The following is a 72,089-nucleotide window of genomic DNA, read 5'->3' on the forward strand; positions in this document are numbered from 1 at the left end:
GTACGCAAACCACGCACCTTAAGCACACAAACAAAGCACATTAAGAACACGAACCACGCACCTTAAGTACACACACACATACATACATACATACATCCATACATACATACATATATATATATATATATATATATATATATATATATATATATATATATATATATATATATATATATACATATATATACATATATACATATATATACATATATATGTATATATATACATATATATACATATATACATATATATGTATATATACATATATATATATATATACATATATATATATATATATATATATATATATATATATATATATATATATATATATATATATATATATATATATATATATAGGGATGCACTCAGGTGCGAATAAGTGCTCAGGAGGGAAATGCGAACGAATCAGCGCGTGACACGTGTCCATATCTAATAACTTAAAAAAACTCAGTGGCATTTTCGTAAATAATTGAACATCGAAGTGCAAGTAAAATCACTTACAAGTGCACCTACTTTCACCTATAAGTGCATGTAATTTTGCCTTGTTAGCATTCACTTTCCGCAAACATTCATGCACCTAGGTGTGCTTATAACTATGTGTGCAACTATTTATAACTAAAGGTGCAACTACTTCTAATTATAGGTGCACCTACTTTCACCTATAAGTGCATGTAATTTTGCCTTGTTAGCATTCACTTTCCGCAAACATTCATGCACCTGGGTGTGCTTATAACTATATGTGCAACTATTTATAACTATGTGTGCAACTACTTATAACTATAGGTGCACCTACTTTCACCTATAAGTGCATGTAATTTTGCCTTGTTAACATTCATTGATTTGAGTTCAGCGGGTAGTAATACCCCTGAAAACCACTCGCAAACATTCATACACCTAGGTGCAACTACTTATAACTATGTGTGCAACTACTTAGAACTATAGGTGCAACTAAGTATTGATGCTCAGTGTAAATTTTTACTTGCACCTATAATACATTTTACATGCACTTGTAATACATTTTACTTGCACTTCGATGTTCAATTATTTACGAAAATGCCACCGCATTTTTTAAAAAAATCAGTATTTCTCATCCATTAGATCTGGACACATGAACGAACAGAATTCATTCATATTTCGCGCTATATATATATATATATATATATATATATATATATATATATATATATATATATATATATATATATATATATATATATATACATATATATATATATATATATATATACATATATATATATATATATATATATATACATATATATATATATATACATATATATATATATATATATGTATATATATATATATATATATATATATATGTATATATATATATATTCAGAACACAACCCTACGCACGTTAGGTACAAAACTCACGCATGTTAAGCACAAGCCTCACACACCTTAAGTACAAAAGTCACGCCTGTTAATCACAAAACACATGCACCTTATAAGTTTCAACAACTACTCACATTAAGCACAACCTCACGCACGTTAAGCACAAAATGCACGCATGTTAAGCACAAAACTCATGCACTTTAAAAAGTTTCAACAACAACTCACATTAAGTACACACTCACGCACATTAAGCACAAAACTCACGCACCTTAAGCACGAGACTCACGCACCTTAAGTACAAAACTCACGCACATTAAGCACAAAACTCAGTACACACTCATGCACATTAAGCACAAACCTCACGCATGTTAAGCACAATACTCACGCACCTTAAGTACAAATCTCACGCACATTAATCAACCGCACAACCGCATGGGAAACACTTAAATGCACCTGAACCTCTTTATATATATATATATATATATATATATATATATATATATATATATATATATATATATATATATATATATATAATTTCTGCCACCGGCTGTCCGCGCCTGAAAATCGGTGATTGCGTATTTCACAAACAGCCATGGCTATCCGGCGTGAACAGCTGAACAGCCACGGGTGTCAAACATGAGGTCCAGATCTGGACCTCCAACGGCCTGGAATGAGGGCGGCAGCCAACGGCCATGGCCGTCTAAAAAAAATTCTAAATGCACAAATCCGTACTTGAATCTTCCTAAATTTCAATGCACCTATCTCAATCACATAATGGAATTCAGATTGGGAATGTGGTCTTAAAATCTTCATTTTTTTCAGAGATTTGTGAAGTTGTGGACCTAATTGGTATTTGATAGGTTATGGCACAATTTGGGGCTGTTGTGGATGCAGAGATGGAACAAGCTCCATCAAACACGGCTACCAGGAGACCTCGGATACTGCTAGTTGCAAGTGGGAGTGTTGCTGCGATCAAATTTGCGAATTTGTGTCATTGCTTTTCTGAATGGGCAGAAGTGAAGGCAGTTGCCTCGAAGGCTTCTCTGCACTCATATATAAAACTTCACTTCCAAAGGATGTGGTGCTGTACACAGATGAGGATGAATGGTAATGGCCTGGAACGAGGGCAGCCATGACCATGGCTATCTGTGAAATACGTAGTTACCGGCTGTCCGGCGCGAACAGCCGGTGGCTGAAATTCTTTTTATTTATTTTTTTTTTAAATAATTGAATAGGCAATATGTTAGCAACCTGCACAAAAAGTTAATGAACAAATTTAGTTGGTAGATGTGCCTATTTGACGCTTAATTTAGTTCGTGGTGGGAATTAAGCATGCACTTCGCAAGTTAGTTGGTAGATGGGGCCTATTTGACACTTCTGTCAATTAAATAACATTTTCACATATTTGAGTGTATAAATATAGAATGAAAGTGTAGTTATATCGCAATGAAATTGTAGTTGTGTTGAACTGAAACTGCAGTGTATACAAAATGAAACTGAATAACAGAGTTACTTTTTGCGAAACAGCGCAAAACGGATACCGTTTCTTTTCATTAAACAAAACGACGTCGTTTAGAAACTCGGTGCATAATCAATTATGCACTGCGATGCACAATATAATTTGCCTAAAAATAGACACCTAGCTTGAGTCAAGATTTTCTCGATAAAATGACCCAGGGGTCCATGGCCTCATCAATTATTATTATAATTAATTAATACTTCATAACAAAGTAGCACAAATTTGTAACTCCCACATTGAACTTGAATTTAAAGCTTAAATTGTAACCGCTACAATGAACTTGATTTAAAGTTCAAAATTGTAACTCCCATGTTGAACTTGAATTTAATTAAAGTTTAAACTGTAACCCATACGTTGAATATAAAGTTGAAATTTGTAACTCTCATGTTGAACTTGAATTTAAAATTCAAATTTGTAACTCCCACGTTGGACTTGAATTTACAGGACGTTCGGTTAGAAGGAAGGAATTATAGGGGAAAGTAATTGTAATTCGGTGAAAAAAGAATAAGGTGGGAATAAAATAGAAATTCAAATGACGTTATTTGGTAGGGAGAAATGGAATTATTGGAATTGAGAAGGAAATAAGTGGTATAAAGACTAAAATACTCTTTATGTAATAATAATAATAATAATAATAATAATAATAATATAATAATAATAATAGTAATAATAACCAAGGGTAATAATGTCATTTCCTCTATTTTTCCTTTCTCAAATCCATTGAATTCCAATACATATGGTAGTATCCCATAAATTGCAATTCAACAAAAAGGAGGGAATTGTCAATTCCTCCAACCAAACAATATAATTCACCTTGTTCATTGAATTTCAATTCTTTTACATCAAATTACAGCAAACGACCATTAAAGTTCAAAATTTTAACTCTCATGTCAAACGTGAATTTGAAGTTCAAATTTGTAACTCCCATGTTGAGCTCTAATTTAAAATTCAAATTTATAACCCATACATTAAATTGAGATTAACTTCGACATTTACAAAATTAAATCTCTATATATTTAAATTTAGTTAAACTGTGAAACTTGTAACACTGATGCGATTTAAATCAACCCATTTAATTTTAGTAGATATTGAGAATTAGTAAAAATGCTCTAAAACGGAAAAAGTCTCGATCCAATAAAGAGGTAAAAATGATAGATGTTACATACTGATAGAGACTACTATTTGGTAGAGATGTCTAAACAACTTCAAATTCGGAAGACAAGTCTCAATTAGTAGAATTCAAGCTAGTAATGACAACTAATCAACATGTTATTGGTCAAATGATAGAGTCACATTTGATTTTGTAGAGACAAGTTAAATAGTGAACACATGTATGTTTACTGTTCTAATAGAGTTGGAAAAAATTAATAAATTTAGAAAATTTAAAAAACCTTAACTTGTGTATGTTACCAAATTTTGGACAGACATTTGGTGCGCCCGAGTCTCAAGTGCATATGAGTTCAAACATTCAAATGCTCATTCTTTCCAACTTTATGAGTATACTTTGATTATTAATTTCTCATTCACCTATTATCAATTTTAAGTGTATAAATACTCAAAATTCATCTTATCAACTAGGAAAATCCATACATATTTAATATGACCAAAATTGATAGTGGATCCCACTAAAAAATTGTCTCAAAATGATCACACAAATGTCATTTTTACTAATTTTCCAACAATTCTCTACATGAATGAACATTGAATTTCAGGACTGGAAAAATACACGTCAATATTCAACAGACGATCCATGTATAGGATAGGTATGTGTTACCATTTGAACCTTCCATTTTAAATATATATTTACTTTACTAGCTAGTTGTCTAGTAGATGCGATATCTTTGAACTATCGTACTATTTGTGTAAACAATGATATATCTTAAACATGAACCTTTCAACATTTGTTTAGTTAATAAGTTCTCGTGGGTGTGCTCATTTTGGCCATGCAACACCTTGCATGGTTTTGCGAGAGTTTCTAAAGAATTGATCTTAAACAATTCTCTTTTGAAGCTGTCACACTTCTCTATCACATATATGATTCCTTAACGAGTATTTCACATACTCCACACATGCTGTTAGGAACATTTTGTTTTATATTTTGATAACACCAAATGATAGGAATTTTAGTCCCCAATTTATTTTATTTTCTAGACTTAGTATTATTTCTATTCTACATTCAAACAAACTGAATGGTACCTCAAGTAGTGACAACTCATTTCATTAACCTATTCGAATGGTAACTTCAGAAGTCAGACTCAATAAACGATTCGAAGAGTAACCTGAGTGGTTAACTCTAGGATGGTCCAAGATGAAGACAAGAAGACAAGAATACTGAAGATTCGAATAGTAGAAGACAACAAGACCGAAAGGTTGCAAATGCCAAAAGGTGGGAGGGCCTACATTTTGAAGTATTAAGCAAACGACTGGTAAAGTCAACCATTCGTAACCAAAAGGTTGCAAAAGGTCGAGAGATGGAAGGACCTACCATTCGAGGAGTAAAAGGGGCGAGTGGTAAAGTCAACCATTCGGATCTGAGAGGTTTAAGGCTTGAAGTGTTAACCTAGTTAACCATTCAAAAGGGATGCTCGAGACATTCTCTTAGCTAAACAGTCTGAAACCTTAAATGATGAGCGAATGTGTCCAAGGCAAAGTGAGTCCTAGGAATACATCCGAAGGTAAAGATATTTCCAAAAAAGCCTTGACATTTTGTGAAGAACAAAAAGATATGTTCAACGCAATTTAAGTCTTTAACGGCTGGAAAATCTAACAATGCTCACCTACCTGCCGATATATACACGCTGGTCCATAGCCGTTTGAAATTGGTTTTCCTCCATCTGACCTTTTTCACTCGTCTATAAATACCCTCTTGTACAACTGAAGAAGGAGCTGGTCATTTTAAATTTATTAAATGTTAAAAGCTTTAAGTGATTTCATCTAGCGACTAGTGATTAAGAAAGAGAGACAAGCTACAATGTTGTTATTCAGATTATAATTGACTTGAGCTACTTTCACAAGAGACGATCAAGACCATCAAGCCAAGCTCTCTTTGTTGGAGAAAGAAGAATTTTATTTTCTTCCAACTGTATTCTCTACTCAGTAGAAGTAGAAAGGGGCGGAGTAAACTCTTCTGTGGAGTTGAAAAACCTGATGGAGTTCACGACTGGCTATGTGTTCAAAGCGTGAACGTCCGGTTATTGTACTCTAATTGTATAGTTCAATCTTCCAAAGTGTTCAAGAAGAAGAGTGGAGTAGACTATGTTGGCCAACCACTATAAAAATCTCTCTATCTATCTTTACTTATTTATTGCTTTTATTGCATATATTCAGAATCAAACCTAAAATTTTACAAAGATTAAAACTATGTGCATAGAAACTTTAAAAAGGGTTAAAACAATTTGCGTTGTATACTCTCGAGACGTTAAAGTTACCTCTCGGGTACTTTAACGATTCGTAAAAGTTTTCAAAAGCTATACAAGTTGATAAGCGTCAAAATATGCTAGATTTTAGGAACCTTTTGAAGGTGTTTTTGCATGTTTTTAACCTTTAAGCCTTGCATTTGAGAGTAAATTACCCTAAAAATACGGTTTAGCACAAAGATACCTTCCCAATTGTATTTTGCATGATTATAGGTGTTTTTGGGCAAGAAAAGTGGCAAAAGAGGTTAAAAATTTCAAATCCAAGAAGAGAACGCATACAAAGACCAAACACGCCATAGCCACGCACGAGAGGAGGAGAAAAGGGGAATTATTCCCATTTACGCCCGGCCTCACGACGTGATGGTGGTGTAAAAAGGACAAGGCAAAGCAAGCGCGGAGGAGGATTATTTTCCAATTTACGCGGAGGCTCACGGCATGAAGGCGGCGTAATTCCAAACTTATGGAGTCGGATACAGCTAGGCGCGGAAGGGAATTATTCCCCCCCCCCCCCCCCCCCCCCCATATTTACGCCGGCGTCACGGCGTGACGACGTGCGTAAATGGGAGGCCGAATGGAATTGCTATATTTAAGGCAAAATTCTGATTCATTTGGGGGAGTTCTAGGGAGGAGAGTTCCACAGAATTTTTAGGGTTTTTCCAATTTTAGAGAGAAGTTTTTAGATCTAGATTAGGTTTACATTTTCCCTCACTAGATTTTAGACAAAAACCTTTGATTTTGTAAGAAGATTTCGAGATTTGAAGCCTTTGGTGTTCAGATCTTCATCAACTACTTGCTATTGAATAGATCTAGCTTGCATTTGGGTAAAATCTACTCCTTATTCTTCATTGATCATATCTATTTTTGCCTATTTTGCAATTGCTTGATCTTGATCTTAATGATGCTTGGCTAAAATTCTAGGGATTAGGATTGTTGCGTAGATTGCTATTGTGTTGACGGGTTTGATTTGATTTGCTATATTGTGGCGATTGATTGATGATGTTATGAATGTCTTGTTGTTGAGGATGAACTTTGTAGCTTCCTTGGAGTGGGGCCCAACTCCATGGATGATGTTGGAATCCTAGATCTAGGCAAGAGATTGCTAGATCTAGGTATAGTAGGCCTCTTAATCCTCCCCATTCCCGTCCTAGATCCGAGAGGGCAAGGCCCGGAAAGAAATGGAGGCAAGGTGTTTGTTAAAATACCCCATAGAGAATGAGAATTCCTACGGGAGGCGTATAGACCGAATTAACTACGCACTAGCAAGCCATTTCTCTTGACTTGTAACTCACATTCAAATCACCACAACCTCTCATCTCGGGAACAACCAATCACACAATGCAATTGTAGCACAATCCTAATCCGGTTTTCCCTTATTTGTCTTCCCTTACTTCAAAGCTTTTCATTCTTTGTTTCTCAACATTCAACTCTTTACTCAATCTTACTTGAATCGAATCACTCAACGCCAAATCGACCTCACTGTACCTTCTGCTCAACTTCCAAATTGTCATTCATTGACTACGACACTCGGGATGATTCTCATTCCCCGTTTTATCCTACATCACACACGACCCTTGCACACCTACACTTTTGACGATGCTATATCAAAAGAGAACTGTAAGCGAAAAAGCGTCCCGTCACAAGTCTATTCACCCCCCATCTAAGCTTGTACCCTAACCCTCACCGAGACCAACACATGTGAACCATCATTTTGAAATCATTAAAATATGCATACATGCTTTTCTTGTGTGGGCGTCACCATTTTAACATGGAGTACTTTATAACTATTGCATTAAAACAAAACCTTATATTTGGTAGCTAGTTATACACTGTTGGTGTATCAAATATATATTATTTCTTTTTGAAAATAAAACCACAAATCCATTAAATCACCATAACGTCATTACACAAAGCCTAAGAAATAAAGGAGGGGCCGGTATCAAACCAAAACCAACTACACGCCAACATATTAGCGTTTCTGGCTAAAAGATGTGCCACATGATTAGCAGAACGCTTAAAAAAACTAAGACTCACATTCTGAAATAAAGACACAAGAAAAGAAATATCTTTAAGAATTAAACCATAAGGCGTCAAGTTATTTGAATGGAGTTGAATAATAATATGTTGAGCATCCGTTTCGACTTGAACTCCATCAAAATTTTGCCCCTTTGGCTAGCTTAGAGCTTCCTGAACAGCCAAGGCCTCTGCCTCCCGAGGCAAACATGCCCCCTCTCAACCCACCGCACCAGCTGCCACAAATTGTCCACCATCCCCACGCAAAACCCACCCCATACCTAGCATAATCCGGTCCTCACAAATAGCTGCATCCACGTTCAATTTTAACGCTCTCAACGCCAGAATCTGCCACCCTTCCTCCACTGTACTCATAGTATGGTTATCCCTAGCACCCCTATCACCAACCGGCCTCCAGTCACAAAGGTAAGTTGATGCCGACCGCACCACCTCCCTAGGCTGACTCTCTGTCCCCTCCCAAACACCTCTGTTCCGAGCCCCCGTAATCTCCCCAACAAATAACCACATAACGAGCCAACTCTGTCTTACTAAGCTGTTGCATAACCCCCAGAATCCAATCCCATAAACCATCCCCCCCCCCACCCCCCCCCCCCCATCATTTTGTTCCAAACCCACCAATAACACGCCCACACTCTCTTAGCAAACTCACACCGCCAAAAGAGATGCTTAGCCGACTCCCCTACACAACTACAAAAGGTACACACAGTATCGACAAGCACATGTTGGAACACGAAGCAACCTTTGTTGGCAAAGCATTTGAACACAAGCTCCAAAAGAAACATTTAATCTTTGGTTGGATAGACAGGTTCCACACAACAGTCCACCTATTATCATCCACCACCCCCCCCCCCCGCCCCCCCCCCCCCATAATACCTATAAGCACTCTTAACTGAGTAAAACCCACTACCCCCTTACCCTAGAAAGGAACATCCAAACCCTACGAGAGAGAAATAAGCACCTTTAGAATTAAACGCTTATCCCTATTAGAAAAAAGATCATCTAGAATTTCAACATCCCAAGTAGTTTGTTTCATAATTCATTAAACTGTGGATAATATCATTTCTCATATAAACATGCATAAGAGTTTCAACACAAGGATTAGAAATAAAAGGAAGCCAAGCATCCCCCAAAACCCTAATGGCCCGTTTGGTTCACGGAATAGGCCGGGAATGGCATAGCATTCCCAGTAATAGGCCTATTCCGTTGTTTGGTAACCATTTCTATTACCAGGAATATTGCCTATTACCTCAAATAAGGTAATAGCTATTACTAGGGCCCCCCCTGGTATTAGCATATTACTGAACGCTTAGGAATAGATTTTAGAATCTATTTCCTTTTTTACCCCTTTCTTTAACCTAATTTTTTTTATCATATATATAAATTTATCCTATTTCACCACCGTCGTCACCGCCGCCACCATCGTCGCCGCCACCACCACCATCGTCGTCGCCGCCACCACCACCATCACCGCCGCCGCCCCATCACCGCCGCCCCCACTACCACCACCACCACCACCACCACCACCACCATCGCCACAACCGTCACCATCGCCACAACCGTCACCGCCCCCACCACTGCCACCGCCACCATCACCGCCACCGCCACCACCATCGCCGCCGCCGCCGCCACCACCAGAACCACCACACAGCAGCAGCACCGCCGCCACCACCACCACCACCACCGCCGACACAACCGTCGCTGCCCACACCACCACCACCACCGCCGGCACAACCGTCGCTACCCCCACCACCACTGCCACAACCGTCACCATCAACACCACCACCGTCGCCCCCACCACTGCCACCGCCACCACCACCACTACCACCACCACCGCCACCGCCACCGTCACCATCGCCACCATCACATATTTTTATAAGGGTATTTATATCTTTTAAAACATATTTCATTTCTATTCCTTAAATCAACCAAACACTGTAATATAATTCCTAAAGTCTATTCCTTCCGCGAACCAAACAACAGAATACAAATCCTATTCTATTCCTTGCCTATTCTATTCTTTATGGAATAACATTCCTATTACCTCAAAATTCATTCCGTGAACCAAACGTGCTGTAACAGTCTTACTATCCCCCACCCTCCACCGGATACCACCACTCAATCTCTCCCAAACCTCCCAAATACTTCTACAAACAAACGAAGGGTCACGACCTAAAATAGCATAACTAAAAGACATCCTCGGGTAATATTTACCACAAAAAACCCTCACCACTAAACAATTAGGCTTCGTTAAAAGAATTCACCCTTGCTTCCCAAGAAAATCCACATTCATTTCACGCACCCGCCAAAAACCCATCCCCCTCCCCCCTCATCTGCTTAGGTTTACACAAATCAGCCCACCGTTTCCACCTAATACCTCGGCTACCCTCTCTCCTCTCGCAACCCCACCAAAGCAAATTAAACATAATTTCCAGCTTGTTGCACATACCCCTGGGGAGCAAAAACACCTGCATAGCATAATTTGGCACCATTTGAAGCACAGTCTTAATCTCCCTCCCAACCATAGACATAGACTTATTCATCCAAAGCCCAATCCTTGCCCGAATTCTCTCCTTTACCTAACCCAGAATCTCATTTTCCTCCGCACTGCCCTCCCAACACAGTACTACGGACCCCAACTCATCACACACAACGTCCCTGTCCTCCCAACCTACATTACCCCCAAAACTCACTTCTGACTTATCAAAGTTTACCACTTGACCCGAAGCCAATTCAAAACAGTACAAAACCTCCTTTATAACTCCCACCTCCCTATAATTAGCCCTAAAAAACAACATAACATCATCATTAAAACATAAGTGACTAATCGAGGGAGCCCCACCTACAACCATCTTCTCTTTTTGTCTAAGCAAACTAAAAAAACCCATCCATGACAAGCAAAAAATGTAAGGGGATAAAAGATCACCTTACCGAAGTCCCCTAAATGGGATCACCAGCCCCCACTCCTAACCCTCAATAAGGACATTATAGCTAACAGTAGAAACACAACTCATAACCAACGAAATCCAATGTCCATCAAAACCCATTTTCCTCATTACCCTCTCCAAATAACACCACTCAACCCTATCATACGCCTTACTCATATCGAGTTTCAAGGCTGCATATTGCTCCTGACCCCCAACCCTACTCCTATTAAGATAGTGATTAATCTCATAAGCTAAAAGCATGTTATCAACAATAGACTGCCTTGGTACAAAAGCACTATGAGTATCTGATTGTAGCATATTTTAACAAACAAATACCCGGAGTATTCCGGGGTTATCGATCCACAAGGAACTGTAGTATTAAGCACTAGCTACCAATTCAATCACGAGAAGTTATTCCTAAAGTCACGAGAGATGGTTCAACAAATAATAGCAAAATAAAGACAAGGCAAGCAACCTTGGAAATTCAATAGAATGAAGATGGAGATTTTTGAGACTAAAGTGTTTAATCACCTAGTGCCAATCTAGAGTGAAATAATTAATTTGGTCTTAAACAAGTATGAAAGATTGCATACAAAGGCGAGGAATTACTCTCATAATTCCAACCCAAAATAATGTGAGTGAATACATTCATTCCCATGAAATAATCACTCAAACAATTCAAGAGCAATCAATCAAGACTCCTTAGCCAAAATGCCCTCTCTCAAGGTGCAATAGCCAAGTGCAATTGTGGGTGCCCAAATTATGCCCTAACTCCCATCAAGACATAAATATAGCAATGTAACAAGTAATTTGGATCCTTAATTACAAGTATCAATAATATAAACCACAATTCCAACACAAGATATTAAAACACAAACACATATATTTCATTAAGGAAATTAACAACAAGGCACATAGGTTCATAAATACTTTTCAACCCAAAAATCCCAAAATAAGCTTAGCCAATCATGGCTAACATTGTCTTCATTACACAAGTATTAAAGAAGATGCAAAGAACAATGAAAGTAAGAGAAAAGGGAAGAGATTCTCCCGAATGATCTACTCCAAGCTTTTCATCCGCCTTTCGTGTGACTTGAAGCTCCCAATCTCATCTTTTTTCCCTATGGTGTGATTCTACTCTTCCAAGGTGTGGGGATCCCTCATTATTCCTTTGGAGTGTGAAGAATCACCTTTCTTCACTCATTTTGTCTTCCCACGCCGCTTCTCATGTTATTGTAACAATGCAATTTAATAACAAAAATAATAAACTTGATATTAAAGGATTTAAAAACCAAATGCAAATCAAAATGGATTAAACTAAATGGAAACGAAGTGGAAAACAAGGCAGAAAAGATAATAAATTAACCATGAAACGAAACAACAAGGTAATAAAGGCTAGGAACATGAATCAATCATTATTACTAATTCTGCAAACTAGTTTAACTTGTCAATCAATTAAGGGTCCGCTCTTTTCTCAAATATGATAAGTTCGTATGGCGTAAAAGTAAATCACGTGCTTTAACCGTTCATATGCTTAAGACATTTATTCGAACGATTAAAACTCATTATGCCTAAAAGAACTTACGGAATACCCGGGTTGTGAACCAAATACATAAACCAACAGGACTGTCAAATTACTTATCTTTTTATCCTACAGAGTTTAGAATTACTAAACATGGTGTATACTCTATAACTCCCCTAAACAAACTAATTATGCTAAAATTGGCCAGATTCAACACAACTAATCGCAATACAAAATTAAGATAAAACTTAATAAGATTCGTAAAATCAAACATAATTTAATACAAAACTTTCATAGCAATATTATCATATTCCTAAAATAAAGTATTTAGCAAAACATAAAGAAATTGGCAACAATTATCTCATACAACATCATCTTTCAAGAATTAAACACAAAATAAATTAAACAAATAAAAATAATAAAGATATTGAAGAATTTTCGTACAGAACTTGCTGCCAGGGAATTGTCCAAATCAATTCAATTTGTTTGCTGCCAAGTCAGGTTTGCCGCTAAACCCCAAAAGCCTGAGATGAAGCTACCACCGAACGAATTCTGCTCCGAAGCGCCGGAAACTGCCTAAACCTTCCAGACGAGCTGCGGCCGATGATAGAGAAATTATTCGTCGCCCACCGGAAATTGTTACAGACCGCCTCCGGAATTCGTTCGGAATTGGTGAATTGATGATTCCTTCTTCAACATCGCCCGTATTTATACTGCTCAACCAACTACTTCTCTGAGCTCTCACTGATCGACCAGATCCTCCAAATGAATAAGAACTACTTCTTTTGGTCTCTCATCCGCGCTGGAATTGACGGAGTCACGGAAAGAGATTAAAGATTTATTTGATGGCTGCTAATTGTTGGGCTAAAAAAATAGTGGGTTAAACTAGCCTAATAATAAATAAAAAAATACCATAAGCCCAAACTAAAATAATTATTAAAAAAATAAAAGAATGTACAAAATTAACTAAAATTGTAAATGATTATAAAAAGAATTTGTGTAAATTAAACAATAGAAATAGTGTTTATCATCATAGGCGGCCTAAGCCCATGACAATTCGAGCTTAGAATACTCATTTGGGCTGGCGGGCCTGCTCCGCAAGACCTGCCCCAACAGATAAAAAAGACTCTATAATCATTGGGTTTTCATTAACATCATGCCCAAAAGAGCCCACTTCACTTCCTACCCGCCTACGCTTCTGGTTCACAAGAATAACACCCTCACTTCCCGAATCCTCCGCTTGAAATAAATTACCATCACTCCCCCCCCACCCTTGCTTTCCTCGCTACCCTCTCTTGTCGCCATAATAGTCTCGCTACCCTCTCTTGTCGCCATAATATTCTCATTAATGACAGCCAACCGTTTACCTTGCATGGAGCCGTTACCACCGGAGAAAGTCGTTTGGGTTTCCCCATTCAATGTCGGCGATGAGTCTATCACCAACCACCGATTCGGTTTCACCGTCTCACCACTCTTGCCGGCCACTCGGAGTTTCGAGCCAAATTTCCTCGGCTTCCTCACCTCCCTTGTACCTAAAATAGCCTGGTAAAATCGCTTAGAGTGGCCTATAATGCCACAAGCAAAGCAGAAATTAGGCAATCTCTCGTACTTTAGATCCACCCAAAACCAATCCCCACCTGGTTTTTTCATCTTCATAGTCTTCCTTAGCAGCTTCGTGATATCGAGAGTCACACACACGTGCATGAACGTCCTCCAAGAGACTTCAAAATTGGTCGAACCATGGCTCATGCATCCTCCAAAACTCTGGAAATATCCATTTCATGGAAGAACTAAAAGAGGAAGCGTTCCGAACCAAACTCCTTGATGCTAACGCCCCTTGCCGGGCGCTAGACACTCGCGATAACATCCTAGAACACCGGGAACTAAACATGACGATTAGTCACTACCCGCCCAACTCCTACAAACCTCAAGTATATGGCAGACACATCACTCTCTTCAAGCCCCAATATAATAAGACCCTTCTCTCCATCGTCAATAGCCAAAGTGGCACACTCCTTACCCAAGCTCTCAACATCAACAGACGCCATAACAAGAAAAAGCGTGAAGAAAAACAAATCAGGATAAACCCTAGAAGAAAAACCTCGTATTAGAGGAGAGAGAGAGAGAGAGAGAGAGAGAGAGAGAGAGAAAACCTCATGAGATTATGCTATCTAAATAAACATTGTTGAATAAACAAAGGAGGGATGTAATAAGGTTTGAGTTTCTTGCTAAACTTCATCAAGAAATTGTACACCTTTAATATCATTTCTAACAAGAGTAATGCTATTCACCCCTAAAAAAATTTCTTTCTTAATTTCCCTTCATGACATGACACTATTCGATTGAAAACTTTATTGTTCAGAGCATTTTTTGTGGTTTTTTCATACACTTAAGCTTTTGTGGAGGAGATAAAAGAAAATTATACTCCTGCAAATGTTTTTTTGTGGGGTCCACTTTTATTTTAAAAAATAATAATAAAGCTTACTCATTGCATATGTGTGTCAGGTGCACCTATCACAACCAACAGGCGTATAAATAGCATATATATATATATATATATATATATATATATATATATATATATATATTGCTCCCCCTTTCCATCTTCTCCCTCTTTCCTACATCTACATAGCTCTGAAAAAACTCTCTAAAAAGTAACTTAAACTTTTAGAGATGCTCTACGCTAATTTATGACACTCAATAATTATATGTCACAAGAGAAGAAATATAGAAGGGGAAAATTATGAGGGGTAAAAAGTATTTTCCTTTGAAAGCTTTGCTTAATTTCTTTTCAAAGGTGGTAGTAGTATGAGATAGCTATCCAACTTCAACAAAATTACAAACTTACCAATGCATTGAGAAGCAAAATGTAGTTTGGTTCAATTTTTTTTTTGAAGCTACTGAATCTATTACATTGTAGTGCCGCACAAAGAGTCAACATCACTTCCACTGAGACTTGATCTCATGACCTCCCATATGAGAGAGTTACTACATGCCATCTGAACACAAGGTACTTGGCATTTGGTTAAAAAAAAATATATTTCTAAATAATTTAAAATTCTCGTGTATTTTACGGAACCTAATAAATGTATAGAATAAGATTTCTATGTATACAACTAAAAGTCTAAGCTAATAGTTGGATTGCACATTTATGCTTATACCAAATTGAAGCATGCGCTCCACCTCAACTAAAAGCCTAAACTAATAGTTGGATTGCACATTTATGTTTATATATTATATATGCTCAACACAACTAAATATGAATTAAAAATCAAGTTTAAGAATTTTATATGTTTTAAAAGGTCTCACATCTCTTTGAACCAAATAATAGCATATAATATTTTACTATTTATATTTAAGAATTTCTATAATGTAGAAAAAAGTGTCAAATATGTCATTAACTTTGTTAGGTCTATGCAATTAAGTCATTAAACTTAAAAATATGCAATTAGATCATCAAACAAGTAACAATGTACAATTTATATTTTTTTACAGGTTACTAATAGGCTTTCAAGTAATAATTGGGCAAATTATATCATGCATTGTGTGTCCTGGCCAAAACGATGTCGTTTTGTATCTGTTTTTTTTTTTTTTTTTTTTGAAATTCTGCTTCCCGTTTCTGCAGTTAAGTTCTAAAAAAAAAAAAATCTCATGTTTCGTATGTACATAAACTCATAACAGAATACACATTAACTCATAACATAATACACATAATCTAACATAATACATAATACACATAAACTCATAACATAATACACATAAACTCTTAACATAATATTGTCCGTCTATGTCAATTTGAAGAGAAAAATTCAAATCCCCAACCACGACCTGACCGAGCATCCGAGAGGATGCATAGATGTATGTTAAACATTTACTTACTGCACAGAATGAGTTCAACTCACTTAGAACTCAATTCTTAGTCATTATTCTTAAACTTCATCCATGTGATCAGGGACGGAGCCAGAAATTCGGTTGGAGGGGGGGGGGGGGGGGGGGGGGCGAAACAGTACAGACGGATTCAGAAAATTTTTCTAGAAAAGGCGAAACATTAAAACAAAAGAGATAATTTAAAAATAAATAAATAAACTACCTAAGAAATATAATTGTAAATATTGTTTGATATAGACGAAAAATAAAACACATCGAAACTTTATAAAAATATTCATAACAAAATATGAAACATAATTAATAAAATAATTTGAATAGAAAACACATTATAAATTACACATCTTATTATAGAGAGTGTGTGTAATATTAAAAAAGCTATTAAAAAAGAATTGTAAAACTATGTTGATGCTAAGATTGAAACTCTTAACCTCATTATTACCAAAGTTGTACTCTACCACCTACTCTAACTCACTTCTTATTAATATTTTATAATTTTTTTATACTAAGACTAAATATGTTCTATATATACATATATACATACAAATACTATATATGGGATGGGGGTGGGGGCAGCCGCCCCCCTGCCTCCCCTCTTCCTCCGTCCCTGCATGTGATCAACTAGCTGTTCATGCAAGTATTTTTTTTTTCTATAACATAATACGAAGTAAACGCGGTTAAAACTTTTAGGATATTACTGTGAATTATTTTATTATTTAGTCTTCCAGAGCCGTATTTATTTTCAATTTAGACGGCAGTGGAAATTTTTTGTATGATTTCATTATTGACTGCTAAAAATGATGTCATTAATTCCATTTTTGATGGTTTTTAAATCTGTCTTACTCTAGAACTGGCATACGGTATTCCAAACCTATGTAACATGTACTTATACGTATAAATACGAGGTAATCTGTATCCAAATCAGCACCAATTTCTCTCTCATCATGCCTTCTATGCATCCATGCATGCGTTATATACACCTCACCATGTATGTATGGGCGCAACACCGCAAGGAAATGCAGTTACTTGTATTTTATTTGAGTTCTACTATATGTATTTTTTTATTTCTACTACATCATTTGTGACAATTAATAATTAGTTATTTTTATTCCATGAGTCGGAATGAAAATGTCAACATAAAAAAGAGAGTAGAATTTGAAAGTATGAGTAGTATTTTTTTATTTTACTTTATGATTTTTTTTTTTTTGAGTACTAAAGTAGTATATGAACACAAAGAGTCAATACCGTTACTGGAGTTCAAACATGTAACCTCTCATTTGGAAGAGTCACAAAGGTGTCATTGAGCTCCATTTTGTATTTTATGAGTTTGATTTACCTTTAATAAAATCTAATTTAAATAAGTTATAAATTTTATTTATTTACATTTATTAATTTAGCATTGCGGTAAACTATATGCCAATGATCTTGTGGTCTAGCGGCATGAATTGACTCTCCCAGATACTATATTGTAACAGTCAGTAGTACTAAAATTTTTTTATTATGATGACTCGTAAAAATTCGGCCACCATTACACATATAATATTAGGATAATGTAGAATACCCTATATAAAAAAAATGTCTTATTCTAAATTAAAAAAAGAGTACATTTTTCAAATACTTATAAATTCTAAAAATAAAAGAAACTACTTTTATCAATTATATGCATTATTTATTGATCAAATCAATTTTTTTTTCTTTGCGTTATTTTTTTTTTTAGTATTTTAAAGCCGATATTTTATATATATATATATATATATATATATATATATATATATATATATATTAAAATTTGTATTAAATACAAAATGAAGTGTAATTGTAATGAAATTCAGGTAATTTTAAAATATTTTCTAATTCGCGATATTAGGTGATTATGATAACTCATAACGGTTACACGTATAATATTAGAAAAATGTACAATGCCCTATATAGAAAAATGTCTTATTATGAAAATAAAAAAGATTACATTTTCAAATACTTACACAATTCTAAAAAAAGTACTTCTATCGGTTATGTTTATTATTAATTGGTTTGATAAACTTTTTTCTTCATTGTTTATTTTCTTTAGTATTTTTTTGTGTGTGTGTTTAAAAGTATATTTGATATGATTTATAAATATACAAATTTTATATACTAATACTAAAAGTTAATATTATGAAAAACTTGGAGTAAAAATAATATTAATTCAATCTCATTATCATTAACTGAATCAGACACAAATTAAAATGAGCGAGTATATTATAAAAGACAAAAACTTATATGAGACCGTCTCACGGATCATTGTATGTGAGACGAGTTGGATCAAGATGAAAATGTAATACTTATGTTAGAAAATATAGTACTAATCACGAATAAAGTGTTTGTTACTCATAAAATAAATGATAATACTTTTGAAGAAAAATATAATATTTTTAAATATTGATTTAAAAATATTACAATTTTCCTAAAAAAGTATTATACTTTATTTGTGATTAGTACTGCGTAATACGGAGTACATTTTTTTAATGCTACTAACTCTATTACGTTGTAGTACCCTAAGCATAAAGAGTCAACAATGCCTCAATGAGGCTTAATCTCATGACTTCTCACATGAGAGAGGTCACTACATGTCATCTGAGCACAATGTGTTTGACACTCCGTAATACATTTTTGAATATGAATATTTATATTTTTATTTTGATCTGATCGGTTTCATGGATAACGATACACGAAATGGTCTATCACGAGAGTTAGGATTGACCTGATCTGTTTCATGGATAACGATACATGAGATGGCCTCCCACGAGAGTTACTCATTGTCAAAAATTTGTGGGAGATATTTTGGTAGAAATAAGTATATATACAATGGTATTTTGGAGTTTTGTAACACAGTAGTACACTACAATTTTCAAGAAGAAAAAGAAAGGCAGAAAAAACTCAAAAAGTTTTATTACAGTAAAAGACCCGTGCTGTTCATTGCTCTGTCACTGTGCGGCTGTGCGTCTCTCTCTCCCTCTCTCTCTCTCTCTCTCTATATATATATATCTCTAATGCGTATACATACATACGTATGAGCATATAACATACTACTACCATATACGGAAAAAGTTCTCGAGATGGGCGTCTATGATAAAGAGTAAACACCCAGGGGACCTCTCTCTCTCTCTTCTCTTCTCTTATAGAGGCGCAGTGGGTACTGGGTAGGATAGCTACCAAGCCCCCTCCCCTTCTTCTCCTGTTTTATATTTCTTTTCACTCCCACCATACCCTATTGCTTCACAGAAGGGGAAAAAAAGATCAAATCTTTTCTCACCTGTGAGGATATCAAGAACCAAAAAAAAGAAAACGAGTAATCTTAATGAGTGAGAGAGGAGGCTCTCTTGGTGGAGAGAGCCTGCCTGCCTTTAATTTGTTCATGCAACAAAACCCATTTCTTGTTTGATTGAAAAGAAAAATTGAATTTTGTGTAAAGATTATGGCTTTGGTTATGCACAGAGAATCATCCAACAGCGGTGGGAGTAACAGTAGCGGTAAGCATCAACAGCACCAGATGGACAGCAGCAAATATGTTCGGTACACTCCAGAGCAGGTGGAGGCTCTTGAGAGAGTCTATTCCGAGTGCCCAAAGCCCTCCTCTCTTAGGAGGCAACAGCTCATTAGGGAGTGCCCCATTCTCTCTAACATTGAGCCTAAACAGATCAAAGTCTGGTTCCAAAACAGAAGGTTATATGTTTGTCTCTGTGTTTTCTGTAAATTTCCCTTTTTTTCTTTTGGGGTCTTTTACAACTTTTCCCTTTCTGAACTTCTCATCTTTATCCTTTCCTTTTAAACTTTGGGTCATGTTTTGGTTTGTAGGAGGTTTGTTTTTTGTTTTTCTTTTCTGGGTTTTTCTGGGTATCTTCATTTTCTTTGAATGCATTAATGCTGAGATTTTTCTTTTAACTCTACTTTTTGCGAGTTGAAAGTTTTGGTCACCCTTTTGTTGGGGTAATTTGGGTTTTCTATTTAATGCCGATTTTGGGATTTCAAGGCATTCATTTATTATTCTTTTTCTTGTGTGCCGTTTGGTTTTATCTTGGTACAACCAAAAACCTAGAAAGATTACTCTGTAAAATGTTCTGATTCAAACTTGGGTTTGATAAATAAAAAAGTTTCCACTTTTAGGTTTTTTTTTTTTTTTTGAAAATCTTTTCATAAATAATTATGGAGGCAGGCATTTTGGATTTGGGTTTTATTTATTCTCATTTTTAGGTGAGAGCCTGACATCTATGAAAGGAGTCAGATTGTGGGTTTAAGAGGGAAAAATGTGGGCTTTTTAGTTTGATAAAATTTTTCAACTTTTTTTTTTGAACAAAATAATTTTTGATAAATGGGTATAATTTTTTTTTTTTAATGCTTATTGTGGTTATTATGGGAGTTTGGGATCTCTCTGCTCAGACTATGATGCAGTCAATGAATGGTTTAAGTTGACCAGACTTCTATTTTGTCCATAAATTGGTTTCTTGATTGCTACTGGTAGATTTGTTGAAAGTTTTGTGGGAAAATAGAACAAGACAAGCATTTCTCAAAAAAAAAAAAAAAAAAAGAACAAGACAAGCATTTCATTTTGTTCACTATCCATTTTCATTTGTTGTATTAAAAAAATGAGAATTTTATGCCTTTCTTTAAGAATAGAAAAAGGCACAACCTTCTTAAAGTTCTGCCTATAAGGTAAAATGAAGAAATTTTCAATTATATGGCACCTTTGTTAAACTCATTGAATATGAACATTTGTGATAATATGAATTATTTGTTTAATTTTAGCACTGGTTTTTCCTTCTCTCACAATGGCAATGTACATAGGCACAATGGTTCAATTGTATTTGAACCCTAACATTGCTATGAACAAGCTTTTGATGATTTTTTTTTGGATGACGAGGGAAACCCCATAACCCTTTCGGGTGTAGGGAAACCCCATAACCCTTTTGGGTGTGTAGGGAAACCTCGCCTTCCGACCTTAGTCGGCAAAGGACCACAAGAAAATAAACCAGTCTAGGTTACCTGATTGAACTTGTGACCTTATCCCCGCTTTTGATGAATTTGTTTGTATGGGAACTAATCTTTTTTTTCAATTTTCCTATATAGATGCCGTGAAAAACAAAGAAAAGAAGCTTCTCGTCTACAAACTGTTAACCGGAAGCTGAGTGCTATGAACAAGCTTTTGATGGAAGAGAATGACCGTTTGCAGAAGCAGGTCTCTCAGCTAGTTTATGAGAATGGTTATATGAGAACACAATTGCATACTGTAAGTACGACACACTGAATTTGCATAATGAAGACAAAGTTTTGCCCCGTTTCAATTCCACTTTGCTTAATTATTATACTATATGCCTCATATGTTTTGTATGCTTATATTGAGTTAAATTTTGCGACAGGTTAACACTACGACCACAGATACCAGCTGTGAATCTGTGGTCGTGAGTGGTCAGCAGCAACAACAGAACCCAACACCCCAGCATCCTCAAAGGGATGCTAACAACCCAGCTGGGTAATTGAATTTGTAATCTTGTGTCCATTTTAGGATCATAATAATTATACGCCTAATTCTACGGTGCCTTTCTTAGTTCTTAGTTAATAGTTAATAGTAGCCAGTGTTTTTCCTTGTTTCTTTAGCCTTCTCGCAATAGCTGAGGAGACCCTGGCAGAGTTCCTTGGAAAGGCTACTGGAACGGCTGTCGACTGGGTTCAGATGATTGGGATGAAGGTATGCGATTTCGGTTTTTCTAATCTAATTTTCGTAAATGTTATATGCTTCGTTAATGCTCAAATGGTATTCCTTATTCCTTCTCCTTTACCCGTTTAGCCTGGTCCGGATTCCATTGGGATCGTTGCTGTTTCCCGCAACTGTAGCGGAGTAGCAGGACGAGCCTGTGGTCTTGTGAGCCTCGAGCCCACAAAGGTATTCAAGTTCAAACTCCAATTTTTATCCCCCCAATTTTCTTCGAGTTTTAATTTTAATTTTTGGGTTGTAATATAATATGTTGCTGATCTTATTACAGGTTGCTGAGATTCTAAAAGATCGTCCTTCCTGGTATCGTGATTGCCGTTGTCTTGATGTGCTGAGTGTACTCCCGACAGGGAATGGAGGGACGATTGAACTCATATATATGCAGGTATATACGCTGTCTTTGTATATGGATTTTTCATTAGTTTCGGGCAATATAATAGGTATCTATTATATACTATGGTTTTATTTTTTAGACATATGCACCGACAACATTGGCATCAGCTCGGGACTTTTGGACGCTGAGATATACTACGAGCTTGGAAGATGGCAGTCTTGTGGTACATGTTTTGAGGCTATACATACATTACAAATCCAACGATGTCTGAGATATTCATTGTTAACTCGTTTTTCGTATAATTTACAGATATGCGAGAGATCGTTGAGTTCTAAAACTGGTGGCCCGTCAGGGCCTCCTGCCACGAGCTTTGTGAGGGCAGAAATGCTACCAAGTGGCTATCTTATAAGGCCTTGCGAGGGAGGGGGCTCCATTATTCACATTGTCGATCATGTTGATCTCGATGTAAGTAGTGATTCCAAGCATTCTCGGGTATATGAAGTTCTGTTACATCGATCCTTCTCATCTTTCGACTTTCCTTAGGCTTGGAACGTTCCTGAAGTTCTGAGACCACTCTACGAGTCATCCAAGATTCTTGTACAGAAGATGACGATGGCTGTAAGCAATAATATATGTCTTTGATATGCAAGATCTTTCGACTTGTTTTTACGATTAAACTTGGATATTCGCTTTGGGCAGGCCTTGCGCCACATACGGCAAATTGCACAGGAAACGAGTGGAGAAATACAGTACAGTGGGGGCCGACAACCCGCAGTTCTGAGGGCTCTAAGTCAGAGACTATGCAGGTGAAATTTTAATTTCCCGAGGTTTTGAGCTGTGAAATATCTGCTTATTCCTTGTCCTTACTGGTTTTCGCAATTTGTTGCAGGGGATTCAATGATGCTGTTAATGGGTTTGTTGATGATGGATGGACGGTTCTGGGAAGTGACGGTGTAGAGGATGTAACCATTGCCATAAACTCGTCTCCGAGCAAATTTCTGGGTTCCCAGTACAATAATTTATCGATGCTTCCGACTTTTGGCGGAGTCCTGTGTGCAAGGGCATCAATGCTGCTTCAGGCAAGTTTTAAGCGAGTATCCTTAGAAACTAAATATATTTCAATGTTTCTCACCTATTTGTAAATTGTAATTATTCGTGTCTTACTTGTTTGGTATTTTGGGTGCAGAATGTTCCCCCTGCTTTACTTGTTCGTTTCCTGAGGGAGCACCGTTCTGAGTGGGCCGACTATGGGGTCGATGCGTATTCTGCTGCTTCTCTTAAAGCTAGTCCATATGCTGTGCCTTGCGCAAGGCCGGGAGGCTTCCCTAGTAGCCAGGTCATTTTACCTCTCGCTCAGACTGTGGAGCACGAGGAGGTAGTTTGCGTAGCTCTACTCCCCTTTTATATCGTGAAACAATAGGCTAAAGGTTCGATCTGTTATAAATTATCCCTCCCTTGTTCTTTTGTTACTAGTTTCTGGAGGTGGTTCGTCTGGAGGGTCATGCCTTTTCACCCGAGGACATAGCGTTATCACGGGATATGTACTTGTTACAGGTTTGTTTAGAGGGCTTTTTTGGCTGTAGAAAAGAAAATCGTGGATTTTATTGGTTCTGATACGTTTTAATACAAATGACAGCTATGCAGTGGCATTGATGAGAACGCTGCGGGAGCTTGTGCACAGCTTGTTTTTGCGCCAATTGATGAATCTTTTGGCGATGATGCTCCTCTGCTCCCATCTGGTTTTCGTGTCATCCCGGTGGAGCCAAAATCAGTTGAGTATTGTACCGTTTTTTTTTTTTTTTTTTTTTTTTTTTGGGGTGACGAGGGAAACCCGCAACCACTACCTGAGGGTGTGCACTGGGTAAATCCCGCCTTGTGACCCTAGTTGACAAAGGACACTAGGAGATAAATCAGCCTAGGTTGCCCATAACTGACTGGCTCAAACTCGAGGGTGTGCACTGGGTAAATCCCGCCTTGTGACCCTAGTTGACAAAGGACACAAGGAGGTAAATCAGCCTAGGTTGCCCATAACTGACTGGCTCAAACCCGAGGGTGTGCACTGGGTAAATCCCGCCTTGTGACCCTAGTTGACAAAGGACCACAAGGAGGTAAACCAACCTAGGTTGCCCATAACTGACTGGCTCAAACCTGGGGTTACCCCCGTATTGTATGGTTTTGACTTTTGATAATACGAAAAAAAAAAAACGCTTCGGTCATATTAAATGCAAGCAAGCTACGACGCTGCCAATTTAATTGATTAACATTTCGAGTTTACCCCGTGTTGTCAACGTTGCAGGATGCACCCGGAACGACTCGAACCTTGGATTTAGCTTCTACCCTTGAAGCAGGAAACGGCGGAAGTACTCGTCCCGCTGGTGGTGAAGTTGAATCTAACAATTACAACCTCCGTTCCGTTCTGACAATCGCGTTCCAGTTCACTTTTGAGAACCATTATCGCGACAATGTTGCTGCTATGGCCCGTCAATATGTGCGTAGCATTGTAAGTTCTGTTCAGCGAGTGGCAATGGCCATCGCTCCGTCCCAACTCAGCTCCAATTTGACGCCAAGGCCATTACCTGGCTCCCCAGAAGCTATTACTTTGGCTCGATGGATCTGCAGGAGCTATAGGTATGGAATTCGATGCTTTCCCTTAGTGTCATTTACTAGTTGATAAATTGTAGTAATTTTGTTCGGGATCAACTCAATATAATGTTGAAATTGTATTTTTTTCAGAATGCATACTGGGAGTGAACTGCTACAGTTAGAGTCACAAGCCGGTGATGCCGTTTTGAAACAACTCTGGCACCATTCTGATGCAATAATGTGCTGCTCCGTCAAAATGAATGTTAGTAGCATCCATCCATCTATTTTCCCTTTTTATTTTGCGCTTTTGAACCTTGCTTACTATCGATGGGTGGCCCGACAATTTCATTATATATATATAAGCGTTCAAATGTGAGCCAGCTTTCTCGTGCGAATTACCAAAGGAATGCACCGCACCTGCTACACAAATGCACCTCAACTACTCCCACGGATGCCAGATATCTTGTGATTCGTGTAGTAGTTGCGGTGCATTCTCACGGGAAGCCCAGTTCGCACCTGAGCGTGACCGTATATATATATATATATATATATATATATATATATATATAAAACTTGTATTCAGTGTTGCAAAAATCGCGCCTAGGCGCCAGGCGGTCGGCCTCCTAGGCGCCCTAGGTGGTCCCCAGGCGCCTAGCGTTTTTTTCAACATTGCTTGTATTACAATAATGCAATTAAGAAGATAAAGAGATGAGAAAATTGACAAGCTAAGTCTTTTAATGATATATGCAGGCTTCTGCAGTTTTCACATTTGCGAACCAGGCAGGGCTAGACTTGCTAGAAACCACACTTCTCGCCCTCCAGGATATAATGCTTGATAAGATTCTAGATGAAGCAGGTCGGAAAGTTCTTGTCTCGGAGTTCTCGAAGATCATGCAGCAGGTCATAACTCACAATACAATTTTTACACGAAGAGCCCCGTCAAAATTGTTTTGCTAGCTTTTTCTCACTTTACCACGTAAAATTTTTGCAGGGGTTTGCGTATCTACCAGCCGGAATCTGTGTATCCAGCATGGGCAGGCCCGTGTCTTACGAACAAGCTGTTGCGTGGAAGGTTCTGAACGACGATGACACCAATCACTGCCTAGCTTTCATGTTCGTAAATTGGTCTTTCGTTTAATAAGTGGTCGTGTAATGTTACTACTACTATTACTACTACTACTCGGATAGCTACAGAACCTCGTCGTCTAAGTTATTTTGCAGTACCCCCAGTATTTTGGTTAAAAATTAAAGGTTGTATGACATGATGATATGGTAGCTGTGTTTTATGTTTAAATATATTTGCATGAGACATTATGGTAATGATGGGCATATGTTTTTCTTAATGGCCAATGATTCTAGCTGTCTATTCCCACCTTTCATCTGGAAATCTTATCTGAGAATGTTTGTTGAGATTTCAATCATGGTGGTTATGTTAGGGACCACCTAGCTAAGCTAGTAATTGGGTGGTTGGTATAGTTGAGTTTAGGAGTACGTACTAGGTCATATGTTTGTTTGTTTGTTCTGGTCATTTTCACTTGCGACAACATTATTGCAACCATTGAATTGTTACATTCCAAAAGGTTGCTTTATTATCATTCATTGTCAAACACCACCACAACTCATAATTCTTTGGAGTGTGTAAAAATCATTAAAATTTTTTTGTTAACAAATTTTCACCTATCTAAGAGCACCATTATCAGGGGTGATTTAGGGGTTTATGTCAATGGAAATAACTCATATGGGGATCATACATTGATGTGGAGATTAATTTTTGAAGAACTAATTCTCCAGCAAGATCTTAATTGATTAAAAAAAAAATCGTTGAAGCAGCGCGTTAGGCGCAATTCGCACCCACAAGCACACGCGCCCGTTGGGGCGCGTCAGATGGCGACCACTTTGACTTTTCAGTAACTTTTTATTGTTCATTTTAATGTTAGTTTTCTTTTTATTTTTTCTTTTTATTTCTCATCCACATTTTCTCTTTCCTAATAACAACGGGGTTAAACTACTGTGGATGCTCTAAGAGGCAGGCTAGACTGCTTAGTTAGTAATGTTCGGTTCTTCTATTCAAATCGGATCGTGATCATTCTACATTTAAGTAATAACTTGTTAAAAAAAGAAAAATAAATGAAATAATTATTTCAAGATAAAAATGTCCATTTAAAATCAAAGGGAGGAAAATCGCCCCTTTTAAAATAATTGAGAGTGCAAATGTGAATACATAAATAAATCAGGGAAAAAATGTGCTATAAGTCTATAATTTAGGGAGAAAAGTGTTATTTTCTCTATTAAAGAATAGTATGAAAGAAAAAAGGAGAAATTTTTTACAGCATGGTGCATAATAATATTTTAGGTGTATTTTATGCTTAGTAAAAAGTATACTTTCTTTATATTATTACCAAAATGTATTACACTTTTTAACTAAGTAACAACACTATTATGTACAACATTATAAAAATTAAGAGAAGTTTTCATTATTTAGGCCATCATACTTGACAAAATATTTAGCAATTGGACCCAAAATTTAAAAAGCTCTAAAAAAAAGTGCGATTAGGCGTATTCGAATATTAACAATAAGTTAATATATATTGAGTTGATGCTTACTTAGTGTTGATTTGACTTCTATCTTGCTCAAGTGAGAGTTAAAGTGTAAATAATTTAAGTTGAAAATTTTAAAAAATGTTGCTTAATCATTTTCTTGCTATCTCTAAATATTGAAACAATGGCAACATCAATAAGAGTAGCATGAACCATCTTCATATGTCAATCACAATGATAATCTAGATTTAAAAAAATACCAATATAAGGTCTTTGTTCAACTTTATGGACGGAAACTTGCATGAGGTGGGGGTCATTTTCTAGATCTGGACGAGGACCACTACAACATTTGCCTAGAAATTATGTGCAAACAACACCAAAGTCTTCGTTTTGATTTTTGGACGAGGACCACCGTGGAGGTTTTCATCCATATTGTTCAATTCGATGAAGACCTCCATGGTCAGCGTCTAGATTTAATGGATTAAATCTTCAATTTCTTATACTTGTTTGAAGGAGTGAGGGTTCAGTGAGAAGAAGCTAATTGTGTGAGTGTTTTTAAAATTTTGAATTTTAATCTTAAATGTTTTTGTTTATATATTTTTGTAGAAAAATAACTCATTGTCAAGTCAACTCCAACCAAGTCATTGAACTTGGCAAAATATTACAATTTTCCCCAAAAAAAAAACAAAAAATTAAAAACAAAAAATTCTAACAAGTAAATATTGTAACTAGACCTATTAGCATATTAACAATAGGTTAATGTTGGTTGGTGCTTATTTAGTATTGATTTGACTTCTAACTTGGTAATATTGAAACTTAAGTGTAAACAATTTAATCATCTCAATTTTTTTTAATTGTTGCTTAATCATTTCATGCTGTATTTGAACATTGCAGTGGTGGCAACATCAATGAGAGTGGTATGAACGATTTTCATCTCCCAATCATAATGACGGTCTTGATTTCAAACAAAGAGCACCATAGAGATCTTTGTCCAAATTTATAGACGAAGTGCCATTGTCTAGATTTGGACGAAGACCACCATGATATTCATTCATAAATCATGGGTGAAAGCCACCAAGGTCTTCATTTTGGTTTTTGAACCAGGACCTCGTAGAGGTCTTCCTACATAAATTTAGACTAGGATCGTCATGAAGGCCTTCATCTATATTGTTGGATGAAGAACTCTATGGTCCTCGTCTAAATCTGATTGATTAAACCTTAAATTTCTTTTGCTTGTTTGAGGAGTAAGAGTTTTGTGAAGATTGCCAACTGTGTGAGTGCCTTTAAAATTTTAAATTTTAATCTTAAACATTTTTTTATTTATATTATAAAAGAAAGAATAAGCCATTACCAAGTCAACTCTAAACAAGTCATTGAACTTCCCAAAATTTTATAATTGGGCCCAAATTAGTTTTTATTTTTTAAAATTCTAACTAGCAAAAATTATAATTGAAAGTATTAGCATATTAACTGCAAATTATGTCATTGATACAATGTGTATTGTGGACGCTGGTCTATATTATGTATTTTTAGTTAGCAAATTATATACATTCAATTATAACTTAATATACATAATCTGTTAACTGAAAGTAAATAATATATTAATTATATATACATAATTTGGACCAGAATTTACAATGTGTGTGGTGAACCTGGTACATGATATAATGATTGCATATTAATAATAGGTTAATGTTGCGTTGATGCTTATTTAGCATTGATTTGACTTCTATCTTGCTAATGTGGAAATTTAAGTGCATACAATTTAAGCTGATTTTTTTTATAAAAAATATTGCTTAATCATTTTCATGCTATCTTTGAACATTAAAGCGGTGGCAACATCAACGAGAGTGACATGAATGGTCTTCATTTCTCAATCATAATAACAATCTAGATTTCAAACAAAGACTACCATAAAGGTCTTTGTTCGAATTTATGAACAAGGACCTTAATAGTATCTTGTCTAGATTTGGACGAAAATCACCATTGTATTCACTCATAAATTTTGGATGAAGACCACCAAAATCTTTATTTAGATTTTTGATTGAAGACCCCGTGGAGGTCCTCGTACATAAATTTAGACAAGGACCACCATGGAGGTCTTCATCTATATTGTTGGACAAAATGGTTTTCGTCTAAATCCATTTCTTTTGCTTGTTTGATTGGATGAGTAAGAGTTCACTAAGGAGAAACAAATTGTGTTACTATCTCTAAATAAATAAATAAATAAATAAATAAATAAATAAATAAATAAATATATATATATATATATATATATATATATATATATATATATATATATATATATATATATATATAAAAGAATAAGTCCACCAAGTCTACTCTAAACAAGTCGTTGAACTTGGCAAAATATTACAATTGAGCTCAAAATTTAAAATAAGTTCTAACTAGCGAAAATTGAAGTTAGACCTGTTAATTAAACCCTAATTCTCTCTCGCCTTTGGTATTCTACACGGTCGCCGCCTTCGTGAGGCAAGCAGATCGGAGGGGGCGTCCGATCGTCTTGCCCTACTGCCATCTCCATCGCAGACAGCGCCTGCCTTCATCGTTTTCTACTCCATCTCCACGGCTACCGATCGTTACTCTCTTATTTTTGCACTGTTGTTTCCCTTTGATTTGTTTTACTGGTTTAATTTTGTTTGCAGTTTTTGTATTTTTCCTCTCGTTGTTTTAAGGAGTTTCTTCCTCTTGTTTACTTGGCGAGTTATTTTTCATAAAGCGTGAATCGATAAAACTGGTCATGGCGTGTGTGAATCTCATCCTGGGTGACAAACATGACAATGAAAAAGAGACTCCTCTGAACTATGATATGCAGTTCAACCCAATGGAGATATTGTCAATGTATAGAAGAATGAAAATAGATAATCAGGTGGTGTGCAAGACAATTCAACCAGTGTCAGTTTTGGGTACGCTTGACCAAATCATTAAAAAAGCTTTAAATTCCTCCGAAGATCGAATTCAGCTTCAAATTTGTCAAACATTGTGCGAATCAAATTTTTTGTAGCATTGCTAGGAAAATTGTTTCTATGTCTGACTGTAAGGAATGCTTGACCATTCCTTTGATTTTTATTGTAAATGTCTCAGCCTATGATTAATGAATTAGTTTCTTTATTTTCAAAAAAGTTAGCATATTAACAATAGGTTATTATTGGGTTGATACTTATTTAGCATTGATTCGGCTTCTACCTTGTTAATATGGAAGCTTAAGTTTAAACAACTTAAGTTGATTAAAAAAAAAAAAATTGTTGCTTAAGCATTTCCATGCTATCATATCTTTGAACATTGAAGTGGGGGCAACAACAATGAGAATGGCGTGAACCATCTTCATCTCGCAATCACAATAAGTGTTTATAATCTAACGAGGGAATTACTAAGTGCATCTAACAATAGAAATTTTGAGTTACAAAAAAAAAAAAAAAAAAAAAAAAAAAAAAAAAAAAACAATAACTGTCTATATTTCAAACTAAAGGTCGTTGTCCAAATTTATGGACGAGGACCTCCATTGTGTTCTTGTCTAGAATTGGATTAAGATCACCATACTTTTCGTCCATAAATTTTGGGTGAAGACCACCTATATCTTCGTTTAGATTTTTGAACGAAGACCCCACAGAGGTCAACCGTGGTCTACATTATTGGATGAGGGCTTCCATGGTCCTCCTCTAGATATAATTGATTAAAATTTCAATTTATTTTGCTTGTCTAAAGAAAGAGCTAAAGTTCAATGAGAAAAAGTTAACTACGTGAATGTCTTTAATTTTTTTTTTTTTGGTAGAAGTGTCAAATAAGCCCATCTACTATTGCGAAGTGCTCAATTCCCACAATGAATTAAATTAAAGTCTAATTAACCACACTTACCAGCTAAATTTGTTTGATTGTTTTATTTTTTTATTTTTATTTTTTTTTTCAGATTGCTAACCGGTTGCCTATTCAATTATTAAACAAAAATAATATATATATATATATATATATATAAAGGAATTTCAGCCACCGGCTGTCCTCCCAGTGGCTGAAATTCTTCTTTTTTTTTTTTTTAAAAAAAAAAAATTATTTTATTATTATTATTTTAATAATTGAATAGGCAACCGGTTAGCAACTTGCAAAAAAAGTCAATCGAACAAATTTAGCTGGTAAGTATGGTTGATTAGACTTTAATTTAGTTTGTGGTGAGAATTGAGCACTTTGTAGTAGTAGATGAGCATATTTGACACTTCCGTCTTTTTTATTTTTATTTTTATTTTTTTTATTTTTAAAGTCAAATAAGCTCTTTAAGTCAACAAAATAGTGTAATTGAATTATTTAACCAAAAAAGCTCCCTCAAAACCCCTTCAATTGAAAAGAAAAAAAAAAAGTGTATCTTGACATCCAATGTGGTGGTGACTTTACACAAAATAAATGTCTTTAAATTATTTTCAAAATTAAAAATTTAAAAATTATTCTATTTTTTTTAAAATAAAAAAGTGGCAGCCATAGGTATATAATGATAATGACGACGGCAGCCAAGCCACCCTCGTTAAATCTCAAACAATGGTCATCCCCGTCAAATCTCAAACAAGGGGCATTTGATTTAAAAATTTAAAAATAAATTTTGTACAAAATTATTTAATTTGTGCGAAGTCATCATCACATCGAATAGCCATCATTATTGTGTGGATCATATTTTGTATGTTATAAAATAATGTACATTTAGTACTAAAATAATATACTTTTAGTATATTAATAATGTACATTGAATTCATAAAAAATACATTATTTAAGTACTAAAAATACATTATTTTATATAATGTACATTCAATATACAAATAATCTACATTTAGTATATTAAAAATGTACTTTTCTGTCATCCATACAATAATTTGCCCATTGAATAACAAGGCATCATCACATTGGGAAGAATAGTACACATGAAAATCTACTTAAAGTCAAATCACGATAACCTTGTTGAATAGCTCATCATATTATAACTCAATTGCTCTTATTATTAGTTTAATCGGTCAATTTTTTCTTTTTTTAATTAAAATAGTTAGAGTACTTAATTATACTTTAAATCAACTTAAGGTGTTTATTTGATACGATTTTTTTTAATTTTAATTTGTTTTTAAACAATAAGTCATTGCTAAATCAACGCTAAATATACAATAAAAGTTAAAATGTTAAATCAACACCAACTTAAGATTAATCTATTGCTAACATGCTAATAGATTTAATTACACTTTTTGTCCTTCACTTTAAAGGAACTTTTTTATGTTTAAGAGTTAGAATTTTATCATTTCACTGAATTTTATCCTTTTATTTTTATTTTTATACTAAAGCTCATATTTTTTTTTTAAATATGAGCGTTAGTAAAAAAAAATAAAAATAAATTACAAGAAATAACAGTGTTAGGTAGGTGGTACATATTGAGGCCGACTCAAAGTCAAAATGGTAAAGGGACCACTGATCTGCACATTGTGTTCAGGGACTGAACAAAGTGAAACCACTTGACAGTGAATCAGTGATGAGTGACGACTGAACTCTCTCTCGTGAACTCTATTTGCCTCTTTGCTTTCTGACCCACAAAACCTCTCTCTCTCTCTCTCTCTCTCTCTCTCTCTCTCTCTCTCAGCTCGCACTGCAAATTCAATGGTCCCCGGAGCTGCGCTGGGCTGTACCTTCACACACACACACATATATATATGCACGCATATGTATATTGTCCGTTTCCTATTTGTATATATGCCTAGCTAGCTTATGTAATTATATACAATTTTGGGTGAATGTTTTGTTTTCCTTTCTTTTTCTCTTTCTCTTGTTTGACAATTTATAGTAGTATATTACAATTGAGTAAAAATCACTTCTGGTCACCAATTTGTAAATTGGCTCTTTTAGCCACATAATGTTGTAAATGTCATCTTTAATTGTCATTGCTAGCTTATGTTAGAATTATTATATCACATGTAATAAATAATATGTGACAACAAGGATTGCACTAACCTCCCGTCATAGCTCTGTGTTAATGACAATTGAATAATTTGGACTGCTGCAGAGTTTACGTAAGTATTTTGTCTCTCACTTCTACTCAACACTCTCTATATGGTGTATGGGGAATGTAATGTGAGCAGTGAGATGACTAGTGACCTTATATAATCACTGACCATCATTGTGGTTGTTGTATATTATTAGGTCTCATAAACTCTAACCAGACTCCTAGTCATAAAGGAAGTCTAGCTATTAGGTTATTAGTGTAACCAAATCTGCATAACAAACATAGTTAAAATACAATCTATATGAGATATGGGCAGTAAATTATACAACAATAGAATGCTTCAAAGAGAGCCAAAGAGTGATACTTTCAATGGATTTGATTACAAGAACAAATCAAGGGAAAAGTGAAGCAAAAGACCAAACAGCTGTAATTCCCGCTGAATTTGGCGACATCTTAGTATTTTGATCATATCTCACTCTAGGAATGCCCGATTCAGGTGATTCTTGCGCCATAAGTACTGTAACAATATTTTCCATTAAGTTACATTAATGTGGTGCAACTTTAATTGGGCACTTTATGACTATTAAGTGGTAGCATAATGTTGTAACGGAACACCTGAAATACACCATCTATATTGTCCGGAGTTTAAGTGGGCGACATTGTTACTCTGTAGAAGTTGTTACTATCATTTGGATATCAACACACTAATACTACTAGCTACAATAGAATACCATGCTATTCACAAAGAAATACAATGGAGGTATCAACTATGACTGGAGTTTTGCTTGATCCATACGCTTTCGCTATATGGCTAGATTATTACAAGTATTATGATTGTATATTTATTCGAGCAAATTACACTTTTGGTCCTGTGACTATAGGGGTGTGTTAATTTGGGTACGTGACTTTTAAAATTAACAATTTAGTCCTTTAACTATCATTTTTTTAGCAGATTTGGTCTTCTCGGCCAAATTGCCGGTGGAATTTGGCCGGAAAGACGTTCGACTTTTTAAATCAAATATTGGTGGGGGTAATTCGGTTCAACAATTAAAAAGACCGAATTACCCCCACTAATATTTGATTTAAAAGGTCGAATGTCTTTCCGACCAAATTCCACCGGCAATTTGGCCGGGAGGACCAAATATGCTAAAAAAATGATAGTTAAAAGGACTAAATTGTTAGTTTTAAAAGTCACGTACCCAAATTAACACACCCTCTATAGTCACAGTACCAAAAGTGTAATTTGCTCTATTTATTCTAACATGTACCAGTACCAACACAAGTAGAATTACGAAATAACTTGAAATAATTGGTATTAAATTCAAATGAATATCCAAAGGGTACAAGTCTAGAAACCGAAACTAAGTTACTTGAGAAGGTAGGAACATAAAATGTCTTTTCTAACATCAAAACGAAATCATTGTTCAAAACTAAAGTGCAAACTCCGACAGCTTCTACTGGTGATGCAATCTTGTTTGCAGAGAAGATGCTACACTCAGTTCCCGTCGGCTGTCTCCGTTTTTTCATATCCTGCAAAGAGTTTGCAATGTGGATTGTTGAACTAGAATCAAAACACCAAGAATTAGTATTAACTTCTTACATATCAGATTCGAAACATACAAAAGAAAAGGAAATATTACCTTTTTGGGACATTCATTTCTTAAACCTGGTATAAACCTTCTTCATGTGTCCTTTCTTTTTACAAAAGAAACACTTTTGTACCTTTTTAATGTATGCTTTAGGGGTTAATTTCCCCTTAGCAGCCATAGCAGATCCCTTAGACTTTCCAGATTTTCTCTTGGACTTTGTTGTGGCCACTAAATCACTTTCACCAAGTTCAGTCATAAGCCTTGTTTCCTCTTAAGTACACATGGTAATCAATTCATTGATAGACTAATCATGCTTATGTGTATTATAGGAAATTTTAAATGGGCTATACTCCTGAGGAAGGGTATTAAGTGCAAAATGCACCACAAAAGCATATGGTAGAATGATTTCCAACTTCTTTAACTAGCTGCGATGTCCCTTACTTGCATAATGTGATTTCGCGTGCCCTTGATAGTGGAAAGAAGCATATTGATAAACTTCAATTCATTATCAGGGTACTGGCTAAAGATTTCTTCGAGTCAATGAATTGTTCATTAATGGCCTTGAGCAAAGGTTTAATCTCCTCAATTCCATCAACGGAACCACGAATTACTTTGGAAATTTTTGTCGTAATGACGAACACGCCTAAGCGATTGGATGTCTCCCACCGCTTGTATAACGCTACAACTGCCTCAGTGCTTTCCACAGTAACCGCATGAGGTTTCTCATTGCGGATAGCGTAATCGAACCCTAATATTCCCAAATTCAGGAGAATAGCAACTTTCCACTCCTTGTGGTTATCGTCATTAAGGATAGGAATATCAATAGTTATTGATTGAGTTATAGACAAAGTTGTTGTAAAGAATAATAATGGAGGCTTGGTTAGTATTTTCGAGGCACAAAATGAAGAGAGAAACTGAAGTACATAATAGTACCAATGTAAATTATGCAAAAGAAGACAGACATGAATGCCATAAAAATTTCCTGTGGGCTAAATTTTTACGCATAATGAATCTATCAAAACTGAATGGTGAAAAACGGAATGAGTACGATTTGGATTTAGTTTTTTCCACCCTTAATGACAAAACTACCAAACTATATGCCGAAACATAATCCCTGTGGGCAAATTATGATTATAGTATGGTATTTCATCCTAATTAACCCTACAAATATAACAAAATTGCATGTGGACTAAATTTCGCCATATCACGCAGAGTTAATTACAAGATGCATGCTTGCCTAAAATTTATGTGAGTAAAACTTTAATATGTAATTTTGATAAATCAAAGATGTTGTGACTACTCTTTAATTAAACAAAAACTTAATCACATTGGCAAGGGTATTCAAAGTCTAACAAACAAATTAAACCAAAACATGATAGACAATCCTTAGGTATACTCCTAGGAAAGTTTGTCGAGGCGAAGCTCGGTTAAATACCAACTCCCTAGACAGAGTAGCGTCGCAAGGGGACTAGTAAAAACAAGGCTTTTAAGCTAGAACCATAGAACTAGTATTCATCCCCAAGAAACTTCCCAAATACATGCGTTCTCATATTTGAAGTAAAATTGTTTTAGAGATCTATAAGATGTAGATTCACCTATGGATAAGATTTTGAATAGGGTAAACTATGAATATTTTTATGTACTTTATGTGCTTTAAGATCTTTAAAAGAGCACGAGTGGAGTAATAACTGAAGAGTAAGAATATGCATAATCTAACCTAAAAGCATTAAATTTACCTAAAAAGCATTAAATCATGCATAATAGACAATCAATTCAGATCTAAAATGCTCTAAATTTATTCCTAAAGAACATGCTTTTCTATAGGCATAATTATTACCGTCAAATAATTATTGCAATAAAGAGATATATAGCATGCTCATATTAAGCATATTACTAACTAATACTCCACAATTAAATTGCAATACTTAAGAGACAATAAAATCTGAAAAATATTATTAAAAATTCAACTAAAAAATTAGGACTGAATAATTATTCAAAGTTGAATAATAATTTCATGATCGACTTAATAAAATTCAATTGGATAATTAGATGAGAAGATGTCCAAATATGATGAAGATATTAAACGAAAGGAGCCCAAAGCCGAAACAGGCCAAAATTTATTTTTAAAGGGGCCTAGGTCTGGCCGAATTGGGCTAGACCCGGCCCATTATCTTAAGTCTTCACCATCTTCTTCATGTAGTAGACCTAGCAACAGTGATGGAAGACAAACAACCAAGAATGGTCGCCGGTGTTGGAGGGAAGACAACATCAGTGTTGCCGGAAAAACCAACTCTACTGCCGCCACCTAGCCTCTACGCGACACCAACACTGCCGCCCTCCGCCCGTACTCAGTCGCGTCGCGAAACCAGTCCAGCCGAAGACGTTCCTTTGCGTCACTATCAATCCGTCTCCATCACTGGAAAAAGAAGTTGCCATGTTGACGGCAACTACAGGAAGAACAACTGGATTTTTTTATATAAATTGGCGACATTTTCCACCATCAACAACGGCTACCGGCGAGTTCAAGAAGACTGGAGTCCGTAAATGACGAAGAAGTAGGAGAAAAATAAAATAGACAGTATCTGTAACACCCCCGATTTCCATGCCAATTTAAACTTAAATATGCAGATAATCTAACCACAATATAAATGAAACACAGCGGAAGTCTAACTATATAAAACTGGAAAACGAAGAGTGTTATGCCACGTCCACACTAAGGTGAAGGCACATGCAAGAACATCGTCGACAACAGTCTAAAAGTCTAGCAAAAGGGGCACACAGGCCCAAAACACATCTACAAGAGTCTGGGGAAACTACACTAACCGTCTCTATATCGCGCTCGCCACTACTCGGGACCTGAAAAGCACATAAATAAATGGGACGACGCCCGGTCAGCGAATAATGCTGGTAACCCACCAATACATGTTGAGTATCATACATAGATAGTATATACAAAATCATTTTCGAAAACGGAATATTGTATATATAAGTTCAAAGCCAAGGATAGAAGTCAACCACAAGACTCTATATCACTCACAACAAGAATAAGGGAACACATCCCAATACATCAAGAAGTAACAACGACAACACAAGTAAGGCTCAAGGTGTATTCTACCATCACTCAGTAGAATATCACCCGACATGCTAAACACAAGAGAAATAAAAGACACACTTTGGCAACACATGCCTTCGTGAATCACTCGTCACGAATAAGGAAACACACATCGGCAACACATGCCTTCGTGACATCACACATCACGAATCATAATCCTTCCTTATGCCCGGTTCCAACCTTATGGCTACCCCCAACCTTATGTCTAGTTCCAACCTTTACCTCCAGGACCCCTGTACACCAAATCCAACCTTATTCCTCCGAGGACCGTCGTCCCCACTCCGACAATCTCCAACATTACCACCGATTTCATAGTACACGAGGGTACCGATTACACACTTTGGCAACACATGCCTCCCAAGAAATACGTGAACCTTACACACAGGTCACAAACTCCATAATCACGTCAGGGCCACCACGAGGACCACTGTCGTACCTTGGTGACTAATGTCCCATTCCATTAATCGTGCAATCCAGGTACAACCACACACACAACACCATCATAGGAATCAATCAACGGATCACAACGAAGATATGAAACCATACTCAACAAGGAAAGGATCACAATCCGACAACAACGATGATTAACACAAGTCATCATCCACAATAGGAAAGGACAAACCACACACGCTAGCATTTAAACACCGAACTAGCATGCTTATCAAACGGGTAAACTAAATATAGTTCCGAAGAACACACAAGACTCATCATGGTTCAACGAATCACAAGGTTGAACACTTAGCACGATTCAAGACACCAAATCCTACCATATAGTTCTAGACATACGAAACATCAAGAAGACACTCAAATAGTTCCACAAAAGAACATCGGGAAGTCAAAACACCAAATACCGGGTCAAAAGAATCACGGGGAACATATCCCCGCACAAGCCAACATTGTACCCCGCGGGTGGGGCCACGGGTGGACCCCCACCCGTGGTTCCGCCCGCGGGAACCAACTCCCACCAGCTTTGTACCCCGCGGGTGGGGCGGCGGGTGGAGCTCTACGCGCCGTTCCGCCCGCGGGTACAGTACCCTGTACCAAAATATCCCTTCGGAGATTTTCAACACCAAGCTCAAATTCAAGTCCAAAACATCCAAAACCTCACCAAATACAACAAAGTGACTTGAATCAAAGGAATAGCCAAGCAATGGCATACAAGAACCCTAATAACAAGCTCTAGATATGCATTTTCACAAGAAAATGCATCAACACTCACATTTCATAGCAAAATCACAAGTAGGATCCAAGAAATCATCATATAGGTAATGAAAATAGATTTTGTAGAGCATGAGTTACCTCATCCGCTTAACATCCAAAAACAACGCCAACTTAGGCTCAACTCACAAAGCCAAGCTACCGGGAACCTGTGGATCAAACCGGATCTCAACTATTAACACAAGTACTAAACAAAACTAATTATGCTCATAAGGGGAATTAAACCCAAGCCTATTTTAAGATTACCCACCACATTACCATCCAAACTAAGCTTCTCTATGTTATATTAATCACAACCTTAATACACTTAGTAGATAATCTAATAACCAAGCTCAAGGAATAAAATTAATATAACACTAATGAGTGTTAAAAAGGATTTGAACCCTAACCACCCACCATACTAAACATATACTAAACCACTAAGCTATACCTCACTTATAAATCCTTATGTAACATTAATTAATTAATCACTAAACAAAGCCAAACATTAAAACTAAACCAAGCTAAGGATTCAAACCCTAGCTACACCCCTATTTAACCACAAACTTAACCAACTAGTCTAGGATGATTCTTATTACCTAAACAACACTAAAACTATTTAACACTAAACTAATTAACAACAGACAGAGAAAGGAATAGCTCACCATCTTCTTCTTCGTCTTCTTCATGATGCCATGTCGCGGGTGGAACCACGGCAAAGTCACCACCCGTCGCTCCTCCCTCCGCCAGCTGCCATGCTGGAGCACCACTACCTCGCCGGAGAGCATCGCCGACGACGAGAGAAGAGAGAAACAGCCTCCGCGTAGCTCCGCCGTTACCACCATTGTCACGCACCTCCACTGTCATGGGCTGCCGAGAGCTTCTACGGATTGCGCAAGCCATTGCCACTGGACGAGGAGCTCGCCGGAGTCGTTGTTGCTCTGTTTTGCTGGAAAACGGAGGTCGCCGGAAAACTGTTGGAGATCCGCCGTTGTTTGACGCTTCAAGAAAAAAAGGCGAGGGGAGGGAAGCCGTTTGCTAGACTATAGCCTTGCCGCTGATCCATACTGCTTCGCGCTTCCTCCGTCAACCAAGGAGATGGAAAGGTGAGAGATGGTGGTGGTTGCTGGAGTTGGGTGCAAACAAAAGAGAGAGACAGGGAGAACTTGGCCGGAAGATGAGAGATATAGCAAAGCAAGGCAAACGTTAGGGCGGTGGTGTTCTTATGTTGTTGCGGAAATGAGGAGAATGAAAAGGAAGACTACACTACAAACATATCTTCTTTAGATAGGGTTATTATTATTAGGTTGGGCTTAGATAATTGGGTTGGATAAATCTTTTGGGTCAAGAACCATACACACCTATGATTTGGGCATACAAAATAATATCACATATATACTCATGGGCTTAGCTATTTGGGTTCAAGACTCTTACAATAAATAATTATATTTTTGGGCTTAGGATAGCAAATAAACTTCTAGGCTAAAATCATTTTTGGGCTTAAAGCATTTGGACACAAAAATGCCGGTTCACAATAATAGGTAGACCCGAGCCCATTTTAAAATAAATACTATATAAATATTTTTAATCAAAATATTTAATATCAGGACTATAATTTATTTTAGAAAATACGGGGTGTCACAGTATCCAATTGAAAAAAGAATTCGTAATGCAGAAAAATATTTTTAGTAGCCCAGAAAAACAATTGCAAACAAAGAATATTCACATATTGTAATCTCAATTATAGAATAATGTATACAACATATGTAGATTTTTAATGCAATTAAAAGAACCAGGCAGAGATTATACATGCTCAGATACCAACTGTTCGAATTATTATATCACATATAGTCAATAATATGTGACAACAAGGATCGCACTGACCTCCAGCCATAGCTCTGTGTTAATGACAGTTGAGTAATCCGGACTGCTGCAAAGTTTACGTAAGTATTTTGTCTCTCACTTCAACTCAGCTCTCTCTAGATGGTGTATGAGGAATGTAATGTGAGCAGAGAACTAATGACCTTATATAACCACTGGCCATCATTGTGGTTGTTATATATCATTAGGTCTCCTAAACCTAACCAGATTCCTAGTCATAAATGAAGTCTAGCTATTAGGTTATTAGTGTTGCACCACATCTCAAATACTTAATATTATCATAACTTATTCTAATGTTATAATAATACTAATAGGAAAATGTTACAACTTATTGTAGAGCGCTCTTGCGTCGACAATGGGAAGTGAAGGTAGGTGGTGCACGGCTAGTCTATGTCTTTTTAAGATGATGCATCTTATACAAGACTCAAATTTCTGATCTTTGCAGTTGTATTAGCATGCAGTACGTCCGTTTACCAAATATCACCAATCATGTCTCTTTAACATGATGCATCCTATACAAGGCTCGAACATAATATTTATTAGGATGAAATGTTTACCATTACCCCAAAAGCTATAGCTTAACGAAGACGTACTTTTATTTTCTTATAGACTACTATCGCATTTTCAAGAGGCAAGGTGCTGGACTTGGTCCTTTATCCGGCTCTACCCAACAATCCCCTAGTCACATGGTGTTGGACATGCATTGACTCTTACCGGCCTCCGCCCAACAATCTTTGAACTTTTAATTATATATTAACAATTCAATACTAAATATCATCTTTGATTTTCGTAAAGTAGCCATTCAAGACAACCATATTATGACTTTATAATTGTTAATTTTGTATTAACTTTTATACGTATTTGATCTTCCGTATCAAAATTGAAAATAAAGGTGATAGGGAATTAGAATACAACAATATTATTTAACACAAAACTAATGATCATTGGAAGGTGCCTCAATTCTCACCAATGCCAATGGAAGCTAGGTGTATCAACTATGGTGGAATTCTTAAAGTCCATGGCCGTGGAGCAGAAATCTCTCTTCAAGAAGGTGAAGAAGGCTGTCAAGAAGACTCAAAAGGGAATGCTGAAACCAAGTCTATAATGGTCAATGAAGCTATTGCAACAAGGAAATTTTTTTGTCATAGAGTCACCCAACCGTGTCATCTCAAAATGCTGACCAAGAGTTTAAAGCAATCTAAAATGATAATGGTTCATATGCAAAAATTACTTGAAGATGTTTTTGTAGGTTTACAGACCGTGTTCACTAACCAAGAACAACTTGGAGCTAATAAAAAAGCCATCAAAGGAGACACCGAGGAGATAAAGAAGGATATGAAAATCATTCACAACAGCCTCAGTGATCTCCATTCCAAGTTAGACGTCTCCACTCCTGGTGCAGGTATATATGATGCCAAAAAGGGGGAAATGAGCCAGAGCCAGCAAGGCCAGAGACTCAATATGCTTGGAGTCCCAAGTTCAAGCGTTAGAGGATGAAGAGGAGGAAGGTCTACAAATTCCATCATTGCTAGTGGTGAAGTAGTATCTTTCGTACCCTACCAAGAAGGCAGTGGTAAGAGGTTTCGTGGTGAGAACCATCTACATTGGACTAAGAAGTGAGACAAGCAAAGGAGGATTGATTTCATCTTCTTTCACAATCAAGCTATTGAGAAACAACGCAAACTTGATGAAGAGACTAAACACGAGAATAATAGAAGACAAATTGATGCAGTTGAAGCTAAGTAAAGGATGAAGGAACGCTTTGATTCGCTCCAAAGGGTCACTTGGAATGAAAGTGATGTAACTCTTACTAGTGCAGTGTTCGACATCCAAAGGAATAATTTTGCATCATTTGCTGATGGGATGAATACTACTGAGTTAATTAGATGGTGGCTGTAACACCCCTAAATTTCAAGATATTTAAAACCTATAAAATAAAGGCTAATCTCTTATTGATTCCCAAACAGAGCATAAACTAGACATAGAAGTCGGGGTGCTATGCCACATCTGAGCTGGAGAACTCAGATGCACAGGCTAACTAATTAATAAAGCATAAATCATAACTGATACCCAAATACAAATGTAACACCCCGAAATTTTGAAACTTTTGAAGCTTATATAATAAAGGTGAAATCTCATTAATTCCCAAAACGTAATACGAAGAGTACGGGGTGCTATGCCACACCTGAGCTAGAGAACTCAGGTGCACAGGCTAACTAACTATTATCCTCAATAATGTAACTACATAATCATGGCACGCAGGCCGAAAGGGAAATTAACTACTTCTACGCTCCAAGGTTCTAGCGTGCTCCAGTGTCTACTCTTCTGTGCCTGAAAGCCAAATATATCTGTTCAGCGAGAGATGCTGGTAACCCACTCCAACGCGTTGAAATACAATACATATAGATATATACATAGATATACGAAAAACCATTTCGAAGCATGAAGATATATCCTAAGAGACTCTAGCTTTCAAAACGGGGATTAGACTCGACAGATAGGGATAAGCACAAGTGCACAACCAACAGTCATAATCAAGCATGCACAATTCACAGGCAGATAGAGATAAACACAGCCATTAGTCATAAACAAGCATATACAGTTACTAGCATGTATCATAGGGTCACACTTCCATAACAATCCAATCATCCATATCTCATCACATAGCACACTTTGTTGGCGCCACAGGACCAATCGCATGCCCATACATGAGGGTCAGCGCATATAGCTTTGACACGGCCCCCGCAGCACCCTGCCCCGTATCGCAACACGGAGGCGTCGATCACAACCGACCGATGAACCGCAGCTCATCATAGTTTGATCGCAACCAAACAGTGGACCGCAGCCCAAGAGTATGTCATCTGACCGCAGCCAGGAAATATGAACCGCAGCTCATGTAGAAACGTTTGATCGCAACCAAACTGTGGACCGCAGCCCGAGAGTGTAAATCTGACCGCAGCTCAGGAATAACCAATTCGATCGCAACCGAATTGGGGTATCATGCACACATAACACATAGCAAGCACATGCAACCCACATTAACACATTGGGAAGGGGGAGAAAACGTATAACAAAACCTATGCGTGATCCTTCACATATTAAGAATAATCCTAAGGGGTTCATACTTCTTTCACCTAGGTCAACGGGATACCAATTCAACTAGCATGCAATATATAAGACTCATACAACCTACGAACGGTACCCGAAATATCAAACTAGACATAGGCACGATAGACGGAGTCCGTTGGGACGCCACGGGGGTCGGGGGAACATCAAATGGGGAAGCCAAAATCCCGAAGTGGGGTATTTTCCAGCGGGTAGCCGGTGGCGTGATTCCGGGCAGCGGGTGCCCGGCGGGCAGCTGCCCGCCCGCCGGCTGCCTGCTGCCGATGTTGCCCATATTGGCCGCGGGTAGGTGGCGGGTCCCCTACCCCCACCTACCCCCCACTGACTTTTTTATCACAGAAAACGCCCCGGGAACCATTGTGGAACCCGAAACCATGCTTAGATACTTTCAAACGCAATTGACAACAACACGTAGACAATTAACGGATCCAAAAGCGAGAACATATGTCACATAACCTATCATGCTTTTCTAAACATAATCAACACCCAAACATACGAATTCCCACCCAATATACCAAGAATAACACCATACGAGTTTCCCGATACAACCTAGGGTTCTAATTACTTTTATTTCAACAAGAACACAATTCATCTTCTAATATCAAGATTCGGTAGGAATATCACATAAACATCAAGAGCATCATATAATCATCAAGAATATCAAGAACACCACATAATCATCAAGAACCTCTTATCATCAAGATCACCCATGGAATCATAACACCAATTATCAATATCGTTATAACGAATCATCAACACACAAGAATATGGGGGAAATCCTAAGAGGGGAATCATAGCTATGAAAATAGGTTTTGTTGAGACATGGGTTACCTCTTAGCCTTAATTAATTCCTTGGCTATGAAGGGTCTTTCTTGATTTCTCCTAAGGGGATTCTTGGAACTTCTTATGTGGTGAGAGATTATTGTGGTGTAAGATTTAGGTGCCTCCTATGATCATATATATATATATATATATATATATATATATATATATATATATATATTCCTAAGATTCATAATTGGGGTCTAAATACTATGGGCTTGCTAATTCCATTCCTTATAGGACTAAGGACTTGTTTTAGGGATAAGGGTCCATGGTCCATAGTGGACCATATTAATTTATTAAAGAGAATCCTAATCATAATCTGAATAGTAAAGGGCCTACTTCCTTTATTCCTAATAGATAACTAGATCTAGGATTCCTAATTAGAATCTGAATAGTAAAAGGTTTACTTTCTTTATTCCTAATAGGCTTAAGACTCTAATTTAGGCAAGGGTCCACGGTTCATGGTGGACCTTATTAATTAATTAAAGGGAAACTTAACCGAATTAAATCATATTTAACTATTATTAACGGGATTAATTAAATAATTAATCCGGGATTGAAGGCCGTAACACGGGGTGTTACAACAAATCAAGGCACGCATGCCATGTCATCTAGGTCAGAACTATCTAAACTAAGTCCACGAGTCCACTAGCGCGCTCCAAAGCTAATGCTCATCACCTGAAAACATTCGGTATAACAACCGTCAGCGAATAATGCTGGTAACTCACTCCAACGCGTTAAGTACAATATAGGTAGATATAATAAACTCATTTTGAAACTGGAATATATATATATATATATATACTTACGAGACTCTTGTTTAAATCCAAGATCAAGACTCAGGGCATATCAACAGACTCAATATCATAGAATAATCATAAGAACTAATAGACACCCTAACCATGCAATGCAAGACATAACAGGTAGGTAAGCATGCAAATAACTAAGGCATTCAATACAATCAATTAGCAAGTAGTCAATAAAGCACACAATTCAGCCTCCAACCTTATACCAAGTTCCAACCGTATAACTCCCCTCCGTTCTTATATCAGTTCCAACCTATACCTCCAGGCCACCCTTATATCCCCACCCCTTATGGCTCCGGGCAACTACATGCCCCCACCGACGAACCCACCTTTCAACCACCAACATACCAAGATGGTACCGCAGTGCCATTCAATGATCCGCACCTCTAGTGCCAATATCAAGGGGTTAGCGCATGTAGCTCTAACATGACACCGCAGCACTTATAACCTGACCCATGCTCAACGACACACTAGTCGAAGGTGGGTGTGTGCCTTTAGCACAGTCACCGCTATGGCCTGTACCTTTAGTACAATGATCGAGCACAAGTGGTGCCAACCGCCAACAGTTTATTTTCCACTAATCACAATCTCATCATCATCATCAGTCACACTGGCCATTGCGAAATGACCACAATACTCATCATCATCAATCAATCAACACATAATGACATAACAAGCAAGACACAGCAACAATGACACACATCACACATAAGATCCTAGAATGATGCCTAAAACACCAAACGAGACTCATACACGACAAACGGGGTACAACGGGACACGTGGAAACAACAAACGGGGGAAAACATCACAATACCCACCAACTTTCCAGCGGGTGGGCGGCGGGTGGAGGACCACCCGCCGGCGGCGGCTACAGTTCTAGCGGGTGCCCGGCGGGCAGTCGCCTACCCGTTGGAAATCGGGCAAGGGGGCAGCGGGTAGGTGGCAGGCACCCCTGCCCCCACCTACCCCCCCCCACTGACTCGTGTGTAATACTTCGGTCCCGGGATCTTTCGTGAAACCCGAAACCATGTCCAAACACATTCAAACACATAACCGACAACACCACGTATTCAAGTAACGAAATTAAACCAAGAATCACACCAAATATACCCTAACACGATTCCAAAACATGTAAAGACTCAACATAAATCACATAACGATCTAGGGACATCTGGAATTACAAGAACACCAAGAAATCTATATGCAAAGTCCTAAACACAAGTCCTAGGCTAGACTCAACACCCGACCATGCAGAATCCCACCCAAATATACCAAGAATATCATAATACGAAATCCACGTTATAACCCTAGGACTCTAGACATAATCAAAATGCAAGATCGTTCATATAATTAATCATAGCATCAAGAACATCAAGATTATCACATAAACACCAAGATTATCACATAAACACAATATAAACCCTAGGCAAAGCTCTATTAAGACTCAAGCACAGAATCATATATCAAAGGAGCCAATGAATAAGATATAGCAAGGAAAATAGGTTTTGTTGAGACATGGGTTACCTCTTAGCCTTAATTAATCCTCCCTTGGCTATTAAGGTTCTTCTCTAAGATTTCCATCCGATTGATCTCCCTAGGCTTGGTGGTGGGGAATCTCCTGAGAATAATTTCGTGTAATATAACTATGGGTGGTAAGGGTTCTAATTGCTTTCTAATCCCTATTTATAGAGTTAGGAATCCTAATCAGAATCTGAATAGTAAAGGCCTACTTTCTGTTCCTAACAGGTATATAGGTCTAGGATTCCTAATTAGAATCTGACTAGTAAAAGATTTTACTCTCTTTATTCCTAATAGGCTTAAGACTCTGGTTTATGCAAGGGTCCACGATCCGTGGTGGACCACATTAATTAATTAAAGGGAATCCTAACCAAATTAAATCCTATTTAATTATTAGTAAAGAAATTAATTAAATAATTAATCCGGGATCAAAGGCCGTAACACGGGGTGTTACAGTGGCACTGTGGAGTAATCCCAGGAGAGGATATCCTTGAAGCTTTCAACAATTATTAGGGCTTAAGGATTACCAACTTCTTTGACTATCTAATGGTAAGAGATAATAGAATGATCATGCAGACTCAGATCAACAGAGTTTTGGATCAACCAGCTGCGAAGGCAAAGAAAATTCAAGAGGAAAAAGGTCTCAAGCAGGGGAAATGATTAATTTTCGCTTGTAATATTTATTTACTTATAGTTTTTGTGCCAACTAAAATGTAATTGTAAAATTGTTGAGATTATTAATAAAGAGATTTTCAGTGTGTGTTGCGTAGTGTTTAAATATTTAGTTCTTTAAAATTCCTAGAATTTCATTTGTCAAACTCAATAATAGATTGAGTTGTAATGAAAACGCATTCATGGTTAAAAATAGCCTCATAATTTGGGTATAGGTTGTGACATCATAAAAAAGGGAGAAAATGTTAGGAACATTGTGTATTTAGATTTTGATGATACCAAAAAGATAAGAATTTTAGTCCATTATTTCTTTTACATTCTAGACTTAGGATTATCTCTGCTTAAAGTTCGAATAGTCCGAATAATACCATGAGAAGTCACAATTCGGATAAGAAAATTAATTTGAATGATAACTTGAAAGGTCACATTTCAGTAAGACTCTATAAATAGTTCGTATAGTAACTCGAATGGTTACCTTTCGAATAGCTAAAGATGAAGACTTGAAGAGTAGAAGAACGAATGGTAAGGACAACCATTTGTAACCGAAAGGTTACAAATGTCGAATGATGGAAGGACCTACCTTTCAAAGTGTAAGGCGGACTGAATGGTAAGGTCAACCATTCGTATCCGAGAGGCTGTAAAGGTTTAAGGTTCAAAACGTTAACCTAGTTAACCATTCGAAAAAATTGCTCAAGACATTCTCTTTGTTAACAATTTGAAATCTTAAAATCTTACGTGAATGTGTCCAAGGCAAAGAGAGTCATAGGAATACATCCCAACGAAGATTTTTCGTTAAAAACCAAGACATTTTGTGCATAATAAAAAGATGTGTTCAACGCAAAATAAGTCACTAACAGTTGGAGAGTCTGACAACTCACCTACCCTCCAGATTACCCGCTAGTCTTTACACATTGGATAATAGCCATTTGAAATTGGTTTCCTTCCAACAGAACTTTTTCAAAACGCCTATAAATACGTCATCTCAAAGAGATAGAAGGTGCTGGTCATTTTCTAAGTTTTATCTAAGCATTCAAGCTCACATCTAGTGACAAGTGAGAAAGAGAGACAAAGCTCAAAAGTTTACGTCCAGATTTAAAAGAGACTTGTGTTGCTCATTCATAAAGATCGAGACATCCATAGCCAAGATCTCTTAGTTGGAGAAAGAAAAAACTTTTTCTTCAAACTTTGTAATCTCTGCTCGGTAGTAGTAGAAAGAGAATGAGTAATCTCATTGAGGAGTTTGACAAAATTGTAGTATGCGTGGGATGGAAAGAATGTTGAGAATGAAGATTCCCGGGTTGTCGTTCTCAAAAGATGGACAATTGGAATTGAATATCATGACGTCAAGCACAAGCGCACATTTGCTTAAGGAAGCTAAAGGAATGCATGGTACAAGGGAGCAAGGAGTGCAACAAGGAGAATGTATAAGGAAGCAAAAGAAAACATACAACAAAATATGGAGTGAATTGGAATTCCTAGGATTGTAGTGAGAATTGGGGCTATGTGATGGTTTGATCATTGGCACACGCTTAGCTAGTGCTAAGCTGATACGTACTTAGCCTCTTAGGCAAATTCTATGCCTAAGGCATTACGTTGAACACTTTGCCTACGTGTTTGCTTCCGGCCTTGGCCCTCTCGGATCGCAAGGTAGGAATTGCAAGTGGAGAGGCCAGAGTGTATCACAATCTCTTGCCAATACACTCACGCATGAGGTGCGCACTACACATACACAAGTCTATACATAATCCACTTCCAACAAAGATCAAACTCATATCCAAATAAACTCAATCAATACATCATCAATCACAAGAAATATCCAATTCACTAAGAGAATTCTAGCTACACATTATTATAGATTGAAATCACAAAATAGTTGAATCAATAATAGAAATAGGAAATTATAAGCACAAGCCTAGAGATTACCAATTTGAATCAATAAATGTGAACATCAATCTACAAATTGGAGAGAAGCTTCCACAATCAAGAGGTTTGTCAAGTTTCTTCACTCTAGATCACTCCTCTCTCTTTAGCAATTGAAGATCAAAGTGTATAGCTAGGGGAATCTAATCTAAAACCTAATCTAGAGAGAGAATTTTCTAATCAAAAGAGCTCTGGAAAATGAGAGGATGATAAAAGATACAAGCAATCCTGCCAAACAGCCTTTAAATAAACGCTGATTCTATAGCGCGTACATACAAACGTACGCTACCCTATTTCCGAATTTTCTCATCCACGGCTCGTGGATTGAACTCGTGGGACTCTCTGTTTCCGATCCACGCTGGCCCACGTGTGTGGATCACTTCGTGGATGGGAGTTCGGGCCTTTCTCTATTGTCTTCTTCCTCGGTTCGCTCCGGTTCAAGCCATACGCCTTCCTTTAAGCTCAAAACTCTTCAAAATACTAAATCATACATGTTTATGGGCATTTGCAACACATTAGCACATTTCGTAGCATTTACACCATAAATCATTCACAATTAGCTTCAATTAAGCACAACACAACCCCTTAATGACCCATAAAAGGTGGTGTCTTTGACACTCATCACAAGTTTCCACACTTTATTCTTGCTCGTCCTAGAGCAAGCTTTCAATTTAATTAAAAAAAATGATAAGTGACAACGATACTCTATGCAAACTCAATCAATCAAATGGTCCATCAAGAGGAATGTGCAAGAAAACGGAGGGGGTAAATTCCCTCATATCATCAAGCAAGTGGGTTAACCATGTGCCCTACTATGCAACTCAAGGAATATACAAAAGAAGCAAAACCCCTAGCAATTGGATAAAATTAAGCATAAAAAAAAAAAGGAACACACTCTCCACACCAACTTGTCAAGCATGCAACCAAATATTGGTTCACCTCCTATCTTGCAAAGGCCTTTAAGCCGAGCCCACTAGTGGGAACGATGTGCACACCCCAACTAATCATCCACCCAACACGCCAAAGCCCAAAAACATAAAAATAAAGTGAGGGTGTGGCATGGGCCACTCCCACCAATTGGATTAGGTGGGCACTCATTTCTTCTCAACCCCCTACAATCATTATCGGGCAATCCGACTTCACATGGAGCTCCATGCTTTTTCGAAGGTCGGTGCTATGTGTGCCCGATTTCTAGGGGGGTGGCTCACCTCCTCTCTCTCTTCTCGTCTCCTAGGATAACGTCATTGGGACAAACGACTTCACGTAGAGCTCTACGCTTTTTCGAAGACAATGAAATGGATTTGCCCCAAATCCTAGCGAGACGGCTCACCTCGTTTCTTATCTTATGGAGTGACCATTATTTTTGGTCTTAGCCTTTTTCTTTGTTTTTTCATTTCTACCCCCTCATGCCTTTTTTAGGGATTTGGGGATTTACTCTCAATGCTCACCAAAGGCTCACCTTTTGCCACATGCCTTACCAAGAATAAAAACTTTTAGGCACACAACTAACACACTTCCAACATGATATGAACAATAACGCACTGTCCATCATCAACCGCACTCATCAATCAAGCACCAGTCAATAAATTGAGCAATTAAGGCATTTGAAGCACAAAAATGCGTCATATCCACACTTTAAAATGAACATAGTCCTCGATGTTACTTTGGGGACTAGGTGCACAAAAGAGCACGGGTCAAACAATGTAAAGGTCCCTTTCCATACTTTAAAAATGTTTCCACACTTTAGAAGTGTTTCCGGGACTTGGGGTAAAAGACTTTGTAAATGAAGTATGTGAGCTTGTGAATGTGTGCAAACCCCTTTTCCACACTTTAGGATTAAAAATCGGGGCATAAAAGAGTAATGGATAGAGAAAATAAACCAATGTATAGCACAAATCCCTTTTGCAAGCAATGTAGCATCCAAATATCTTTGCCCCAACAAGGTCATTTCAAGCTTCACAAACATAGTTAATGGCAAATGTACAAAACAAAATAAAAGAAGTGCACTGGAGTAGTGGGACTACTCCTAAATATGAACAATGTTTTGAAATTTTTCTTTTTCTCATTTTTTTGGAGTTTTTATGCTTGGGGTGCCTCCCAAAGGCGCCATGTTTAATGTCTTTAGCCCGACGTGAATAAAACATGGAAAACAAACAAGAAAGGATATAGGGTAAAGTGAAGGTGTGGCATGGGCCTCTCTCCCGCCAATTGGCTTAGGCGGGCACTCTTTTCTTCTCAACCCCCTAGAATCGTTATTGGGCGACCCGACTTCACATGGAGCTCCATGCTTTTTCGAAGGTCGGTGATATGGGTGCCCGATTTCTAGTGGGGTGGCTCACCTCTTCGCTCTCTTCTCGTCTCCTAGGATAACATCATTGGGACAACCGACTTCACATAGAGCTCTAAGCTATTTTGAAGACAGTGCAATAGCTTTGCCCCAAATCCTAGCGAGACGGTTCACCTTGTTTCTTACCTCAAGGAGTGGCCATTATTTTTTGTCTTAGCATTTTTCTTTCTTTCTTTCTTCATATCAACCCCCTCATGCCTTTTTCTAGGGATAAGGGATATTTCTCTCAAGCTCACCAAAGACTCACTTTTTGCCACATGCCCTACCAAGATTAGTTCATTTCCGGGCTTCGCTTTCACTTCTCTTTCTAGAGTTGAGGGGTACACACTCCCACTTCGAGAGATCCTTGACTAAGGTCCAAGCAAAATAATAGGTGAATAACATGCAAACATACAAGAAAATGTAAACCTATGGGGTTCTAATTATAAATTATAATTATAAATAGAATAATAATTGTATTTGTCACTATTTACAAAAATATTATTTTCACTTTCTATTTATAGTAATTATTATTTTTACTATTCAACATCGTAGAATTTATATCTTTAAAAAAGTTTAATTTTCACTAAAAGTAGTGAATGAAACAAATGGTCTCCAAGTCAAAGCTTCTGGCCGGAGAATCAAATGTCCATTCTCAAAATCTGTAATCATAAAAATTATCTGCAAAATGTACTGCCAAATCTAGTTTATGACTAAATATCATCTTTTGCTACCTTAATTACTCTCTCACCTCTCAATCACAATGATCATATATTCATCAACGTAACCTTTGTACAAAGCGTAGGAAGAGAATCGAAGAATCTTGCAAGTTTTTCTACAACTTCTTTTGAAAATGGGGTTACCACAAATAGTAGCAAGTCAAATTCGCAAACCTATGTTTGACTGGCGTTACATCTGTCGTTCTTAATTGTCTCTTAAAATTATTATCTTGTTCCCCAATGATCATTAGTTTTGTGTTAAATAATATTGCTTGTATTCTAATTCCCTATCACCTTGATTTTCAATTTTGATATGGAAGATCAAAATACGTATAAAAATTTAATACAAAATTAACAATTATATAGTCATAATATGATTGTCTAGAATTCCTACTTTACGACAATCAAAGATGATATTTAATTAGTAAGTAAACTGTTAATATAATTACAAGTTCAAAGATTGTTGGACGGAAGCAGGTAAGAACAGATGCAAGTCCAGCACCATGTCACTAGGTGAATTGTTGGGCAGAGGTGGGTAAAAGGTTAAGTCCAGCACCCTGTCTCTTGAAAATGTGATGACAGTCTATAAGGAAATAAAGTTGTGTCTTTGCTATCATTGGACGGTGTGTTAATGGATACCGGATTGCTCAAATCTGTTTGCTTATATTTTAATGAAGAAGATTAATTTTTGTGTATATTTCTAACAAATCTTGAGCTTTTCATCAAATTAGATTATCATATAATCTCTTGATGCATATCAATATATTAATCTATCTAAACTTTAACTACTCAATTTCAAACTTCAAAAGTGATGATGTTGATAATTCCTCATGGAAGTGGCAATCCCAAATCTCAAACTTGAGCGTGGTTCGGATCACATTAAAAAAAAAAACAAAAAAACAAACAAAAAATAACAAAAAACAACAAAAACAAAAACAAAAACAAAAACAAAACAAAAAAAAAACAAAATAAAACAAAAAAAACAAAACAAAAGCAAAAACAAAAAGAATACAGCAAGGGTGAAAGCTGCATTGATGGATATGGTGGCGGCTTGGTTGGGTCTACGATAGTGAGATTCATACTTGCCAGTGATGGAGTGGTGTATTGCTCACTTTTCTCATTTTAATTATAACATTACAGTTGCAAGTGCTGGCAAGAAAGAACAATTGGTGTGCAGAGGTTGAAGATAAATATTGAGTTTGGAGAAAGAGAATTGGTTGTAAAGTGTTCTGCATTTAAAATAAATAAATATCACTTGTCATGTCATCTTAACTTGAAGCCAAATCATCAAAACCATAGAGAAACTTGGAGAAAATGCTAACAGGACGTTTGGTTGGAGAGGGGGAATTACGTGGGAAAGGAATTGCAATTCCATGGGAGATGAATTACTATGAATAAAGTAGGAATTTAAATTTCAGTGTTTGGTTTACAGGAATAGAATTACTGGGAATTTCAATTCCTATGTTTGGTATACATGGGAATTGAAAGGGAATAAGTAGTATAAGTCAAAAATGTCCATTGTTGTTGTTAGGCATTAATTTTAGGTTAAAAAAAAGAATGGGTAATTTTGACTCATCACTATCTTTTGTTTCTTCCTAAAATCCCAGGAATTAAAATCCTAGGGGGGGAGGGGGGGAGGGGGGGGGGGACATGGGATTTTAATTCCATAAAATTGGGAGAATTAGAATTCCATGGAATTGCAATTCCTTTCAACCAAACAAGGGAATTTTGTGACCTTTGGAATTATGTGGGAAGGGAATTTAAATTCCCTTCAACCAAACGCCCAGTAAATGAAAGAAATTTTGAGAGTTAATGTGTCAGATTGAACCTTATTTTAGTCCAAGGTGTGAATTGAACATTTCAGAGTAGTAGATGGGCCTATTTGACTATTCTACCTTTTGAAAATGGCAAATTATCTTAGGATGAGGATCCATGACAAATTTTACTATGGAATGTGTGGACCATGATCCAAAACGGTGACGTTTCTTTTAATGAAAAGAAACGGCACGTACCCGTTCTATCTAACTATTTCTATTTTTATGATGTATTCAGTTTCATTTTATATACAATATAGTTTCATTATAACACAACTAAAGTATCATTTTGATCTTTCCAAAAAAAAAAGTATCATTTTGATTCAACTACAGCTTCATTTGACATTATACACGCAATATGTGAGGCCCGTTTTTTGAATTTCATTTTATATTTATTGTAATTTTATTGCAACACCACTAAAGTATAATTTTAATTTAACTATAGTTTCATTCGACAATATACATTCAAATATGTCAAACTTGTTATTTAGTTTCATTTTATATATATTGTAGTTTCATTACAGCATAACTAAAATATCATTTTGATATAACTACAATTTCATTTGACAATATATACACTCAATATATGAGACCTATTATTCAGTTTCATTTTTATAAATACTATAGTTTCATTACAGCACAACTAAAGTATCATTTTAAATCAACTACAGTTTCATTTGACAATATACACTCAATATACGAGACCTATTATTAAGTTTCATTTTAGATACACTATAGTTTCATTACAGCACAACTAAACTATAATTTTAATTCAACTACAGTTTCATATAACAATATATACTCAATATGTTAGACATGTTATTCAATTTTATTTTAGATATACCGTAATTTCATTTTATTTTGAGCACATCATATATACAGGATTAGTTAAGCATAACGGCTTCCATTTCTTTAACTTATAATATTACATTTTGATTTAAAAGTATTACATTTTTATCAAAAGTAACACATATTTCTTCATAAGTATTACATATTTTTATAAGTAACTATCAATCAATTTATCCCTGATTAATATTACATTTTTTGTCATAAGTAGTAACTGTTTAACTCCTAAATTTTACATTTTGATTTATGAGTATTAGGCTAACATTATTCCTGCAAATCTCTCCCACTCTAAAAAATGGGTCTCACTTCCACATCATTCCATTTGCAAATCATCTACTATTCACACTACATCCCTGCAATATTCTCCCACTTTCTAAAGTGGTTCTACTTTCATATTATATTATAAATATAATAATATAATAATAATAAAAGAGATTAAAAAAATAGAAAAGAACAAAAAAGTCAAATAAAGCTGCCGTTGGCGGCAAAAAGCTACCTAGCAAGCTGTTTAGCAAACTTGCAAATTCTGCAAGTTTGCTAGACAGATGACAGTAAAAAAGAAAAGAAAATAATATTGTGCTTCCATGTCATCATCCATGTCATCTTGCAAAGCTTAAATTTGCTGGGATAATCCCAGCCTTACATTTTATAGTTAATTCCACGGGAGGTCCCTTGTCTTTGGTGGCAATTTCAAATTTAGTCCCAGACTATCGTTTTTGTCATTTTACATCTCGGATTATCGTTTTTTGGACACTTTTAATCTTTCTCATGACTTTTTCTATTTTTAGTAAGTGCATTTTTGTCTCTTTATATTTTTCTTTTGTTATTTTTCTAATTTCAACCGGTTTAATTGGTTTAGATTTTTCTATGGTAGATTTTCCTAATAAATTTGACCTCCTTATGTATATTTTCTCACCTCCTCAACCGGCTCTTGAGCATTAATCATTTAATCTAACATAAGCTGGATGGTTAATGCATTAAAAGAAAAAAAAAAAAAAAAAAAAAATGGTAGACAGGTAGAGTAGTGAGGTGGTGGAAGTAATAAAGAAGGGAGGGTAGGTAAGAAGTAGATGGTAGAGGTGTTGAGTGAAGTTTATACGGTTGGCATACTATGTGTGCATATAAATATCCAAATGTCACTCATAAAAACGGTATTGAAAAGGTGTTGCTCTGCTTCTGCTTCTGTTACATATTCTGTCATCCCCCATTCACCTCTGCATTGACGTGACTTCCCTGCACGCTACCCATTGCCATTACCCATCTACTTTGCCAAATAAATAAACAAATATAATAAACGTGGGGTTTGGATCCCATTAAAAATATATATGGGAAGAACGTCAAGGATGATGAAAAAAAATAGTGGAGGTGTTTAGCAAATGAGTTCTACTACATGGACCCTCAAATTCTACTTCTTTATTTGTACTTTTTGAGGTGGCAAATTAGGATAGGTTATTTTTAATATGTGGGTTCACAGAAAAGTGTCTACATCAAGAACATGTGAGAGGGAGTACAAGTTGGGAGTATAAAATGGAAGTACACCAAGTATTTTCATTAGCGAATAAGTGTTAGTTAATAGTTGTTAGCAGATTTGACTAGTTAATAACATTAACTGGAAGTGTCTACATCAAGAACATGTGAGAGGGAGTACAAGTTGGGAGTATAAAATGGAAGTACACCAAGTATTTTCATTAGCGAATAAGTGTTAGTTAATAGTTGTTAGCAGATTTGACTAGTTAATAACATTAACTGGTTGTAGGAAGATATTTGGTAAATTAGCTGATAGCTGATTACATGCAAAATGATCTTTAATGATATAATTTATTCCCAAATAGTTTAACGAAAAAGATGTTTTGAACAACTTTTTGAATTTTAGCATTTTAAAGTATACATTGTTACAATGATTAATCAAGCACTCATATTGACGGTTTAACCAAGTCAAACAACTAATAGTAGCCAAACAAGTCACAATTGACTGATAAGCTAACTATGTCATCAAACAAGGCCATTGGATCTCTTGTATGTACATTAGACCCGGAAATTATGGACACGACCCGTTAACACGACACGAAACTGGACACGAAAATAACGAGTTAGTGTTTAGCCTTAACGTGTCTCGGGTCGTTAACGGGTTAACCCGTTAAGAACCCGTTACGTTTCGTGTCTTAATGGGTCAACCCGTTAAACCTATTAAGAACCCGTTTAACCCGTTAATATTATCGTGTCAACCAGTTTACACGAACCCGTTTACACAAACCTATTTATAACCCGCTAAGAACCATTTTCATGAATGAGATTATAAAAGATATCATGAACATGACTAATGATGAATTTACTACATTAGGCCAAGATCATATACCAATTATTGATGTTCAACAATATGAAATTTGAATTTTTATTGTGTTCAATTTTATTCTAAAAACTAGCATGGACTTCTTTAATTATGATTTTTGTATGTTATTTTATCATTTTATGAATGTTATAAATTGAATATTTTGTTTAGTTTGTTTGATGGATTGAATTGTAGGTTTTGTTTCTTTTTTATATACTTAAATTTAAATTTTAGTTTTTTAAAAATATATTAATAGTTTTAGCGGGTTTAAACGAGTTTCGTGTCATATCGTGTCGACACGACTCGACACCTGTTAACAAAACGTGTCTATCGTGTCAACCCGTTTAACCTGTTGACAAATCGTGTTCGTGTTAAAAATTTGAACCCTTTAACCTTAGAGCATCTCCAACCCATCCTACTCCAAAACACCAAATTTTTTCAGCAAATGTCACATCAGAAAGAATATTCTCAGCATATTCTCACACCAAACTTTATTCATCTCCAACCCATTTACACCAAAACATCAAAACACCAAACTTTTACACTAAAACAATTTTATTTTTCAATTATTAGTTCAAATTTAGTTAGTTTAATATAATTTAGTTCGAACTTAATTAGTTTAATATAAAATATAATTTGTAATGTAAATAATAATTTTTATTTACATTAATTTTTTTATAACATTAATTATTTTAAAAAATCGAATTTAACAATATTTTTAAAAATTTAATTTATTCAACAATAATAACTTTTATTATGTCCTAGTTATGTTTGATATATTTAAAATTTTAATTAATATATATTCAATATTAGTCTTGTTTCGATCATCTATGAGATCTTTAAAATGGTATAATTTTTATTTCATTATACAAACTTTAAATATAAGTATTTAACAAAATAAAAAATTACATATAAAACAAATAATGGATATATTTGTAATTAGAAAAAGAAAGAAGGGCAAAAGAGTCCATTTTCTCCCCATTTTCTATTTGGCGTGAATGAACAAATATGGCGCGGCACTGTTCACTAACGCCAAAAGAAATGGCGATATGGCGTTATGCAAACACACATTGGAGATCAGAATTTTGCCAAAATGACAAAATGACGTTAGAATTTGCAGATATGAGACCCCCTTGGAGATGCTCTTAACGTGTCGTGTCCGTGTTTAGCTGACAAAGTGTCGTGTCCGTGTCTCATAACGTGTCGTGTCGTGTCCGTGTACATAAAGACAAGGAGCTGACTGAAAGACTAATTGCATGATTCGTGATTTACTTCCATAATAACTCTAGGGACGAATTCTGTGAGTTTAGAATTAAAGCAGAGAATCTGGGATCACTCAAGTTTTATTTTAAAAAGCATTCATATTTTTTTTTATTAATTTTCTAAATTTGTTTGGAAAAAAATTAAATTGTGAATTCTTATATTTGGTTTATGGAATGCCTTCTTTAAAAAAAAAAAAAAAAATAATTCTTAGAATATAAGAAAATGAGGAATTCTTAGGGCACTTTAACAGCTGGCATTGTTTACTGGAATTTGAATTTTTCTTTTTACTATAAATTTTTACTGTGCGTAGTTGGTGCGAAAAAATTTCCTTATATTTGTAAGGGTCATAACTCCTAAGTGGGTGTTAAGCATTTGTGCTCAGATGACATATATTGACTTCTCTTATATGGGAGGTTATGAGATCGAGCTTCAGTGGAAGCGTTGTTGACTCTTTATATTTCATTAGGTTAAAAAAGTATATTAATTTGAACAAATATTACAATAGAGTCGGTAGCATTCAAGAAAAAAAAAAAAAAAAAAACTCCTAAGAGGGTACTTAGAGAAAATAACAAACTTTCTAACTACTTGAACATTTTTTTTTTTGAATGTTAACTACTTGAACATTTGTTCGAGAATATATGAAGATTTGATAAGAGAATACTGAGATTAAAGCAATATGACAAAAAGTCGAATAATGGAATCACTCCACTCACATTGCTCTCCCTAGACTTTTAGTTAAATATCTATCAAGAGAGCATTGTTTAAAATTGTTTATTGTTTTATTGGTTAAGATAATCTTCATCCATGCAATTCCCTCACTTGTAATCCTATGTGGCAATTCTTTTTTAAAATTTGTTTGTAGTCCACATATTGCAATTCTTTTTTTTTTTTTTTTTTGAAATACCACATATTGCAATTCTAACCGTCAGAATTGCAAATGTGCCTAGAAAATTATATGAATGGATAATGGATAATGGATAATGAATAATGAAAAATTACAAATTTAATAATATTGTATTTTGAAAGTGAGAAAAGATTGCATGGATAAAGATAACCTAATAACTAAGATCATTCTCATCAATTTTTAATTTTTCATGATTTTTGAAGTGCCATTAAGAAAGAGAGATGAGGGCATGAAAAAGGGGAGAAAAAGAAAAAAAAAAAATAAAAGCAGCTGACAACAATTTAAAAATTTTTAAAAAGTTTATATATACGCCCCAGTAGATGCATGCTATGCACGTGCCTACTGGGCGCGCTTCTTGCGCTCCACGCGCAGAATCCCTCTGCTGTTTTCTCTTTTTTTTTTTTTTTTTTTTTCACACATGATGGACCTTACAAAAAGTATAAATAGTAAGAGAAAAAATTAATATAAAAACAATTTTCACATTTATTAAAAATTAAATCTCTAATTTTTTACTATTCTAAAAATCATTAAAAATGCCTATTCAGAATGCTATGAGGTTGATTTATGAAAAATGAAAGTTGTTTGCAAAAAAAGAAAAAAAAATTGAAAAAAGGAAGTTAGATTTGGATGGTGGACTAGTGGGTTAAAAAAGATGAGAGAAAGAAAAAGGAGAATGGAAAATAATATGTATAGATGGAGATGGAGGTGAGATTGCAGTGCAGGCATCTATGAGATATAGAGACAAATTGGGAAGCCACTGAGACTGCAATTGTCTGAAAAGATTGTCTGTTTTTTGACGTGTTGGAGGTTGTCTTCTCAAATGTCAATCAAATCATATCAAATCAAACAAATCAAATCACCATCTCTCATCTCATCAAACTAATGTAAAACCCCACCTTAATTTACCAAATCAATGCTCTTCTTTAACTATACACTTCCGTACCTTTTTTTTTCCACTACTTCAAGTCTTCAACTATTCCCCCTTTCCCACCCAACTTCTCAATCCCCAACCTTACCTATTCAAATTTCAAATGCCAATTATTCATAAAAACAAAAACATTATGTGGTTTTTGGGTACTCGTAGCCAATTGGTTATTTGTTTGATTAGTTGATAGCATTAGTTAATTGTAGAAAGATGTTTGATAAATTGACTATTAATTGATAGCTGATTACATGTAAAAATGACTTTATCAAAAAGCTTATCGAAAAAACTACTTTGAGCAGCTTTTTGAATTTTAACATTTTGAAGCAATAAGCTGTTACAAAAAGCTAATTAATCAAACACTTATATTGGCTATTTAACCAAGTCAAACAACTAATAGTAGTCAAAATTGTCTGATAAGGTAAGTATGTTATCAAACAGGGCCTATATAATTTGGTACTTCCTCAGTCCTATTTTATATGTTTGGTTCAGTTGAAAAGGTTTGAATTAAATTATTTTTATTTCAATTTCAATTTTTTATAATATTACATTTATGTACTTAGAAGCTATATTAAAAGCACTATTAAACATAAAAATCAATTAAAAATACTAAAGAAAATAAGCAAAAAGAAAAGGAATAAGGTTTAAATTGGCCACTGAACGTAACCTGAAAATGCAATTAGGCCACTGAACGAAAAAAAAAGATGCAATTAGACCACTGAACACAAAAAATGTGCAATTAGGCCACTGAACACTCCAAATGTATGCAATTTCACCGGATAGCAGGTTACCATCAATTTTAGTAGGTTATCTGCTTACGTGGCGGCTAAGTTGGCATTTTTAATAATTTTTAATAACTTTTAATAATAATTTTTTTAAAAAATTGAAAATAAATAAATAAATAAATAAATAAATTTTAAAAAAATTAAATTTGTTTTAAATAATTTTTTAAAAAAACTATATTATTAAACTTTATTAAAAATTATTTAAAAATTATTAAAAATGCCAACTCAGCTGCCACGTAAGCAGGTAACCTGCTAAAATTGATGGTAACTTGCTATCAGGTGAAATTGCATACATTTGGAGTGTTTAGTGGCCTAATTGCATTTTTTTTTTCGTTCAGTGGCCTAATTGCATTTTCAAGTTACGTTCAGTGGTCAATTTGAACCTTATTCCTAAAGAAAAAGAATTGGTTTGACCAATGAATAGTAAACAAGACAGGTAATATGAGACAGTGAAAGTATAATTTTATTTTTCTAATTTCTGACAAAATTGATTAATTTATGAATAAACAATAAATAAAAAAATTAATAAATTTAAAAGCATTTTATATCATTGGTTAAAAAAATTGATTCAAATATATACTATTTTCCAAAAAAAATATTAAAATAATGTTACACAAAGATAACATGCACAAATACATTTAAAAATATTAGAAAAGAATGATCTAATAAATCACCGAACTATTTCGAAAAGTTCAATAGTATTATTGATGAACAACGAATTGAAAAGTTTTACATTAGTTTTTGAAATCTTAAAAAATGTGCAATTAACACATTTTTAGATTATTTCAAAAAAAAAAAAAAAAAACACATTTTTAGATATTGCAAATTATACTAACCTTATTTCTACATTAGCGCCATGTAAATTAGTTTGATTTTAAAAATATTTTTCTTAAATAAAGTAAAATAAAATTTAGAAATTTACTTGTGACTATATTCGTTCATCCAAAAGAATGACCAACCATCAGCATTCAGATATGGACAGTTGCATCTATCTACTAGGATGGATGAGGATGACATTGTTCTCGTCCTCGCCTCATCGTCATGGAGTTGGAACGGGGACCAACATCGTAGTATATGGTACGTTGACTTAATATTGTTGTTCAGTATACATTATTTGTCGCACTTTCAATATATTTTACTTGGAGTTAGGTACATTCTATAAAATTGTTGCTTATACTTTTAATACAATTTATTTGCACTTTGTGCACTCTACAAATTAAATGCAAATTATTGTGTAGACCATGGTCCAGAACCATAACAAAAAGTACATTTTTAATATACTAAATGTATATTATTTTTGTACTGAATGTACACTATATAATATAATGTACACTCGGTATACAAATAATGTACATCCCCTGAATACAATGTATATTATTTGTGTACTGAATGTACATTATTTTACCGTATACAAAATATGGTCCACACAACTTGTGTTGACTATGGTCCACACAATAATGATTGCTCTACAAAAATACCACCACACCTTTTGTTTTGTTTTGTTTTGTTTTTTTTAAAGTGTTTCTGATACATTAGATCTATCAGGATAGATTGTCGCGACGAATTCTTATTTCTTTTCTGGGCACGCATTCTTATTCAATGCCCAATGTTTGTATATAAATACGTAATTCAAAGTATATCAATGCAAAATTATATATGAGAAGTTCATTGTAGTTGACATTGAAATTAATGTTTGCACTTTTTAAAAAATAATTATCTAAATACTTATTGTAATTGGTATATATGATATTAGGTAGTAGATACTCCCGTTGCTTGGAATTACTTTAGGTTTTATTAATTCCCTTTTGGATATGTTTGTCGTTGTCTTCATCTTCATTGCTTATCCGCTTCTTTTTTGTTGATAGTGTCTTATCTGCAATTTGGTTACTAATGCTAGTTTGCAAAAAGAACATATTTGAATCTAAAATAGTTCAACAATATTATTGTTATTTTTGGGTGATTGTTGATTCAATTTCTTAATTATATTGCATTTAAATGGGTTGGCTTTGTCGTATGAGTTGCAAACATGAATTGCATAGAAAATATACCCAAAGAAGTGATAGAGAAAGGGAAAATTATATTATCGACGTATCTCTTTCACTTATATCCGAGAGAGGGTTAAACTAAAGGGAGTCAATGATGCACACTACCTTCAATTTGATTCACCAACCAAAAAAAAAAAAACAAAAAAATACTTGAAGGCTCGACAAATTCTCCAACTTTGGAGGATTCAATCTTGGAATCTAGTTTGTATGAAGATGCAATTGTACTAAACTTTTTACATTTGACAAAACATAGGGGATTGAACCAGAAAACATTGTTGTTACTAAGAAGGAGCCACCATATATCGTGATGGAATAGATTGAAGAGACAAGCAGAACATGCCAATTAAATATCTTAAGAATCAAAGATCTTGGCTGCTGAGGTTCAACCAATTGCTACCACTCCCTTTGTCTCTTACGTTTGCTTCAATACTACACAAGATTGATGAAGTCACAATAGATGCTAGCCAATTATTAGATGCAATTGGTGACTTTAGCATCAAGGAATCAATTTCAAGCTTGAATGAGTTTGACAATGACATCAATTCCAGTGAAGTGTTCTTGTTCTACATAATGTTGGCTATGTTTCTCCGTGGCAATTTGTAGGTGGATTAAAGCCAGGTTTATGCAACAAAAGATTCATAAAATCATAAAATCATGAAATTTTCTCTGTAATGTGCAGTTTTTTAGTTCTCATATGAGGATTTGTTTTGAACATTTCAAGTGGTGTGGGGCCTTTTGGATAAAAAAAAAAGTTTAATTTGCTTCACCAAATTCTCCATTTTACTATTGGGAAAGAATTAAATGGGCAGACTCCAAAACAAGGTGATTCATTGACGCTTTTGTGTTCTTGATGCATTGATTTTTACTACAAAAATGGTAAAAATTGGTGAACAAGAAGGTGATTGAAGTTTTACGTAGGGGTAACTCAAGTTAGACTTATGTGTTAATAACCAACTTATAAGATGTGCATCAGAGTTATCGAATATAACTGGTGAACTAGTCCTAAAAGTAGTGCAGAGATGTATTAACACATAAAACAGTAAGCAAGCGATAAAGAAACATGCACAAGAACATGGGACGTTTGGTAACCCAGTTCGGAATAGCCATTCCTACATTTGTGGGACACCACAATAAGGTTTGCCCAACTCTTCATTCGTAAAAAATCCCAAACGTGTTTACCAAACATTTGATTTTGAGCAAAGCACTTCGAACACCGCAGCTGATTCTCAACCTTCCGATCGCGTCGAAGCTTTTTGAAGAGTTGGTGTAAGATCTCCCGATCTTCCAAGTTGAGACTTCCCCTCAACTGCAGCTCTCCCGAGTGTGTGATTGTGGTTTGTCAGCCCGTAATCTTCAAGCGTCAAATTCAACTTGATATGAATTATGAATTCACCAAGTTGCTTCGTTTAAGCTTCATGAATATGCTTTTGATGGAACTTTGGATTTCATTGTGTAAATCTTGGAAATCATCAATCTCATCTAAAAGAGAATGAAGGGCATTTTATAAATGATATTTAGCTCTAACGAACTAACTGTCATGGATAGTCTTCTGAACTTGACTTATCAAGTTGTTCACTCCTGATCTTCGATCTTCATCTTCTAGTAAACGTCTGATCTCTGAACTATGTCTAAGAACAAGTACAGACTCAATCTAACTTTGATACAATTTCAAAGATGACTATTGTGTTGGAAAAATACCACAAAAATGGCATTTTAAGTGGTTATTTTGTGGTACAAATATTGGTGGGGTCTACATCCGATTTGGGTCGGGTTAAAGTGGATTCGGGATCTTCGTAGTGAGACGAAGATATTGATATATTGTATGTTCAAAACGGATAATGGGTGAATGAGAAATTGATTCTCAAAGTAAACCCATTAGAGTTGGAAAATGAAGGTGGAAAGGCTTGTATGATGCTTTTGTCCCACATTCGTTTGGGGAGTGGGTTTGCACCACTATTTATACAAGAGTCTTTCTAAGGCATGTTGACTTGTATAGTATAGAGGCTCTCTCTCGTGTGCAGGGAGTGGAGTTGCAAATTAAATCTTAAAGTGAGCCTGAAAAGGCTTGACTCGTGTACGTCGGCACCAGTGAGTACAAATGCTATCCAATTTGGATTTTTACATCATGGAAAGTTGTCTTTTCTCTCACGAAACTCTGCTCCTACAATGCTATCCAATTTGGATTTTTAAATCATGGAAAGTTGTCTTTTCTCTCACGAAACTCTGCTCCTACTCCTTTCTTAGCCAACGTTGTGTTCATCCCATGCTCTAGTTCGCCGAGTTCCACTGTTTCAGTGCTCAAACTTGGAATCGTACTACGTTTTATCCTGGTAAACCTAGCTAGGTCGTAACGCTCCTAGCACCTTTGGCAGACGGAAAATAAGGTTTTAAGGAAAGAGTGTTTTGCTCGACTCGTACTAACCACCAACCCAGAAATTCCTTTCGTTTTTGTGCTTGTTTTTTCCTAGAAATATTATTTTCGTAGTAATATTTCCTAACAAACTTAAAACCTTATTTGTATCTTTTCTGTTTTGTCTCTAATTTCCTTAAAGAAATGGAGAACCCCGTTCTGCCTGTCATCAAAAATGGGGAAGAAAATGTTGTTGAGAACAAAAATGGTGGGAACAGCAACAATGTTGCACATTCCTAGACACCACCAGTGAGCGTAGGTTTACAAGACGGTGGGAGCACCGAGGGGTACATCTCCACGATGCGGATACCTACGGTACCGAGTGGTTCGACTGAAAAGCCGGAGAAGTTCACTAGCTCAAACTTCAAGAGGTGGCAGCAAAAGATGATGTTCTACCAAGCAACTCTCGGCTTGGCACAGTTCTTGACCGAGAGGGTTCCTGAGATGATAGAACAAGATGCCCAATCTGTGATGCAGTTGGTATTTGGAAGGATTCGGACTTCCTTTGCCGTACCTACATCTTGAATGGATTGTGTGATACATGTTGGAAAATTCAAAGAGGACGTTCGCATTTTGTGCGCCCCATTTTGTGGTCAGCATGTTTGGTGCAAATTTGTGGACATCATTGTTTGTCTCTCTTTGCATGGCTAATATGGGAGAGCTGCTTACTATATAAAGCAGCTCTTACCATATTTGGAAAACACGCTTGACTTCAAGTTACTTATTCTATTCTTCTTCTCTCTCCCTTAGTCTGAGCAATAGTGAGGTTCACCTACGTGATTGCTAGTGCAAGCTATCCCTAGTAGGTCTGTGTAGCCTGTCGAAAGCGTGCCAGGGTTCTAACTGCACCATTACTGGGCAAATAACGCTTTTAAGGTAGTGTTATGATAACACGGCACAGATTTCCTTTCAACCTTACACCCATAGTGTCCGTGCTTCTTAAAAGGCTTCCAGATCGCGAGTTGACGTTGCGACTATTTCCCAACAGTTAAAAGAGTTATTGTGCAACAGTCAACCTTTAGCGTTATGGCACCTTCTGTCATGCCCGATCTATCAAAAATCACCGCGCTTGATGGGAAAAATTACAGTAGGTGGGCTCAAAGAATGCATATTCTCTTTGAACAATTAAAGTTGGTTTACGTGCTATATTCAGTTGCACTTGAACCTACTCCAACAGTGTTCTCTCCCTTTGGTGCTACAAAAGCTAACCATGAACCTGATTACACTCCGGGTGAAGAATCGAGAGAAAGCAGTCCTGAAATAGATTACATTCCGTGTCAAGAACCGGGTCTAACTCTGATGTAGTTTAGAAATGACAATGCGGCAGCCAGAGGATACCTTCTGTCATAAATGAATGACGATTTGTTCGACATCTATGTCAAACAAGACTCGACAAAAGTCATTTGGAAATCACTGTCAGAAAAGTACGGTGCCAATGAAACTGAAAATCAAAGTGTCAGAACCGTCTACAACAAAAGGAGTAGAAAAATCAAGAAGTTCAAAAGAAGGTGTTTTGCGTGCGGAAAGCAAGGACACCGAGCACTCCATTGCTACCATCACAAGGGCAAAACTAGCAAAAGTCAATTTGACAGAGCAAGATGAGTATTAAGTCTCTTTAAATAAGTAGTTATTTTTGAGAACTATATTTGCTCTAGTTCTTATAAGGGTTCGCATGAAGTATGATTGTCTTAGTACTGAGTTCTAGTTGAGTTGTCTAGATTTTGATTACTTAGTAGTACTTATTTCTTTAGTATGTTGAATACTAATGACATTGATTGAAATAATTTGTGCATAGATATTGCTCAAACTTTTTAATAAAATTATTTGTATAAAAATAAGAACATATATCATAGGCTTCAATTGTAATTTAATGAGAACATGGAAAAGTCATCATTCTTGAACACTCTGTTTAGGTAGATGGTTTTTAAGTAAACTTCGGTTTCACCACTCGACCTGGGAGTACTTATGAAGTAGGGCGTTAATCATGCAGGCTAGTTAGAGCACCACTTGATCTTCACCTGAAATGAGGTTGACTTTCGTATGTTGTTAAACAATCAAAGCCTTGCAATAGAAATTGTTGAAGTACTGCAATAGTAATATTGATCTGCATCCTATGAATGCTTTATATGAGTTTTAATCTCCTCAAGTGAAGAAAAAGTTGTGCAAGTAGCAACTCTAAAGTCTCATTGACTCATTGTTGAGAGATATTTTCTAATAAATATGAGCTCAAACATATTCTTGGTGTGAGATTAATTTCTTATAAGAATATGATGTGAAACTTGTGATTATGTTGTTCACTTGATGTAGCATGTGGACAACATTATTTCTATGACTTACTAACAATGAGCATTTGTATATAATATATGTACATTATTTAAATTCTTGGTTGAGTCATCTTGAAAGACCTAGAATTCCTGTTTAAAAGGCAATTAAGATGGGTTGAGATAACCAAGTTTATTGAAATATATTCAACTATTGAGTATGTATCAGGCAAAACACGAAGCTACTATAATTCTCTAGAAAGCAAATCTGCAAAACTCAGTCTACAAAGGAGCCAAGTTGGGCACCAAAGATCAATCTGGGTAAGAGATCAAATACTTTTGAGAAAAATATTTGTAAGTGTTGCATTGTGGGGGCAATTAACTCTTTATATATATTTCGTTCCTAAAACTCTCTCCGTGGTACCAACAATAATGGTAGAAGAGAATGTTTCATGTTAAGCATGAAAATCTCAAGGGATTATTTACGAGTAAACGAAGTACTCGTCTAAAGTGTATGTAAGTTTGATTAAGAGAATCAACTTACTTGAGGGCTAATTATGAGGATTAATCGCTGAATCATTGGAAGGACTTAAAGTCCAAGTGGTAATGAATTCGTGGTGGGTCCTACTTTTGTGGTCAAACGAAGCCATGAAAAGAGTTACAAAACAATACACTAGTTGGTCATTCCTACAATGTGTGTACTTGTGAGGTTGAGCTACAACTCTTAATGAATTCATAACTCTTTGAGAAGGGTGGTTTTGTTGAGATAAACCTAATGAATTCACCGCATAATGACTTGAGTACAAAAGTGCTCTTGGTGACTTATACTCAGTTGGGGTGGTCTATTGTGAGGTAGATCTAAAGAGATCCCTAACTTGAGTGGAAAAGGAGTAACCGCCTCTTATGAAAGATAATGGGGTTATCCCAAGAAGCCGAGTGGCTAAGAAACATGGTGATAACCGTGCAGTTGTGGGGGTGTCCAACACCTTCACCACATTGTGATTCACAAACTGTCGTTTGCATTGCAAATAACAGTGTCTATGATAGAAAGAAAAGACTTACAACTAATTTATGTCTTTAACTACTCTATAAGCCTTTAATGGTAGCCTATACTAAGATAGACTTGATAGAGTTAAAAGCCTATATTGAGATAGACTTGACAAGATATAAAAATCTGTAATGCGGTAAGACTTGTCAGAGTTAAAAGTCTATGTTGTGATAGACTTTGACAGGGTAGATGTCCATATTGAGACAGACATAACATTCTTTAATACTAAGGGTGTTCATAAGAAGTCAAAGAGTTTGACTTTCGTAGAACCTGCCTTTTGAGTTGGTGTGTGCATTAGAGTTCAAAATTTATCTAACCGGTGAGTTCAAGATTCATATCACTCTCAGGAAGAAAATTACTCAGCGTCACTACGTGTTAGTTCATGTTCCCAAACACTGACGTTAAGGCCCACTCATTTGTATTGCTCAGACTTTATCCTTTTCCTTTCCTCTTTAAATTTGCGGGGGATTGTTGGAAAATTCAAAGAGGACGTGCGCATTTTGTGGTCAGCATGTTTGGTGCAAATTTGTGGACATCATTGTTTGTCTCTCTTTGCATGGCTAATATGGGAGAGCTTCTTACTATATAAAGCAGCTATTACCATATTTGGGAAACACGCCTAACTTCAAGTTACTTATTCTATTCTTCTTCTTTCTCCCTTAGTCAGAGCAATAGTGAGGTTTACCTACGTGATTGCTAGTGCAAGCTATCCGTAGTAGGTCTGTGTAGCCTGTCGAAAGCGTGCCAGGGTTCTAACTACACCGTTATCGGGCAAATAACACTTTTAAGGTAGTGTTATTATAAGACGGGACACGACACAGATTTCCTTTCAACCATACACCAATAGTGTCTGTGCTTCTTAAAAGACTTCTAGATCGCGCGTTGACGTTGCGACTATTTCCTAACAGCGAAAGCGCTGTGGGAAGCCTTAGATCATAAGTATAAAAGCAAGGATGCCGGCGCAAAGAAATTTGTTATTGGTCGATTCCATGGCTTTAAAATGGTTGATTCCAAGACCATGCTAAGTTAGGTTGAAGATTTGCAACTAATCTTTGACGAGATTCTTGACGAGCGCTTGGTAGTGAGTGAAGCCTTCCAAGTGGCATCTATGATCCACTTGTTGCCTCCAGGTTGGAAGGACTTCAAGAATTGCTTTAAGCATAAGCGAAAGGAAATGAACTTGGAGGACCTGGTCTAACGACTCAGAACTGAGGAGGGGAACAAGAGGAATGATGGGAAGGTCCTGTCATTGGTGCGGCGCTTGTGGAGCATGATAAAAGCTCCAAGGAGAACAAGAAAGCCAAGCAACAGCTAGGTCCGAAGGGAGGCGGCGTTACCAAGATCAAGTTTCGTGGTAAATGCTTCAATTGTGGCAAGCCTGGCCATAATTCATCTGAGTTCAAGGCTCCAAGGGAGAAAAACAAGAGTTCTGAAGCCAACGTTGTTGGAGAAAGCAGTCAGAAAGAGGCCGAGATCAGCCTTTCGGCTATTGTGACTGAGGTGAACCTCGTGGGTTTTAACCTGTTAGTGTTTTGTTTTTCTCCATAAAACCCCAACATATGATTAGCAATATTATTATGGCAAACTAAGATAGGGTTTAGCTTGGTGTTTGTTTGCTGCTACAGAAGACTGATTGATCAGAGACATCAACAGACGCACTGACACTGAAGATCTGATAAAGGAAGAAGTTTCCAAAACACTGAACGCGGTTTGAAGACTTTTAGAAAGAAAATCAGCGGATCTGTTTTAGAAGGTATGGACCGAATCTCTAAGATTGCATTCTTTACAAATCGTCCTACCATCTACAATCAAAGATATTTTTGGATAGTGGTTTTTCTAAGGAAGTATAAGTACCCTCATTCGGTCATGAATTAGGGTTACGTTTTTAAGAAGACAGAAACACTCCTTGCTATACAGAGGATCAT

The 72,089-nt window shown here is 36.0% G+C and overlaps 1 protein-coding gene across 2 annotated transcripts; it reads left to right on the plus strand.

The window, feature by feature from the left end:
• Window positions 1–19,744: 19,744 nt before the first annotated feature.
• LOC109174124 (homeobox-leucine zipper protein ATHB-14-like) lies at window positions 19,745–26,668 on the plus strand. 2 transcript variants are annotated; one of them, XM_019323419.1, is made up of 19 exons: window positions 19,745–19,777; window positions 20,137–20,364; window positions 21,766–21,925; window positions 22,056–22,168; window positions 22,294–22,384; window positions 22,484–22,579; window positions 22,680–22,793; window positions 22,882–22,965; window positions 23,052–23,207; window positions 23,286–23,360; window positions 23,442–23,548; window positions 23,632–23,821; window positions 23,929–24,117; window positions 24,216–24,296; window positions 24,379–24,513; window positions 25,039–25,370; window positions 25,476–25,587; window positions 26,076–26,225; window positions 26,317–26,668. In XM_019323419.1, exons 1-19 carry the CDS (start codon window positions 19,758–19,760, stop codon window positions 26,461–26,463), a joined length of 2,580 nt encoding a protein of 859 aa, XP_019178964.1. In that variant the 5' UTR covers window positions 19,745–19,757; the 3' UTR covers window positions 26,464–26,668. The 2 variants fall into 2 exon arrangements, with proteins under 2 accessions (XP_019178964.1, XP_019178963.1); XM_019323418.1 differs by having other exon boundaries at window positions 19,749–19,841.
• The last annotated feature ends 45,421 nt before the right edge of the window (window positions 26,669–72,089 follow it).

This window comes from Ipomoea nil, unplaced genomic scaffold, assembly GCF_001879475.1.
Source record: "Ipomoea nil cultivar Tokyo-kokei standard unplaced genomic scaffold, Asagao_1.1 scaffold0519, whole genome shotgun sequence".
In the NCBI taxonomy this organism is placed as follows: domain Eukaryota; kingdom Viridiplantae; phylum Streptophyta; class Magnoliopsida; order Solanales; family Convolvulaceae; genus Ipomoea; species Ipomoea nil.

Excerpts from the sequence above, each read along its gene's own strand:
- LOC109174124 (XM_019323418.1), top strand. The coding sequence starts at position 19,768 with ATGATAAAGAGTAAACACCCAGGGGACCTCTCTCTCTCTCTTCTCTTC. Across the intron at positions 23,361-23,441 it reads TACAGAAGATGACGATGGCT|GCCTTGCGCCACATACGGCA; the intron begins GTAAGCAATAAT and ends CGCTTTGGGCAG. Across the intron at positions 24,297-24,378 it reads GGGATATGTACTTGTTACAG|CTATGCAGTGGCATTGATGA; the intron begins GTTTGTTTAGAG and ends TACAAATGACAG.